The sequence below is a fragment of the Eulemur rufifrons genome, chromosome 15 (genome assembly GCF_041146395.1).
Source record: "Eulemur rufifrons isolate Redbay chromosome 15, OSU_ERuf_1, whole genome shotgun sequence".
Lineage (NCBI taxonomy): Eukaryota > Metazoa > Chordata > Mammalia > Primates > Lemuridae > Eulemur > Eulemur rufifrons.
Genome location: NC_090997.1, coordinates 13253732 through 13306984, shown reverse-complemented (window position 1 = coordinate 13306984; position 53253 = coordinate 13253732). Strand labels below are relative to the sequence as shown.

General features: G+C 43.1%; 1 protein-coding gene across 1 annotated transcript; it reads right to left on the bottom strand.

Annotated features, from left to right (window-relative positions):
- Positions 1-5524: 5524 nt before the first annotated feature.
- Positions 5525-52781, bottom strand: SPATS1 (spermatogenesis associated serine rich 1). Its single transcript, XM_069489054.1, has 10 exons — positions 52710-52781; positions 39397-39574; positions 38926-39060; positions 29723-29870; positions 24620-24744; positions 23186-23347; positions 12969-13089; positions 12314-12376; positions 5798-5913; positions 5525-5553 (listed from the first exon to the last, which is right to left on the bottom strand). The coding sequence occupies exons 1-10, from the start codon at positions 52779-52781 to the stop codon at positions 5525-5527; spliced, it is 1149 nt and encodes a 382-aa protein (XP_069345155.1).
- Positions 52782-53253: the final 472 nt, after the last annotated feature.

Here is a 53253-nt window from a genome sequence, read left to right as displayed (position 1 = left end):
ATCACCTCACAATCTTCATCATCTCCCCAAATAAACATACAATTTCAGTAAAGATGCTGTCCTGCTTTGTAAATACACTCATGTGTCGCTTAATGACAGGGATACAGTCTGAGAAATGCATCATCGTTAGGCAGTTTGATCACTGTGTGAACACCATAAGGTGTACTTACACAAACCTAGATGGCATAGCCTACTACATACCTAGGCTATAGGTAGCCTATTGCTCCTGCGTTACAAACCTGTACAGCATGTTATTGTATTGCATATATCAGGCAACTGCAACACAATAGTAAGTATCTGTATATCTAAACATAAAAAAGGAACAGTAAAAAATGGTATTATAATCTCATGGGACCACCATCATATATGTAGTCTGTTGTTGACCAAAACATGTTTATGCGGTTCATGACTGTACAATTTCAAGACAAGTCCTCTAGCCCCACCCAATCTATCAGATTGCCACTGCTAAGCCCCTCCTTCCCATTTAGAAATTTCTCAGCCAACATTGGGAAAAGCTAATGTCCTGATGTCACGTTATTACAAAATGGAATTGCAAGCATCCTAAATCCTGATAATTCATATTGTATTGCTAAACATGGTTAATCACCTAAATTGGCTTGATTTCATCTACTGACACTCCCTTGTGCTGAATCCAAGTGTATTTTGCAATTTTTTTCTCAGGAGACCATCTTTGCTGGTGTTATTTCTGGAGAGTCCCCTGTCCCCTGAGGTGGGGAAGTCTTCCCAAAGAGAATTTGCTTCTTCTCAGGGCCCAGAGGTTCGAGAGTCTTTTTGGGCTCTTTACTCGTTTTGGGCTGGATATTTCTATTGTGTCATTTGCATCTATACCCCGCACCTACATGGCACAGGCTTGAATATACATTTCTCACAGGAGACTTTTTTTTCACATGCATATACCTGGACCCTGGGCTAGGCTAGGAACAGTCAGACAGTTCCAGCTGTGTGTCACAGGTTCCTCAAAGTCAACTTGCCCGACATTGACCTCCTCCCAGAAAACCTGTACTTCCCCAGCATTGCTTATCTCAGTGGCTAGCACAGGGCTGCCGTGTGTGCTGTGTAAAAAGTTCTCTGCATGACAAGCAAATGGAGGTTGCATTCCAGCTTGCACACGGCTCACCGAGCTGTGCATCCACAGGGCTGTGTCCACTGAAAGGGCCTCTTCCTCCATTGTACACATGCCACGTGGAGTAGAGGGGTCCCGGCAACAGCCCCAGCATCCATCCTGTTGCCGCTTCTCCTGCTCCTGTATCTGTTCCCCACCTGCAGCCAAGCGAACCCGGCCAGGGTCTTACCAACTGTACCTCCTGCCTAGCCCTCAAATCCATCTCCTTTGTGTCCCCTTCACTGTAAGCTGCCAGATCTGGCAGATAAAAATACAGAGATCCCAGTTAAATTTGAATTTCAGATAAAGAGCAAATAATTTTTAGTATAACCATACCCCACGCATCCATTCTGTCTAACAGAATCCCAATTTTTACTCCAGCCCACACGTGCCCAGCCAGAAGAACACATTTCCAGCCAGAGGATCATCCCCACGCTCACACCCTCGCCACTGGAAGCTGGGTCCGTCGGCTGCTCCCACACCACATGTGGTGGAGGCAGACACATTTCCTTGGAAAACAAGGCGTTGGGATACTTTGGCTGCTTATAGGACATGAGGCTGGTACCCTTCATGCACACCAAGGATGTTTACTTTTCATGTCAGGATTCTTACAAAGTCCAGATTTGGGAGCCTCAGTGTTGGCTCCCAAGTCAGCAGTGGCCTCCTCATTCCTGAGTGGGATCAGGCCACGGTCCCTCCTGGAGCTCCCCAGCGTGGGAAGGACACCAGTCATCTCAAATGGGCTCCTATGTCCTTTCCCAGAGTCCTCTGGGAACTCGGCCCACAGATGCCCTAAAAGGTGCGCCATCACATGGCAGGCATGGCGCTCAGTCCCGGGTGGAGGTGTTTGTGTATCCAGGTACTCTCTCCTGAAACAAACACCTCTCTAAGCCAGGGGCTTGATCTTGGGGGGCTCCAACTCTAATATACTTCACCAAGTGAAGTCCAATAAACAATGCTTTTACCTACCTAGCTTTTGAAGGCCAAATGCCTAAGAGAAAAAGAAAACAGACTAACCAAACTGAAGACCTCATACTACAAATGCGGACATTTAGTGAAATCCTACAGAATATTCATAAATCCTTTCTGGAATTTTAGAATGTCTTAATATTTTGGTAACATAGAGTGCAGAGACTGTGGAAAAACTCTTGGAATTGTCTTCCATGCTCCCTCATGTCCACAGACGCCACTTTTCATTTATCCCAGGATCTGAAATTAGAATACCTATGTGCAAAGTAAAGTTGTTAGTCTAATGAATTCACCTGTAAATAGTCATGTACAGGCTGCTCCTATTAGACTTCAGTTATGGAAAGTAAGAAATGAACACACACAAACCCTGCAAACACACGTGTTTTTATTTACCATAGAACCTAAAAGGAGATGAAAGGGATCTTTACATCTAACAGGTTCAACCTCTTTGTATCTAGAAAGAAGAGGTGGAACAGCTATAACATGCACATATCCTTCCCGTATGGCCTTTCTCTATGCCTTCGTCTCCCCAGCACACACACACACACACACACACACACACACACACATCCTGCCCAAAGTTGGCCGTGGAACTCTTCACCTGCCTGCTGTTGAGGTGTCATGGAATAAGGCCTGGCCACTGAGATGTGCCCACAGAGAACATCAAATCCAGTGAAAACTGCTCTGATTTCCAGGGAATGGAATGTAGAGTCCTGCAACTTCAGAAGTTCAATAATTTAACAGCTTTTTTTTTTTTTTTTTAAGACAGAGTCTCACTGTTGCCCGGGCTAGAGTGCCGTGGCATCAGCCTAGCTCACAGCAACCTCAAACTCCTGGGCTCAAGCAATCCTCCTGCCTCAGCCTCCCGAGTAGCTGGGACTACAGGCATGTGACACCATGCCCAGCTAATTTTTTCTATATATTTTTCGTTGTCCAGATAATTTCTTTCTTTCTTTTTTTTTTTTGGTAGAGATGGGGTCTCACTCTTGCTCAGGCTGGTCTCGAACTCCTGAGCTCAAAGGATCTGCCCGCCTCAGCCTCCCAGAGTGCTAGGATTATAGGCGTGAGCCACCGCACCAGGCCAACAGTTGTTTTTAAAAATCACATCTACTCTTGATATCTGTGGTCTGGAAAAGAAAGAAAGAGAGAGAGAAAGAAGGAATTCAGGCCAGATGTGGTGGCTCATGCCCATAATCCTAGCACTTTGGGAGGCTGAGGTGGGAGGTTCACTTGAGGTCAAGTGTTCAAGACCAGTGTGAACAAGAGCGAGACCCTGTCTCTACAAAAAAATAGAAAAATTAGCCGGGTGTCATGGCACGTGCCTGTAGTCCCAGCTACTACTTGGGAGGCTGAGTCAGGAAGATCACTCAAGCCCAGGAGTTTGAGATTGCAGTGAGCTATGATGATGCCATTGCACTCTAGCTCGCATGACAGAGCAAGACCCTGCCTCCCCTCCCCAATTCATATCTACTCAGGTTTAGAGCAGCATCTAGGAATTACATAGACCTCTTTGAAACCTAGAGACTGCAACAAAACTTCGGAAACTGTATTTTGGTTGTTTTTCTTAATAACTTTAGTGTGTAGGACTCTTTCATTCCAAAACACCGGAATACCTTCTGAGAGCAGTTTCCTATTTCACCTAGATAATCCCATCAGGAAATTGCTATAGAATGCTTTTTTGTTCTATATTGTGTCCTCCATTATCCACCCACCAGGTGGTTGCAGTTAATTTTATATTTAAGTAATAAAGCCCCCAAAATATTAATTTTTCAGAAGTTAATGTATTCCAGAAAATCTCTTGGTGACCTCTCTTTTTAAAAATTATTTGGTTTTCTTTTCTTTTCTGGATTTTTTTTTTTTTTTTTTTTTTGGAGTGGGGTGGCCCTTGTGTCCCAGAGGGCAGAGAATTAGCACAGATGTATGCTGATGTTAACCCAAGCAGCTGTCAGGCACAGGTGCTGGCAGGAGGCACCTTGTTCTCTGCTAGTTAGCCTAAAGGCACATAGGAAGGTGGCATGGATGCACTGTGTTCTAAATCTGCTTCATTCACTTTGGCTGTGTCTGGAGACAACAGATGTTTCAACAGGGAAAGAAATCTTGCTCATGTCATAGGCACTCTGAGTCTCAGCATGGGCTCCAATCTCCCTTTCTACTTTAAGGTTTTGGAGAAACTAGATCTGCAGCCCTCATTAGCCAAAAATACAGGCTCCTCAGTGGAGAAGGAGACAGGCTATGAAAATGCTGAGTCATTAGTTTGATTGTGTCACTGTGTGGCCTCACTGTATAGGGGTGGGGTGGCTTCTGTTCCCACCTTTTCCTCCAAATGTTTGCTTCTTGTCTGATTGATGGGATGCCCTAAAACTCATGATCGGTGGCCACTGAGCTGTCACCCTGCTTGGCTGTGTAGGCAGGCATTACTGAAGTAAGGAATGGAACTACAAGGCAATAGTATTAATTACCTGGTGTAGATCCAGCCTTCATGTTTTTCTGACATGTACCAAGTTAATACTAGAGAAAATTCCAAAAAGTATTGATAAAATGAGAAGTTTTATCGAAAATAATGCAAGATCACTGCTATGACCTGAATGTTTGTACCCCGCCCCTCCATTCATATGTTGAAACCTAATCCCCAAGGTGATAGTATTAGGAGGTGAGGCCTTTGGGAGGTGATTAGGGCATGGGGGGGCAAGGCACTCATGAATGGGATTAGTGCCCTTCTAAAAGAGACTCCAGAGAGCTAGCTCACCCCTTCCACCATATGAGGACACAGTGAGAAGGTGCTGTCTATGAACCAGAAAACAAGCCCTCACCAGAGACCAAATCTGCTTGGACTTCATCCTAAGTATGAGAAATAAATTCTTGTTGTTTATAAGCCACTCAGTTTATGTATTTTGTCACAACAGCCTGAATAGACTAAGATACTCACAAAATGTCTGCCTTTTACCATGGATTTGAGGGCATCCTTAGAAAACTAAATATAATTGAACCAAACTGAATGTGGGGACTGTATATTAGTGGTATTGCATCAATGTTAATTCCCTGAATTTGATATTTATATTGTGGTTGTTACAGAATGTCCTTGACCTTAGGAGATACATGCTTTGGTATAGAGGGTTACAATGTCTGCCACTCACTCTCAAATAGTTCAGCAAAATAATAATGTAATAATGTGTGAAAGAGAAAACTTGGAAAAATATTAACAATTGTAGAATCTAGGTGAAGGATGTGCAGGTGTTTGTTGTAAGATTTTTGCAAATTTTCTGTAAGTTTGAAGGTTTTCAAAATGTAAAATTCAAAAAAGCAAAGCACAATGCTTTCTCATTAGAGTTGAACATTTGATTTAGATTTAGAATAATCACACTGTCAAATCCCATCAACTGGAAGAGGCTTGCCACAGTGCAGTCAGTGCACGCTTTATGGGCCTGTTTCTGCTCAGGATTGTCTTGGAAAGTCCAAAGCACCTGTGGATAGAGACATGGAGTTAAAGGTTGTGCTCCACGACAAGACTAACTGTTCTTAACCAACACACGAGACTCTCCAATGCACAGCAGTGACATCTGCCCGAGGGACCACCTCGGGGCAGAAGACACATCCACCCCCGGAGAGGCTTTGCCTGCCCTCCTTTCCACCGTAAAGCCTCTCAAAAGCCTGCTCTTCCGTACTCCTCCAGTTTTTATGCTATTCTTTGAAGTTTCTTTAACCCACCAGAAGGGAATAAGCTGTGTGTTAAGGGCACTGCTGGCTGCCAATCGTCAAGCTCCTCAACTTCTCTTATCTCATTCTTCAAACTGGTGGCCTTCTCCTTCACCCAGAAAGGCAAGCTGTAGGAAGAAGACAACAGCCTGAGTTGGAGTCTGATGCAAAATTTACAAACACCATCCGTGGATAAGGCACTACCTGCTCCAAAAGTAAAAAGACCTCCAATTTAGGAGACTGGCTTCAGTCTCCTAATACCATGTTAGTTGCTCACCATTTGCCCCTGCCACAAACCTAGCTCTCTCTCTCTCTTTTTTTTGGGGGGGGGGGTGGAGACTGAGTCTCGCTCTGTTGCCCGGGCTAGAGTGCCGTGGCATCAGCCTAACTCACAACAGCCTCAAACTCCTGGGCTCAAGCAATCCTTCTGCCTCAGCCTCCTGAGTAGCTGGGACTATAGGTGCTCTGGGACTATATGCGCTTGCCAGTACACCTGGCTAATGTTTTGTTTCTATTTTTAGTTGCCCAGCTAAGTTTTTCTTTTCTTTTTTTTTTCCTTTCTTTCTTTCTTTTTTTTTTTTTTTAGTAGAGACAGGGTCTCGCTCTTGCTGAGGCTGGTCTCAAACTCCTGACCTCATGCAATCCTCCAGCCTTGGCCTCCCAGAGTGCTAGGATTACAGGTGTGAGCCACCATGCCCAGCCCCAAATCCAGCTCTCTTTTTGGCCCTTGTCTGCCAGGAGGCTGACCCCTGCAGCTGGCATCACCTTGGCTCTCCATGCTCCTACCTTTGAGCTGGGTGTGGCTAAGGAGGCATCAACAGGAGATCAAAAGGTAGGAAGAGAGAGGGTGGAGTATTTTTTCCTACCTCCTCCCCTCACGCCCTATCTCCCAGGGCACCCCAGTTCTGGCAGTGGCTGCATTTGGCAGTGCCACAACTTCTGGTGGGCAGCCCTTGTTCCAGGGCTGCAGCTTTCACTGCTCCACAAACCATGATCCCTCTCCTTGCTGCTCAGACCTGGGAGCAGCAGAGCTTCCCACTGCCATGAGCCTCTGGGTGCTTTGCCCTCCCACGTGGGTTCCCCCAACTCTGCCCACACACCAGTAAAGAGTCCCTTTCATTAAGCGCTCTGCAGAATCCCAGCTCAGTGCGCTTTCTGTGGTCTGCTGGGGCCTTGGCCAACGCAGACACCCTGGGTCCTCCCAGGTCCACTGAGACGTGAAAGGGCATATGCTGGGCGGCGCTGAGTGTGTTCAAAGAGCTAGTAGGAAGTGTGACTCTGGGATGAGTTGGAGCAGGGAGATGGAGAATATTTTTATCTTTTGGAAACTAGAATTCTTGTACTTTTACAGAGAAATATACCACGATTGCAAAAATGCCCTGATAAAACTGCTGGGGGTAGGGAAGTCCCTGCAAGAAGGAAGAAGAGGGTTACCACATAGGTAGCAGGTGGGAGTCAAGGTTATCATTTAAAGATGATGAAGCAAATACTAGAAGCCCAAGAAAGAAAAGCAGAGCTGAGAGCAATATATATAAATATGTTAGCATAGAGAACCACCAGAGCAAAAACACAAGCATTCCTAAATATCAAAAGGATTTCTTGTAACAACTTTTGTTGAAGCAATCAAAGAAAACAGCGAAAGACTTACAGTAAATACACTATAATACACATAATAAAAGTAACAAAATAATATGATAAAACTGAAATCAATATATCAGTCAAATCAATAAATGCAAATGGCCTTAATCCACCTATCAAAGAAAAATATTTTCAGAAATTGTGTATCTGAAAGATCTAAAAGCAAAGGTGATTCAAAAGAAAAAGACTGGGCAAAAGTATATTAATGAAATGCAAACAAAATAAAGTAAGAATTGGAATCTTAATATCTGGCTAGGTATAATTTAGGACAAAAAATATTAGATGAGAAAAACGAAGATATTTTTATAATGCTAAAAGACAATTAACAATAAGGATAATCAGAAACACACTAATATCTAGACACTTTAACAAAGCAACTCTCAGTCCAAGCTAGGCCAAATAGACAAAAATAACAAAGGAAATACAGAGACTAAATAATGCAGCCCACTGAGCATGATGGTGCACACTTGTAATGCTAACAATTTTGGAAGCTGAGGCGGGAGGCTCATTTGAGGCCAGGAGTTCAAGACCAGCTTAGGCAACATAGTGAGACCTCATCACTAAAAAAAAAAAAAAAAAAAAAAAAAAAAAAAAAAATTGTTTTTAATTATTAAAAATTAGCTGGGCACAGTGGCATATGTCTGTAGTCCCAGCTACTTGGGAGGCTGAGCCAGGAAGGCTGCTTGAGCCCAGGAATTTGAGGCTGTAGTGAGCAATGATGACACCACTGCACTCCAGCCTGGGCTGCAGCGTAAGGCTCTGTCTCAAAAAAGCAAACAAAATATAACCAACAAAGTCAGTCTTCTGGGTATGTACCTAACTTTGCATCTTGACTAAATAGAATACACTTTCTTTTCAAGTACACATGGAAACATCTCATTAACTAAAGACATCTGCTCTACATTGATTGTAAGATGCATCCTCATTCAAAATTGTTAAAATGTGTGCAAATAAATTTTAAGTGTCCTAATATAGATGTATACCATAATTCGGTGGAGGACACATCAATTGGAATGGCCTGCCTTCTGTTCTTTGCTGGCAGACTTATCACCGAGGACCCAGATCAAATATCACCTCCTCTACAACACATTCCCAACCTCCCCACATGTACTTCCTCTATGTGCACATTGTACCATATTCACTTTCAATTGTTTTATGTCGACTCATCTACTGGTCTCTGTCCCCCACTAGATAATGAGCCTTTTTTTTTTTTTTTTTTTTTTGAGACAGAGTCTCGCTCTGTTGCCCAGGCTAGAGTGAGTGCCGTGGCGTCAGCCTAGCTCACAGCAACCTTAAACTCCTGGGCTTAAGCGATCCTACTGCCTCAGCCTCCCAAGTAGCTGGGACTACAGGCATGTGCCACCATGCCCGGCTAATTTTTTCTATATCTATTTTTAGCTGTCCATATAATTTCTTTCTATTTTTAGTAGAAACGGAGTCTCACGCTTGCTCAGGCTGGTCTGGAACTCCTGAGCTGAAACAATCCGCCCGCCTCGGCCTCCCAGAGTGCTAGGATTACAGGTGTGAGCCACTGCGCCCTGCCTGACAATGAGCCTTGAAACGAGAATCATGTCTTACTCATCTTTGTGACCCCTGCCTCCATTACCTCACTACTTTCCCATTTCTCCTGTAGGCCAAGTGCATAAATCGTGTTCTATGGATATCTGTGGAGTTGATTAAATAATTCCTGTAGACATGTTACAAATTATAGGGATCTTCTCAATGAGTGATTTAATCTCATCTCCCTAATTTTTATTCTAATTCTGGCTCTGTCACTAACTACTTAGGGAAGACTTGGATAAGTCATATAAAACATCTGTTTATCAGGTTTTGTCCTTACCTTTTTTTTTTTTTTTTTTTTGAGACAGGATCTCACTCTGTCACCCCAGCTAGAGTATAGTGGCATCATCATCTCACTGCAACCTCCAACTCCTGGGTTCAAGCAATCCTCCTGCCTCAGCCTCCCAAGTATTAATAGCTGGGACTACAGGCCTATACCACCATGCCTGACTGATTTTTCTACTTTTCTTGGAAACTGGGTCTTGCTATGTTGCCCAGGCTGGTCTCGAATTCCTGAACTCAAGCAATCCTCCTACCTCAGCCTCTCAAAGTGCTAAGATTATAGATGTCCTTACCCTAAAGTTGGATTGTTGCATCTGCAAATTTAACATTTTTAAATTTCCAAGCACCATTAGTACAATATATTTTTTTATTTCAGCATATCGGGGGTAAAAATGTTTAGATTACATATATTGCCTTTGCCCTGCCTAAGTCAGAGCTTCAAGTGTGTCCATTCCCCAGAGAGTGCACACTGCACCCATTAGGTGTGAATATACCCATCCCCTCCCCCCTCTCCCCCCACAATTAGTAGAATATTTAAAGACATGAATAAAAATTTAATGAGAGTAATGTAATTGTACAAAACTGATTCATCAAATAACTTGGGAAAGATAAATCTACAATTTTTATTCAAAGGCACAAGGAGTCTTGTTTCCAGCCATAATGAAGTAGCAGGGATCATATTTACTCTCCTGATTTAAACAGCTATAAAACTGGACAAAATGTATGAAGCAGCTCCTTTCAGATATGAGACAACAGATAGCACAGGACTGTGATCCTGGAGAAAAGGAAAACAAAGGAGGAGAGCCCCATGATCACCCAGATTTTGCCTGGAGGCACATTTGAGACCACATAATAGGGATGAGTAATCCGAGCACAGCACAGTGTTCTCTTTGAGTTTGAGGAGCCAAGATAAGTCTTAGAGGGCTAGGAGCTGGAAGACAGAGTTCTTCAGAAGGAACTATTCAAAAAATGAGCTTCAGAGATTTGCATAGCACTCCCTTTGAGTCTTTGCTAAATATTAAGACTTAAATGTGTAGGCTGGAACTCCGCAAGATTGGACAACAGAGTGGCTGGGAAACCATGAACTGAATGGTTCCCAGGACTCACAGAGGTCTAAAAATCATCTGAGTTCCAACCAACTAAAGTGAAGCCTTCTCATTGATCAATCAAGACATAGTAAAGACCCTAAAAAGACCATACCTCACTTAGTAGTGGGGTTAAACTACCCCTAAAGTAAAGGCTACTTTAGACATGCCCTAACAAAGCTTAAAAACAAGGCTCAAAAGGATCAAACCAAATTGCAAGTGACTTAACTGCCTGCTAGAACAAAGCCTGGAACTCTTCAAAAGAATACAACAAAATCTAGACACTCAACAACATAAAATTATAATTTCCAGTATCCAAACAAAAATTATTAGACATGCCAAGAAGCAGGAAAATGTGATCCAGACCAGGAGAAAAATCAGTCAGTGGAAACATCCAGAAATGACAAAGATCATAGAGTTAGCAAACAAAAATGTTAAAATAATTATTAATATTAATATTATAACTATATTCAAGTATTTAAGGAAAACATGAAAATAGCAAGAAAAGAAATAAAAGGTAAAAAAAGAATCAGGGGCGGGTGCAGTGGCTCACACCTGTTATCCTGGCACCCTCAGAGGCCCAGGCAGGAGGATCACTTGAGGTCAGGAGTTCAAGACCTGCCTGAGCAACAGTGAGACCCCATCTCTACCAAATTTAGAAAAAAATTAGCCAGGCATGGTGGCACCCACCTGTGGTCTCAGCTACTCGGGGGACTGAGACAGAAGGATCGCTTGAGCCCAGGAGTTGGAGGTTACAGTGAGCTATGATGACACCACTGCACTCTAGCTCAGGGAACAGAGTGAGACTCTTGTCTCAAAAAAAAAATTCAAATTGAATTTCTAAAGATTAAAAATACAATAGTCACTAGATGGGATTAACAGGAAATTAGACATTGCAGAAGAAAATGGTGAATCTAGGAAACAATAAATGGTAAATCTAGCACCAGACACTGAAACTGGAGCCTTTGTCTCTCCTGCCATGACTAACTGGCTAGTGGACTTTTTCATCAAGGTGACTGTCCCCTAAGGAAAGCACCCAAGTCTCCCAATTCTCTTACTGGCCACAGCACAAAAGGATATGCTGATATATAATGTTTTGTACTTCTTTTAAAAAAATACTTACCTTTTTTTTTAAGGAAAACCAGACTTGTTGGTATTCTATGACTTATACATGAAAAAACATATTTGCATATGAAAGGCAATGTACAAAAACTAAAATAGTTGGGTAGGATGATGGAGTTTAGGCAATTGCTATTATTTTGAATATTCTACAGTAGTGTTTACAAAAAATGTATAGTACAGCTATGAGAAGCCCTAATTGTGTGCCATAAGGTTCCAAGTTTGGAATAAAAGGCTTTTACTCTCACTGAGCTCCAGGGTGGCTCAGACTCTGGGACACTTTCCCACTCTATCCGTACTTATATGAGACTGTTTTGTATTAGAAAGTAAAAGAAAATAAAAATATATCTTTCTAGGTTAGAAACCCACTTAAGGTAAATAAGTAAGGTTCAGAATGGAGCTGAGAAATAGTATGAAATTAGAGGAATGATACCTCCCTCAAATACAGGAGCGCTCTGTTGGCTTTCTCTCTGACTCTTGAAGCTAACCATTCTCCCTGGTTTCAATCACTTAAGTATGTGTCTTTGTTTTCCAACAAACTTATGTTCTGGAAAGCCAGGACCCTGTCTTCTGCTCTGTGTAAACTCTCCTATAGTGCATACCTAGCATAATACGTGGCATCTGGTAGTTCATCATTCACATCGATTGATATGTGACCATCCCAATTGCCGACTCCACAGACACTTGCCTCCAAATACCCACCTTACAAACTGTCCTGCCCTCCTGCAGGGATTCAAAAGGGTCCCATGTGTTGGCTGTCTATGGGCTCCTCCACAGGAGAAAATAATAAATAATTGATATTTCATGAAGATGGGATACTATAAAACAAACTGAGAGAACTCACTTGGGAATTTGTGGAAGAGGCTCAAGTGGAATAAATGTATCGAATTTCTTTTCATAAGGCACTCTGAAAAACAGAAAAGGCAAGAATAAAATTGGTATGGCATCTAGAACAGAGATCAATACATCGTTGTGTTCAATAGAATATCTTATTTTCTTGTTTTAATTTTCAAATATGGGCTTCAAACCCATAAGGACCATAATTTTTATTACTTTTTATCATTTTTAATTAACATCACTATATCCCACATGGTTAATTTTTTTAATCATATTTTAAATGTAATACCCCAACTATTTTTCCTTTAATTTAATGATCCTCCTGTTCTTCTCAAGCACTTTAGTCTAAGCGTAGCTCCAAGTTTAGATCAAGCCATATAGTAGTCACTAACCAACGATCTGATTTGGAATGAAAATTCAAACTTGTGGAAATAGAAATAGGAACAAAATTAACAACCACTCTTTTGCAGTCAAGATTTTGCATATAATTTCAATTATACACATGCATATGTGCATATACTAATTAAAGATGAGCTTTTTAAGAAATTTTCATCCAATCATGTCTTCTTGTGGTCTACTTTTAAAACATAATTTATATGTATAGAAAGAGACATAATTCCTTTAAAGTTAACTAAGTAACTCTAGGACTAACATACACTTACACTGAAAAATTCACTGGTGGGAGGGTGGCTCCTGCTTTGTAGAAGCCTTTACTCTGCTCTGGGTGCACGTATGGATTATCCCCTGGAGTTAACTTTGGGATTCCGTTCCTGGGATCGATATCTGTGGAAATTGTTTGAAACAAAATCATACAGTGGGCAGAAGATGATCCACAGATTTGTTGTATCAACATGACGATGGAAATAAGATATTTCAGTGTTTTATTATGAGTTCCATAGAGATTTCTTAAAGTTCTGTTGTGATTATCTTGCCTTTCGGTGATGAACATAAAAGTATGAGTCTATGTTTGGGACATTTTCCAAAAGGTGTTGTTACGATTACCTTGCCCTGGGAAAGAATTATCAGGTTCAGATGGAGTGTTTTAGTTTAAAATACACAGTAAATCAGAGGTATCTTTGCAACAATCCAAGGATCTTTTCATTCCTGAGCATTAGTGCACTTGAGTCCCTGAGTCCTAGAAAGCTCAAGAAGCAAGCACGCTTGGGGCTCTGCCTCTCTGGCTGGGTCCCAGGAGGAAATCAGCTAATGAGAATACTGTTCCCCCTTCTGCTTCAAGGACTGCGGCTGTGCAGCACGGCAGGTGGCTTCTTGGTGAAATTCCACCGCTGCTAAGCACACTCTGCTTACTCAGCTGAGGCTCTGACACCAAGCTCAGCCCTTCTAAAGCCCTGGGAACAAGCAACTAATCACGGGAGCAGGAGAGGAGTCAGCCTGGTACTGGATGGTTATTTAACCTGCGCACCTGACACCAGATACATCTCCTAAGAGAACAAGCCTGGACTGAGGGCTCAGAAGCAGGGGTACCTGTCTGGAAGCACAGCCTCCTTCTTTGTCATACTCCCAGTGAACAGGTGTCTCTCTTTCTCTCTCTCTCTCTCTCTTTGATATTACTTAACTCAACTGTACCCACAAGATGCAAGCTAAAGGAAAACCTAGAGAAGATTTTTTTTAACAACTGGTAATCAATTTATTAAAACAGTTGACTTAAGCATCTGCAATGGCGACTTCAACCTCAACTCCTGGCTCAATACTGACAGTAGTAATCTGCTTAACAATTTCAGAGGGACTGTGCAAGTCAATGAGTCGCTGGTGGATTCTCATGTGGAAGTGAGAACCTTCTAAGGTTAGAAGGCTGCACCTGCCACCAAGACTTCCCCAAAAAACCTAAGGAAGATTTCTGATAAGCTGTATCCTACCTACCCAAATTCCTCTAGCTAACTGGGAAAAGCCATCTGCACCATGGGTGGGAGTTTTGAGTTAATGGAGTATTTAATTCTTTACCTTTCTCTTTCCAAAGCCCTTTCATCAACTAAGAGTTTGTATTAAACTTTTCATTAACTCTTACATGTACTGAAATAGCATCAACTACACTCACGCATTTGAGTGCCTGCTGGCACGCAGTGCTGAGGATTCAAAGCAGGGACAATTGACTTACCATATCTTTTGAATCCCAAACCAGGGCACTTATAAGTGAGAGTCAGGTGACAGCAAGAGGTGAGAAGAAGGGTTTGGACTTTGGAGTCAGTACACTTGAATTCAAATTCAATTCTGCAATTTCTAGTTCTGTGCCCTTGATGGACTTATTTAACCTCCCTAAGCCTCAGTAACCTCATTTATAAACTCTTTATTTCCAATGGTTACTTTGCAGAGTTACCATGTGTACTAAATGAGATTGGAGGCCAAGGTGGCGGGCTAGACTCAGCCTGCACAACGCGGCTCTCACAGAGAGGACCGAAAATGGTGAAGAGACAGCCAACTCGGATGGATCATGAGAGTGAGAGCACTGGGAATCCGCAGAGAGGAGGCAGGAGTGAAGTAGGAGCTGCTCAGCAAGACCAGTGGTAATTAGCGAAGGTGCCCACACATGGGAAAGGGAAAGAGAAAAAAAAATCCCGGACTCCACGATTCCCCTGAGGATACTGCAAGCGGAGCAGCAGGAGGGCCTTCCACTGCAGCAGGCCTGGGGCTGAGACAGAGATGTGACTGCAGGCCGTGTAGCTGCTGCAGCCCCAGAGAGAAGGGGAGGCTGGCTTGCAGGGCCTGGGGGCTGTGGCTGGTACCGTTGTAACATCCCAACCCCAGAACCTACTTTTGCCCAGAGGGCAGATCTGTGACTGCATCCTCCCTCTTGCCCCTGCCAGGCGGGGAGGGAGAGGAAATCCCAGTGCTCACGAGCGCCCCATGGGCAGGTGGTGTGTACTGCTGCCACTGCCACTGCCCCCAGGGGTGGGCAGAGCTGGAGACCAAGGGCCTGGCACCTCCTGCTGTGGCCTGGGTGATCCTGCTCAACTGCACTTCCTGCGGGACTGGGCAAAGCTCGCACCCATAGTCCTCCGTGCTCACTGCCCACTGCCAGAACAGCTGGACCAAGGCTTCCTCTGCCACTGCCTGAAAGGCCCCAAGCAGGATGAAAGCCAGCACAGCCATGGCCTTTGGGTCTGGGCAGTCTACACACCACGGACCACACCATCCTGCATAGGCATCACCTGAGCACCCCACCTACCCCCACCCATGCACCATGAGTGACCCCTGGACCTGCTCCTTCCCAAGGAGGTGCCCTGTCCCTCTTTGTCCAGGGTCCACATCACCCCCTATAGTGAGCTATGAGCCACTCCACCCCATTCCCCATAGGTCTGTGGGCTGCTACTCCCTGAGCACCTGCTATGCCCTGCATAGCACCCTATGAAGACCTCATCCAGCCCATGGCACCTCAGCTGTCCAGGCCTTACACATGCATGCCATGACCAGTGAACCTCCTCCATCCCACATGCCCTGTCCTGCCAGCCAGTTCCACCTCATATGCACACCTGGCACCAAGAGCCAGGCTTGCCACAGCGGCCAGGTGACAACCACAGAGGAGACCCAGCAGTGCATCAGCATTAAAGGCTCACAGTGTAGCCACCCCTCTCCTGCCTGGTCAAGCTTCCAGAGTAGGACCCAAGCATGCCACACAGGGACCCATCCCTATCTTCACCTAGCAACAGAGGTCTCAGCAGAGAACAGATGTACCATATCTGCTATCTGTTTTGAGCTGAGAGAAGTGGCTCCAGATGAGAAGGCACCAGCATAAAAACTCTAGCAACATGAAAAACAGGCTGTCTCTACACCCCCAAAGGATCACAATAGCTCTCCAATAATGAACTCCAACCAAAAGGAAACTGTTGAAATGACAGATATGGAATTCAGATTATGGATGGCAAGTAAGATAAATGGAATTAAGGAGATGGTAGAAAACCATCTCAAAGAAACAAACAAACAAACAAAAAACTCAGGACATGAATGAAAAATTCACTAAAGAGATAGCTAACTTAGAAAAGAGATAAAGAAATGAAAGAGTCATTTAGGGAATTCCAGAATACATCAGAAAGCTTTGACAACAGACTAGACCAAGCAGAATTTCAGAGCTTGAAGACAAGGGTTTTGAACTATCCTAGTCAGTAAATAATACAGAAAAAAAAGGACAAAGTAGAATGAATAATCACTGAGAAAAATATGGGATTATGCATAGCAAACTGATACAAGAATTAAAGGTATCCCTGAGGGAGAAGAAGAAAAAGCAATAAGCATGGAAAATCTATTTGAGAGAATAACAGAGGGAAATTTCCCTGATATCGCTAGAGGTTTAGATATTGAGATACAAGATCATCATCGAACACCTGGAAGATTCATAGCAAATAGGACATCACCAAGACATATAATCATCAACCTGACCAAAGTCAAAGTGAAAGAGAAAATCCTAAAAGCTGCAAGATGAAAGCAACAAGTTACTTACAAAGAAAAACCCATCAGACTAATAGCAGTCCTCTCAGCAGAGACCTTTCAAGCCAGATGGGATTGGGGTCCTGTTTTTAGTCTCCTTGAATAGAATTCTTGCCAGCCAAGAATTTTGTATCTTGAAAAGCTAAATTTCACAAATCAAGGCAAAATAAAGTCTTTCCCAGATTAGCAAACACTAAGGGAATTTGTCACCACTAGACCTTCCCTACAGGAAATGCTTTAAAGTGCTCTATACATGGAAAAGAACATTCAGTACCCACCAATATGAAAGCATCCAAAAATTAAACCTCACAGCCCTTATAAGGCAATAAAACAATGGAGAAAACAAAGTAACTAGGTACCATTCAATATAATGAACAGAACAATATCTCACATATCAATACTAATATTGAACATAAACAGTCTTAATGCTCCTTTAAAAAGATAGACTGGCTGAATGGATGAAAAAACACACCCTAAGTATCTGCTGTCTCCAAGAAATGCATCTAACTTGCAAGGATACTCATAGAGTCAAGGTAAAGGGATGGAAAAACATATTCCATGCAAATGGAAACCAAAAGCAAGCAGGAGTAGCTATTCTCATATCAGAGAAAATAGACTTTAAATTAACAATGGTTAAAAAAGACAAAGATAGTAATTATATAATAATAAAGAGAGCAATCCAGCAAGAAGATATAACAATCCTAAATATATATGAACCTAACACAGGAGCTCCCAGATTCAAAAATAAAATACTACTACAGCTAATCAAAGAAATAAAAAACCAACACCATAATTGCTGGAGTCTTCATCACTCAACTGACAGAACTAAACAGATCATAGAGGCAGAAGATCAACAAAGAAACACTAGACTTAAACAGGACTCCAGAACAAATGGACCTAACAGACACCTACAGAACAATTCTACCCAAAAACTGAAGAATATACATTCTTCTCATCAGCACATGAGACATTTTCCAAGATAGATCATATGTTAGCCCACAAAACAAGTCTCAGAAAATTCAGAAAAATCAAAATCATTCCATGTATCTTCTCATATCCCAGTGGAATAAAACTATAAATCAACTCCAAGAGGAACTTTCAAATCTACACAAAGTCATGAAAATTAAACAACCAGCAATCCTTTGGTCAATGATGAAATTAAGATGGATACTAAAAGATTCTTTGAACTGAACAATCATGACACAAGCATCCAAAAATCTATGGAATATAGCAAAAGCAGTTTTAAGAGGGAAATTCATAGCCTTAAATGCTTACATCAAAAAGACAGAAAGATCACAAATTAACAACCTAATGTCACACCTCATGGAACTAGAAAAGAAAGAACAAACCAAAACCAAAGTTAGCAAAAGAAAAGAAATAACAAAGCTCAGGGAAGGCCGGGCGTGGTGGCTCACGCCTGTAATCCTAGCACTCTGGGAGGCCGAGGCGGGTGGATTGCTCAAGGTCAGGAGTTCGAGACCAGCCTGAGCGAGACCCCGTCTCTACTAAAAATAGAAAGACATTATATGGACACCTAAAAATCTATATAGAAAAAATTAGCCGGGCATAGTGGCGCATGCCTGTAGTCCCAGCTACTCGGGAGGCTGAGGCAGTAGGATCGCTTGAGCCCAGGAGTTTGAGGTTGCTGTGAGCTAAGCTGACGCCACGGCACTCACTCTAGCCTGGGCAACAAAGTGAGACTCTGTCTCAACAAAAAAAAAAAAAAAAAAACAAAGCTCAGGGAAGAACTAAATGAAATGGAAACAAAAAAAATACAAAAGATCAATGAAACAAAAAGTTGGTTCTTTGAAAAGATAAACAAAATTGATAGACCTCTAGCTAGATTAACCAGAAATAGAAGACAAAGGACCTAAATATGCTCAATCAGAAATGAAAAAGGAAGCACAATAACTGATACCACAGAAATACAAGTTATCGTGAGTACTAAGTGAGAATGATCTGAGCAAATAACTGGCATTCAGGAAATGGTAGCATAAGTTACCATAATATCTACAGAGAAAAAATTTTTTTAAAAAAGAAATGGTAACAGTTGTTATTATTATTTGAAATCAGGGTGGGACTAACACCCCCTCATCCCAACTATTTTTTGATCTGAAAAATACAATTACTATATAGCTAAAGTATGAACCTCTTCCTAGGGAATCTTATCTACTTGGGGAAGCAAGAAGACAAGATATGTAAATAAAGAGATAATACTGTAAGGCAGTAAATGCCATACACTATAGAACAGTGGTTCTATAATTTTAGTACACCTGAAAATTACCTAGGAAGCTTGTTAAAAATGCAGCAATCCAAGAAATTCTGTTTCAGAAGATCTGGAGTGGTTCCCAGAACAAGCATTTTTTTATAAACTCTGTAGTTGATTATGATGCAGGTGGTCTAAGGACAACACTTAGAAATATACTATCATAGGCTGGGCCTATAATAGTAATATTACATATTACTCTTACTATATTATAGACTCATGCTTGTAATCTTAGCACTCTGGGAGGCCAAGGTAGGAGAATAGCTTGAGCTCAGGAGTTTGGGACTAACCTGAGCAAGAGCAAGACCCTGTCTCTACTAAACATAGAAAAATTACCTAGGTGTCATGGTACACGCCTGTAGTCCCAGCTACTTGGGAGGCTGATGCAGGAGGATCGCTTAAGCCCAGGAGTTTGAGGTCACAGTGAGCTACAGTGATGCCACTGCATTCTACCCGAGGTGACAGAGCAAGACTCTGTCTCAAAACAAACAAATAAACAAACAAAAAAGATATATACTATTGTAAAAGATCTCACAAAAATAACAAGCAAGTAAAAAAAATAACCAGTGGTTTGGGTGTCAGGTACTTCCGGGGAAGATCCCCCAAACAACACTTCTGAGATAATATGTTTGTTGAAGCTATTAGTCATAATGTTGGACCTTGGTATAATTTCTGAGCATTCCACAAAAAACAAGCATCAGCTCAAAGGGCTGGCCACTATGTATCAATAGCTGATAGACTCATACTGCTTCATGATCAGTTCTAATGCTTGTTTATGCCTTTAAAAAGATCATCCAATCTCCTGGATGTAAAGATGTTCAGGAGGTAGAAAATAGAACATACACATTAAATGACAAATAACCAGATCGGGTGCAGTGGCTCATACCTGTAATCCCATCACTTTGGGAGGCTGAGGCAGGAGGATGGCTTGAGCCCAGGTGTCAAAGACCAGCCTGGGCAACACAATGAGACTACATCTCTACAAAAATTTTTTTGAAAAAAATAGCTGGGTGTGGTGGTGCATGCTGTAGTCCTAGTTGCTACTCAGGAGGATCACTTGAGCCCAGGAGTTGGAGGCTGCCGTGAGCAATAATTGTGCCACTGCACTCCATCCTAGGTACAGAGTGAGAACCTGTCTCAAAAAAAAAAAAAAAAAAGACACATAACCATACAGAGGAGCAAACTGTTCACTGAATAACTTATTCTGCCCCACATTTCTGTGCCCCAACGCACTTAGGTAGAGCCATTTCTGACCAATGGGCTGTGAGGAGATAGGATATATGCCACTTTCAAGAAGAGGCATTTAAGGAGCCAATGTGTGACCTTCCAGCACTTTCTCTTTCCCCTGCTATGGCAACCTTAGAAGCCACAGGATGAGATGGAAAAGTCACAAGGTAAAAGCAGAAAGGATCCTTGGAGGGGAGCTGCTCTGGATCCACAGTGGACTTTACAAGAGAAAGAAGCAAGCTGTAATGGTTAAGCTGCTGAGATTTCAGGGATTCTTTGTTACTGCAGCAGAATGTATCCTATTCTGACTAATGCAATATGCTATACTGTAGGAAGAGCTACACAAAGGAAAAATTATATTCTCAGGCCTATTTCCCTACTGCCTATAACCATAGACAGCATGTTCTTTTTTTCTCTGGCAGCAATTAGGCCTTTAGGGAACTCCACCAATGGCCTGGTGATTGTGGCTGATGGGTGAGAGTCAACCATTATTTAAACATATTTTGATTGATTTTTTTCTATAATAAATGTGTTGCATCCCAGTTCAAAATGGTAGCTCCTGGCAGTCCCTGATCCTGCCTCTTTATCTCATCCAAGAAATAATAAGGGAGGAGAGAATGTCACAAAGGAAGACGTGTCCTGTGTCAAGCTTAACAGTACCAAGTGCTGCAGTGAGATCCAGGTAGAGAAGATGGAAAAAGACCATTGCATTTGATGTTTAAAGAAGTCATTGTACAACATCACCTAAGAAGTAATCATACTAAAATGAATCAAGCCTGTAGATCCAGCCACCAGTTTACAGAAAAGATGTAGGAAAGAGGAACCTGTTAAATGGTCCAAGGGATGTAATCACCAAAATCCCGATTGTGGTAAACACTACAGGACAAACGACCTAGTTTTTTTCCCCAAATTAATTGCAAGAGAAAAGGAGGGAGGGACCTATATGTTAAAAGACTTAAGAGACATACCAACCAATTTCAATGTGTGGACTTTTTTTTTTTTTTTTTTTTTGAGACGGAGTCTTGCTCTGTTGCCCAGGCTAGAGTGCCGTGGCATCAGCCTAGCTCACAGCAACCTCAAACTCCTGGGCTCAAGCAATCCTTCTGCCTCAGCCTCCCTAGTAGCTGGGACTACAGGCATGTGCCACCATGCCCGGCTAATTTTTTCTGTATATTTTTAGTTGTGCGGTTAATTTCTTTCTATTTTTTTAGTAGAGATGGGGTCTCACTGTTGCTCAGAAAGGGAATGTGTGGACTTTATTTGGATTCTGATTTAAACAAATTAATACTCTTAAATTATGGCATTTATGAAACAATTGGATACTTGAACACTGAATGTTTGATGATATTAAAAAGTTATTGTTAATTTTTAAGATATGATATTGTGATATGGAATTGTAGTTATGTTAATAAAAATAATCCTTATCTATTGGAGGTACATGATGTATTTACAGATGAAACAATATGGTGTCTGGAATTTGCTTTAAAATATTCCCTGGGGGAGGGGTAAAGATGAAACAAGACTAGCCACGTGTTGATAATTATTGAAGCTAAGTGGATGAGTCCCTCGGGTGTCATTATGCTATTCCCTCTACCTTGGCACATGTTTAAAAATTTACCTAATACAAAGTTTTTCACTTTAAAAAATGTAAAATACAGGTTACCTCTGGAGTGGGAGGAAGAAAGCTGTAGTATTCAGGGAAAGGCATATCGGAGGCTTCAAATGTAAAGATAATATTCTATATCTTAAATGGGGTAAGAAGCACACAAGTATTTTTGGTATTTTATTCTGTATATTCAACAGATATTTCATAAATATACCTTTGCATTTACTCAGTATTTATAAAACCACAAAGGAAGGAAGGGAGGGAGGAAGGAAGGAAGGGAGGGAAGAAGGAAGGAAGGAAAGAAGGGAGAGAGAGAGGGAGGGAGGGAGGGAGGGAGGAAGGGAAGGAGAGAGGGAGGGAAGGAAGAGGGAAGATTGGAATAGAAAGATATAATAAACACAAAATTCAGCAAAAGATTTACTTTTGAGTTAGGAGGAGAGTAATGGGTGAGGGTTATGTTAATGCCATTTACTTGTGATATGTACTAGCAGCTCAGGAATGCAGGGCACAGGACTCCTCAAAGACTCCCATAGCAGTGATCACTCTCCCAGCTCATCTAGAAAGGCTTTTCATGTATTCTCCATCCAAATAAATAACAACTTCTATTCTCAAAACTATTTGTCTCTGCTATGAGTTTAAAACTCAAAAATGGAACGTTCTACTTGTTCCTCTTTGTAGTCCTGCCACAGCAATCCTATTCATCGCTGAGGCAATTGCCTCCTACATAGATATTTCCACAGAAGAGCATGCCAAAAATGGTCCGTTGGTATTCAGCAACTTTTTAGGGCCTTTCAATAAATCTATTCTGGGTAGGTTCGGGGAGAGAACTCACCAACCTACAAACCAAGGGGATATGGAAAGACAGATAGACAGATAGACATATATTCATCTCAATAGCCTTTAATTAAATAAGCTATAAAATAACAACATGCACTTCAGGCTAAGGTTTGTGAGATGTTTTCCTTGTGGAGAATATAAAATACAATTTAAATGCATATGCCAGGCAGTATCTAATTGAAACAGAAATTATTTTCTTCAGACTTCAATAAGGGTTTCTATTAATAAGTATCTGAGAAAACTTATCTGATGACTTAAATGTCACATTAGCATTTTGTGAAATTCAGAGAAAAATGAAAATGTGGATCAACATATGTTGTGAGTTCTTTGCCAAAACTTGTAGCATGGCAACTGTCCCCTTCACTTGCCTATCTTCCTGGCTGCTCTAGGTGACATGGTGACTTCGCACGGCTGCCCCCAGCTACAGCACGCGGGACCTGCAGAATCACGACTCAAGGGTTTTTCAGACATTGCACAGTCAAGGCCCAGGAGGAAAACATTACCGTATTTCTTTCTCCCCAAGCTCTTGTCCACCGTACTCTCTGACAGAGACCTCCTGTTGCCGAGGAAGACCCCATTAAAGAAGCACTGCTTTCCAACATGGTAGGTGTGGATATTGCTGCTAAACCTCGGGTAAAATGTCCACTCCGGACGCTGTCCGTCTTCTGCAAGGCATGAGAAATTCTTCCATTAGTGCCACTCCCAGCCTCATAATGTAATTGGATGACAAAAAGCTGTACAAACTCCCCAGGCGCTATCTGGCTGTACCATGTTTAATCAACCTGCATAATTCCTTGGTTCTACATCGGGGCAGTGTCAACCTCTGTGGGACTAGGCACAAAAGGAAAAGAAACCGGGGGAAAGGGACCTAAGAGGCTGCATTTTCCCCCCTCTTTAATCTCTCCTTCAAAAATAAAGCCCATTTTATGTTTGGAAGTTAGGTATGGGTTGGGAAGCTCAGAGATAGTCTTGCAAACATCTCTGATCCAACCTTCACTCTGATAACTACGTAGGAAAAATAGAATGCCCACCAACCAGGGAATGGCTAGCCAACAATGGCATCTCAAGTAGACGGAACACAGTGTCAGCTGCAACAATAGCATGTACATGTGCTACAGTGACACTGGGAAATGTACACACATGGTAACATCAAACAAGAAAAGCTGCTGTCAGACCTCAGGCTCGTTACTGGACCTCTTAGTGCCTCTGTTCCATCATCTGATACTTGTCCTCTAAGATTGCTAATGGTGATTTTAAAGAATAAAAGATCCCCTGGCAGCTCTAGGATTGCTTGAGAAACATTTGGGTTCTGGGGTAGCCAAGGAAGAACACAAGCTTTGGAGGCAGGCAAGTTTGGGCTCTAACCACATTACTCTACTTCCTGGCTATGTGGTTGTATGGGTGACTGAATCTCTCCAAGCCTCAGTTTCCTTCTCTGTAAAATGGGTAGGTCTATATTAGCCACATAGATCTATATATATTGACACAGAAAGAAGTCCATTATCTATTTACTGCTGATTGAAAACAATCTGTATACGAAAACCCATCTATTTTATACTGGTATATATATATATGTGTATATACATACACATACATATACATTTCAAAACTCTGGAAAAATATATATCAACTCTTCACAGCTATAGAGCAGAATAGGGATACTGTTGGAGAATATTGAGGAATGGGTTTTTATACTCTATATACTTCTATATTATTTTAATATTTTGCTGCTCTACTTTAACAGGTTTTATATAAAGGCATTTCATTTTTTGAGAAACATATAACAAGAGCTCCCCCGCAGAGTTGCTGGGAGAAGTAGAGATAAAGCATGTCAAATGCCTGGCACTTGGGGGTCTTCAGTGACTGTGGCCACAGTGTGGCAGACTTCTGAAACGGCCCTGGGCACAGAGGCACATGGAGGAGAGCCTATGACTTACTTGTCTGCAACCTAAGCAGGCTGAATTCCTTGGGATATTTATCCTTTTGGACTTCAGGCAATGAGGTTTCAGAGGAGTGATCAGAATGTGAGGAGGAGGATTTCTGATCCAAATCTGCAGCAGTGCTGGAAAGAAAAGAAGAATTAGATTTTTCCACATGCTTAAACCGGTAGTTAGAAACTAATCTGACATATCTTATGTTAGAATTGCTCTCACTTATGAGAACTGGGACTACTGCCCTATGAAAGTCCCTGAGCATATCATTTATTTTTCCACAATTTGAGGGGACTGAAATATATTTTAAAAAATACATGTTTAAAAACTATTTGGTGGTTCCTCAAAAAGTTGAACGTAGGCCAGGCACGGTGGCTCACGCCTGTAATCCTAGCACTCTGGGAGGCCGAGGCGGGTGGATCGCTCGAGGTCAGGAGTTCGAGACCAGCCTGAGCAAGAGCGAGACCCCGTCTCTACTAAAAATAGAAAGAAATTATATGGACAACTAAAAATATATATATAGAAAAATTAGCCGGGCATAGTGGCACATGCCTGTAGTCCCAGCTACTCGGGAGGCTGAGGCAGGAGGATCGCTTGAGCCCAGGAGTTTGAGGTTGCTGTGAGCTAGGCTGACGCCACGGCACTCACTCTAGCCTGGGCAACAAAGTGAGACTCTGTCTCAAAAAAAAAAAAAAAAAAAAGTTGAACGTAGAATTACCATAAGACCTAGCACTTCTACTCCAAGGTATATACCCAAAAGAATTGAGAACAGAGGTTCAAACAGATATTTGTATATGAATGTTCATTGCAGCATTATTCATAATAACCAAAAAGTGAAAACAACCCAAGTGTCCATCAACAGACAAATGGATAAGCAACATATGGTGTTCACATATAGTGTAATATCATTCAGCATAAAAGGGAATGAAGTTCAAAGACATGCTACAGCATGGATGACCCTTGAAAACATGCTAAGCAAAATAAGACAGATATAAAAGAACAAATATTGTATGCTTCCACTTAAATGAAGTATCTGCAATAGGTAAATTCATAGAGACAGAAGGTAGATTAGAGGTTACCAGGGGCTGGGGAGAGGGGAGAATGTTGAGTTATTGCTTAATGGGTAGAGAATTTCTGTTTGGAGTGATGAAAATGTTCTGAAAATGTTCTGAAAATGGTGATGGTTGCACAATATTATGAGTGCAGTTAATGCCACAGAACTGTACACTTAAAAATGGGTAACGTGGCAAATATTATGCTATATATATTTTACCACAATTGTTAAAAAGGAATGATATACTGATATTTGTTACAACATGAATAAACCTTGAAAGCATTATGCCAGGCGAAAGAAGCCAGACACCAAAGACTGCATATTGATAATTCCATGAATATGAAATGTCCATAACAGGCACCTCTATAGAGACAAAAAGTAGATTCATGGTTGTCTCAGGCTGAGGGAGCAAGGGCGATGGGGAGTGATTGCTAAAGGGTATAGATTTCTTCCTGTGGTGATGAAAATGTCCTAAAATTGATCGTGGTGATAATTGCACAACTCTGAATACACTAAAAGTCGTGGAGTTGCACACTTTAAATGGGTGAACTGTATGATACGTGAATGAATTTTCAATAAATCTGTTGCCAAAAAAAGATGCATGTTCAATAAAACCACTAAATGCAAATAAAAAGTCAGTAAGAATATAGAGGAGAGAAAGCAAGAATCAAAAACAAACCGAGGCCGGGCGCGGTGGCTCACGCCTGTAATCCTAGCACTCTGGGAGGCCAAGGTGGGCGGATCGTTTGAGCTCAGGAGTTCGAGACCAGCCTGAGCAAGAGCGAGACCCCATCTCTACTAAAAATAGAAAGAAATTATATGGACAGCTAAAAAATATATATATATAGAAAAAATTAGCCGGGCATGGTGGTGCATGCCTGTAGTCCCAGCTACTCGGGAGGCTGAGACAGGAGGATCGCTTGAGCTCAGGAGTTTGAGGTTGCTGTGAGCTAGGCTGACACCACGGCACTCACTCTAGCCTGGGCAACAGAGTGAGACTCTGTCTCAAAAAAAAAAAAAAAAAAAAACAAACCGAGACTGAAACGGTTATGATGTGTTTCATGCTGCATTTCCTAGCAGTTAAAAAGGCTACAAGAAACTGCTGTGGGTGTCAGCAGAAAAAGCAATCACTTCTGGTTTCAATGGCTTTGCATTTGATACATGGCCTTGGGCAATGTTTTTGGGTATAGTTATCTGTTATCAAGCCATAGGATCTTCTTTTCATAATGTTGCATCACTCTTATATTTGAATAGTTTCAAAGCAATTTCATACTGTTTGTCTTGATTGTTCCCTAACCATCCTGTTATGTAGGTAGGGCCAATAATCATCATTTCCACTTGAAAAGGAAATGGGATCTCAGGGAACTTGACTTTCTACGACAAAACACACCTACACAGGGTCAGAGCTGGATCTGCAGCCTAGATCTTCTAACTCTAGACTATGTGGCCTAAAAATCAAAAAGAACCCTAGCTCAATAACTCAGCACCTGCCCCATTCAGAATATATGATCATTTTGACATTGGAATAAAATATGTCTCTCCTAAATATGAGGGGGAAAGGCTTTGCTGAACAAATTGTGTAGAAAAGATCAAAAGGATAAAGGAAATTTTCCAAAAGAACTTTAGAAGTATCCACCTACTTCATTTATTCAACAAACATTCATATGAGTACATTTTGTGGCAGGCACTGTTCTAGACATTGAGGACCCAAAGATGATTCAACACAGTCCCTGTGCTCAAGGGTCTAGGGGGAGAGAAGATGGAAACATACACAGATGACTGTGGAAGAGTGGGTAACCGTAGTGATAGCAACCTTTTAGGAAATACAGGGAACGCCCAGAAGAGCACATAATGCAATTAGGCTTGAGGGGGTACATTTGAAAAGAGTTTATGGAGGAGGCTCGCCTGAGCTGAGTCTCAGGAGATGGATGTAAATTTGCCACGGTATTAATCAAGGTGGAAGTGACAGAAATCCAACTCAAACCATGTTTAAACAATTACAGGGATGTATTAGTTCCCATGACAAGGGTATAGCTGGGGACAACTGGAATCAGAACTCAACATCTCCAGAACTGTCACTCTCCCCTGTTGGTCCCTGCCTGTCTTGACATCTTGGCTTTGCTTTTACCAATTGCAGATGAGCTTCTTCACAAGAGCAACAAGGCCACCGACAGTCTCAGATTCAAATTCTCACGGTCTTCCAACCAATCTTAACCCCCATCTCTAAGGTGAAAAATCTCAGGGAAGGCTCTTATTGGTTCAGCTTAGATCATGTCCACCCCGCCCCCGCCCTTAAATCAATCACACTCAAGAAGTGGAGTCATGTAAGAAGATGGCAGCTCCCATTCAGAACACTCACTAACACTGAATAGGGAAGGTGAGAAAAATAGTTCCCCAGGAAAGAGGGCATAGCAGAGACGAGGCCACTAGGGAAGTCAGTGGGAGCTGAGCAGCTCCTCCAACATGTGAACACAAGCAAGGGCATTAGGGGAAGCCACTTCAGGCAAAAAAAAAGACAGCATGAGCTTCCTTCCATAGAAAGAAGAAACAGCAGGGAAATGAAGAATTTGATGGGGTTGTGTCAGGAGTACTGCAGCAAAGGCTGGAGAGGAGAAGGAAGAGAGATCTGGAGAACTTGTAGTTCCTGTGAGGGGGCTTCGACTCTTCTTTATCATGCTTTCATGAGGTAGCATTAAATAATGGTAGGCAAGGACATGACTTGGTCACATAGGGTCCAATTTCTGTTTTAGAGAACTCTGGAACCTGTGTGAGGAATGGGCTTTAAGAATATAAGACTTAATCCTATTGGCAGCATGTATTTTTAAAATAAATAAATAAAAGTTTTAAAAAAGAATATAAAATGTAAGTTGGGGAGCCCAGTTAGGAGAGTATAGTAGACAGCCTCTGACATGGCTGCCAATGATCCCTGCCTCTTTGTATTTATTCCCTCTGTAATCTCTGCCCAGTGCGCATGGACAGGACCTAGTGACTCTAACAAACACGTGCCAAACTGCTAACAAACAGAATAAGCAAAAGTGACAGGATGTCACTTCTAAGATTACAAAGAGACTGCGGCTTTATCTTGTGTGCACCCTACGTTGCTTGCTAGGGAGAGCCAGGTGCCCCATCGTGAGATGCCCTACATGGAGGCAAGGAACTGAAAGAAGCCTGTGGCCAGCAGCCAGAGTGGGACTGAGCTGTCAGCCTCACCAGCCTGTGAGAACCTGAATCCTGCCACCAACCATGTGAGTGAGATTGCAAGTGGATCCTCCTCCAGTTGAACCTTCAGATGAGCTCACAGCCCTGGCCAACACCTTGACTGTAATCTCATAGGAGCAATAGGAACCCGCCTAAGTTACACCCAAATTCCTGACCCACAGAAAATGTGAGTTAATAAATGTTTGTTGTTTTAAGCCACTCAGTTTTAGGGGATTTGCAGCAGTGGATAACTAATTTAGAGGGTATTACAGTGGACCAGGTAAAAGATGATCAGACCCTAGAATGGGACTGTGGTAATACAGGTAGAGTGGAAGAGGTGGACTTCTAAGATATTTTAGAACTTGATCCCCAGCTGGATGACTGGGAGGAGATGAGTATGACCCAGGGGTCTACACCCTTGGGACTACATTAACACCGAGACCATCAACTGAGACAAGGGATACAGGAGGACCTAGTTTGTGGGGAGTCGTAATGATAAGTTCACTCAAGGCACGTTGAGTCTGAGGGGCGTGTGGGACATCCAGAGGGAGATATCTAGAAAGCAGTTACATATATCAATTTGAAGCTTGGGGCTATGTATAGGCTGGAGTTTTATATTCAGGTATATACATGAAGTATTATCACCATTTGACAGTTAAGAACACTGAGGCCCAGGGAGGTGAAGTAATCTGCTCAAGTTCACACAGATACTAAGTAGCAGAGCTGGGATTTGAACCCAGACAATCTAGTCCAGAATCCGTGCTCTTGCCAAGCGTATCATGCTACCTCTCAGACCATTGTCTTCTTGGTCAGAATTTCCCCCCACAGTGACAGCTCTTCAGCAGAAGCTTACTTACTCCAGGTGAGCAGACAGGCTGGGGAGGCCTAGAGGCTCACTGACACTTGGACCCGTTTCACCAGGAGATGAGAAACTGACTCTTCTGCCAAAGGATGTTGTATTGGCAAAGCATCCCTTAGATTCCAGAAAATCGCTGTGTTTAGCGCCTGCAATACATAGAAATTACCATTTAATTACAATATTGAAAATACCTTTCTCTCTATCTTGCTTCTTAGATTATAAACATATTTTTTCTAAAAAGAGCTAACATTTGTTGAGCATTTACAGAGTACTGGGGATTATGTCAACACTTTACACCCATTATCCCATTTAATCCCTATAACAACCCACAGACATAGATACTACTTATCATCCCTACTTTACAGGCAAGCAAACTGAAGCTCAGAAGGTTAGCAACATGCCTACGATTACACAGAAAATAAACATAGGCTCATATTCAATCACAGTTCTGTGACACCGAAGCTTGAGATCCTAACCACTATGCTAGCCTGCTTACCCATAGACACAGTTCACCTGCTCCGAACTAAGTGGAAGACGTAAGGTTTGAATCGAGCTATATATCACATTGTACTGAGCATCTCAATACAATTTTCCAGATGGTTTGTTCATAGAAAGACTGATGAATATAGCTGGTGATCACAACCCAAAGAACTGCCTTCAGAAACTTCCATGCGTTCTCCTCACACTTCCTATTCATCTTAGTAGCATTCACAACAGTGACTGGCACAAAGTAGGTGCTCAGTAAATGTCTGAGTAAATGAATGGAAAGGAATTATAACTCCCAACCACCCACAATTAGAAATAAGGGAGTCCTGAAAGCGAGTGAGTGTCAAATAAAGAATTGTACCCATTTTCTTCACTCTGTTATACAATTAATACTTCCCAAAAGTCAATCTGTTCTCTCATTATTTTGCAGAGTTGTGTGCCTTGTCCAGCCACACAGAAAAACACATCAGTTGAATAAATACTGAACTTCATTATGCATAACTTCATAGAGCACAGACACTCAATAGACACAATGTAACCTCTAGTTATAAGAAAATTATAAGAGATAACAGTCAGACTTCTATGACTTTTGAGTACATTTTTAGACTGACCATTATTCCACCTACATAGTATCTTGCCTCACAGCTGTCCCTCAGTATCTGCAGGGGATTGGTTCCAGGACCCCCTAAATACCAAAATCTGCAGATGCTCAATTCCCTTATATAAAATAGAGCAGTATTTGCATATAACTATACACATCCTCCTGTGTACTGTACTTTAAATCATCTCTAGATTACTGATAATACCTGATACAAAGTAAATGATATATAAATAGTTGTTATGTTGTTATGTTGTTTTTAATTTGTATTTTTATTGTTGTATTGTTATTTTTTAGTGTTGTTTTCTTTTCAAATATTTTCCATCGATGGTTGGTTGAATCTGTGGTCACCGAACTGATGGATATGACTGAACTGTGTAAGTCTTGTGTCCTGGGCAAATCCCCACCATCTGTCAGCAGGACTGCCACTTAGACAGTTTTGTATTCATTTCTTCCCAAATTCATATCGCAAATGAATCATATCTTTTCCACTCTTGTCAAGTCCCAACCTTATTTCCAAACTCTTCACTTTCTTTTTTTTTTTTTTTTTTTTTTTTTTTTTTTTTTTTTTGAGAGACGGGGTCTCACTCTGTCACCCAGGCTAGAGTGTAGTAGTTCAGTCATAGCTCACTGCAGCAGCCTAGAACTCCTGGGCTCAAGTAATCCTCCTGCCTCAGCCTCCCAAGTAGCTGGCATTACAAGTATGCACTATCACACCTGGCTGATTTTTGTTGTTGTTTGTAGAGAAAGGGTCCCGCTATGTTGCCCAGGCTGATCTTGAACACCTGGCCTCAAGAGATCCTCCCACCTCAGCCTTCCAAAGTGCTGGGATTACAGGCATGGGCCACCGCTCCTGGCCCAAACTCTCCACTCTTGAAAGAACTTTGCCTGTCACTCTACAAAGCTTAAAGTTCAGCTGAGCTACTTCCTCCCTTCGAAATCCTCCCTTTATGGGGTTTCTCGGGGCATGGCACAAGGACTATCTGCATCAAAATTACCTGGAGCCCTGTTAGAAATACAGATTCTCAAATTCCATTTCAGACTTATTGAATTAGAATCTCTCCAAGTGAGGCCTGGGAACCTGCATTTTTCATAAGGCCCCTCCCCCGGTAGCTCTTGGGCTCACACTTGGCAGTGATCTTCTTCAAGTCTAGTTCCATCACTGCACTTCATTTTACCCCATCCCAGTTGGGTTCCCAACTGTGCAGAATTTCCTGTATTTGCCCAGTCTTGAGAATCACCTTAGGGGCACTTATTCAGCATGAAGTTTCCAGGGTTCTGACCCAGACGTACAGGCTGGAAACCGGTGTGTTTAAGAAGCACTTCAGGTGGTTCTTAGAGTCAGCCAAGTGTGGGAAGTGCTGTCTGGGAATATGCCCCCAAGCCCAGAGCAGCAACTGGCTGGGATGGAGTCCAGCCCAGCAGTGCTGTGAGGAGGAGAGGACAGGTCCCCAGCAGCCAAAGGAGGAACCACCCATATACTAAGCCACAAAAGAAGTATCAACACAAGCATAACACAGACCACACTCTCTGACCACAATGCAATACAATTAGAAATCAATAATAAAAAGACAGCCAAAAAACACCCATAAGCTAGGAAACTCAAACCACACTTCTAAATAATTCATATAAAAGAAGAAATCATAATGGAAATCATGAAGTGCATAATGGTCAATGAACATAAGTACTATATATCAAAACTTGTGGGATTCAACTAAAGTAGTAATTAGAAACTTGGAGCCTTAAATGCAGATACTGTATTTCACTGACTATGACACCATCAATTATAATAACATTATTATTTTATATACCACAAAGAACAAAAGCTGCCAATTAAACTATGATGCAATGCTTTATCACTTATAATTTTGTTTATACTTACTGAAGCATTCCTTTAGACTTACTTAGATACAGATTTTAATCACATATCACTCATATGCATATATGATGAAGGAAAATATAAGCAGAATAAATTGGTTAAGGTATTCTAAAACCTTACTCACATTCAAAAGTCTGACTACCAAATTACTTTTCAACTCAATCACTGATATCCATATTTCCCACCTACTGTTGACATCAGCGCAACAAGAACGTGAGTGATGCAGCATTTCTTTAAATGAGTGCTTCTCTCTGGCCTCTGGAATTTTCTTCTAAGCTATGGACATGCATTCTGCATGCTTCAGTGCTCACACGGAAAGACTATGACAAATACTTCACATCTGCTACAGGGCCCACAGCACTTGGCCCACACCCAACCCAACTTGAAAGAGGCATACTGTACGAAGTGTCCACCCAGAATTGATGGGTTCCAGTGTTCAAAAACAAACATTCTAAAACTAATGAGGTAACCTTTCAATTTAAGAAATAAGGAGGCCAGGCTCAGGCCTGTAATCCCAGCAATTTGGGAGGCCAAAACAGCAGGACCTCTTGAGGCCAAGAGTTTGAGAGCTGTCTGGGCAACATAGCAAGACCTTGTCTCTACAAAGAATTAAAAAATTAGCCAGACAGGCATGCATCTGTAGTCCTAGCTACTAGGAAGGATCCCTTGAGTCCGGGAGTTCAAGGTTGCAATGAGCTATGATCACACCACTGCATTCCAGCCTGGGTAACAGAATGACAGGTCTCAAAAGAAAAAAAAAAAAGTAAAGAAAAGAAATGAAAAGGCCATCCATAATTACAAATAAAATAAAAATAACTTTACAGATAAGGAAATTGAGTCCCACAAATGTCAAATAACTCATTCAGGGTTACATAGCTATGAAGTATAATTTATGAAATGTAGTCTAATAGTACAATAATCAAGATGGTACTGACACAAACCCTAACAGATAAATCAATAGAACAAAATAGTTGGGAGCAATGGCTCATGCCTGTAACCCCAGCATGTTGGGAGGCTGAGGTGGGAGGATCACTTGAGACCAGGAGTTTGAGACCAGCCTGGGCAACATAGCAAGATCTCATCTCTAAAAAAATAATAACAATAATTTTAAAATATGGAACACAATAGAAAATATACATAGAATAAAATATTGTATGATAATAGTGGCATTTTATCTCAGTGAAGAAAGGATGAATTATTCAAAAAAAAATTACTGGAACAATTAATTAATCATTTGGGATAAGAATAAAATTAAATATCTTACCCCAAAATGGGATAATCAAGATGGATTATAGAGATACATGTAAAAATTAAAATAAAGTGAAAAAATCAGTGAAAGTTTATATAATTTTAGAGTCAAGAAATTATTGCTAAGAAAGATATCAAATACAGGCAAAATAAAGAAAAAAAGGCATAAAGGTGATCACATATATATACATTAAAAATTTCCACAGCAAACTACAAACTGGGGGAAAATTTGTAACTTACATGATAGAATTAAAAGAGTTGATAGTCATGGCAAATTATGAGCTTTTATAAGTTTATAAGATGAAAATAAATGCCCAAAGAGAAAATAATGGACAAAAGACATGATCAGGTAACTCAACAACAACAATAAACTTGCCTTCTGTGAAAGTGGGTTAAAAACAACAGCAACAAAAAACACATACAAACATGAATTTGGGAAAAAAATTCACCCATCCTAATAATTAAAGAGCTGAATTTAAAAGGAGATATCATTATTTGCTATCAGTTTGCAAATACCCAGGTTTGGCAGAGCTTGGAGGAATGGCATTCCTGTACATTGCTGGTGGGACTGTCCCCATCTTACTGAAGAGCAATTTGCCCATAAGCGTCCTCCAAGGCCTAGGAAAAGTGCGTACTATTTGGCTCAATGGTTCCACTTCCAGAAATGTATCTATGGAAAAGGTATGAAATGTATGTATAGCGATGTGAAGAAAAAATGAAATCAGGGCTAGAGAGATCTTCTAGGTTGATACTTGTATGCTGAGTTCTGAAGTCTTTATTATGTCATTTACTTACGATAATTTTCCCCCTTTGGTCTTAACGGTGGCTGCCTTTTCATAGTATATAAACATTTTATTTTTTTTTTATTTTTTTTTTTTTAAAAACAATAGTTTCATATTTTTTTCCCCACCCCCCCTTTCCCGAGTCAGCACCTTCAAGCGTTACCACTCCCCAAACGGTGCGCAATGCACTCATTGTGTAGGCATACCCCCATCCCCTCCCCCACCCCCCACCTCAGTCTGATGTCCAATTGGTGTCATTTCCAGATTTGTATTTAGGTGATGATCAAGGAAACCAATTTTCTGGTGAGTACATGTGATGCTTGTTTTTCCATTCTTGGGATACTTCACTTAATATAATGGGTTCCAACTCTCTCCAGGAGAACCATAGAGATGTTGTATCTTCATCATTCCTTATAGCTGAGTAGTATTTCATGGTATACATATACCACAGTTTACTAATCCAATCATGTATTGATGGGCATTTGGGTTGTTTCCACATCTTTGCTATTGTGAATTGTGCTGCTATAAACATTTGGGTACACGTGCCTTTGTTACAGAATGACCTTTTTTCCTTTGGGTATATGCCCAGTAATGGGATTGCTGGGTCAAATGGCAGGTCTACTTGAATCTGTTTAAGATACCTCCATAATGCTTTCCACAGAGGTTGCACTAGTTTGCAGTCCCACCAGCAGTGTATTAGTGTTCCTGTCTCTCCACACCCACGCCAACATGTGTTGTTTTGGGTTTTTTTGATAAAGGCCATTCTCACTGGGGTTAAGTGATATCTCATTGTGGTTTTGATTTGCATTTCCCTGATGATTAGAGATGTTGAACACTTTTTCATATGTTTGTTAGCCATTTTTATATCTTCTTTTGAAAAATTTCTATTCATGTCCTTTGCCCACTTTTTGATAGGGTTGCTTGATTTTTTCTTGCTGATTTTCCTGAGTTCTAAATAGATTCTTGTTATCAGTCCTTTATCTGATGTGTAGTATGCAAAAATTTTTTCCCATTCTGTAGGTGGTCTGTTTATTCTCTGGACTGTTTCTTTGGCTGTGCAGAAGCTTTTTAATTTAATCATGTCCCATTCATTTATTTTTGTTGCTGCTGTGATTGCCTTGGGGGTCTTCTTCATAAATTCTTTGCCTAGGCCAATGTCTGTAAGAGTCTTTCCTACATTTTCTTCTAGAATTCTGATTGTATCACGCCTAAGGTTTAAGTCTGTTATCCACCGTGATTTGATTTTTGTGAGAGGTGAAAGCTGTGGGTCCTGTTTCAGTCTTCTACAAGTGGCTAACCAATTCTCCCAGCACCATTTGTTGAATAGGGATTCTTGTCCCCAGAGTATATTCTTTCCCGCTTTGTCGAAAATTAGGTGACTATATGAGGATGGTTCTATATTTGGATTTTCTGTTGTGTTCCACTGGTCTGTGTCCCTGCACTTGTGCCAATACCAGGCTGTTTTAAGAACCACGGCCTTGTAGTATAGTTTGAGGTCTGGCAAATTAATACCTCCCATTTTGTTTTTGTTGCTTAAAATTGCTTTTGCTATACGGGGTCTTCTTTGATTCCATACAAAGTGTATAATTATTTTCTCTATGTCTGTAAAGAATGATGTTGGTAATTTAATAGGGATTGCATTGAAAGTATATAAACATTTTAATTGTGTTATTTGCCATTATAGGACTTGAGAGTTCGCCAGAGCAAGAACTGGTTGGCTCTATGGATATATCAGAGAGGGCCCTTCACAAGTTTTTTTGTTTATTGTTATTGTGTTTTCTAGGAGCAAAATTTAAATGTATTGCATGACACTGAGCAGCAAGCAGTGAAATGACACCTAAAACTTTAGCATATTTCCTTGCTTGCTTAATAAGTTTAATGGTGGCAACACTCCAGAAGGTGGCCTGTGGCTGCTGTAACGGAGAAGGCTTGTCTTACCGGCAAGGACGGGAAGAGCAATCTCTTTGCAAAACTGGCAACAGCACACTCTCCAAATCAAGCTGACTACAGGATCTTTATAGAAGTGACTCAAACATGCGCTGCAGACACTTAAACATGGCCTCAAGATGCCTCCTTGCCCCTCCCCCGGTGGGAGAAAAGTGCTGCAGCTACAAGTCTGAATCCTTCCATTCGGATACTGATGCTGCCTTTGCCTAGGATACCGTCCTGTTACTCTGAGTAAGTCCATTACCCCTCCACACCCAGCTCCCGTGGCTGCCCCTCTCCCTCATCTGGCACACAAGGTTGTGGGGAGAAACAAACACACTAAGGAGGAACACCCTTCTGGGAAGTTTCATCATTTATCATGCAAATTATTATTCAAATGAAATAAATGTCATTTTAAATGTCACTCTAAAACACCATGACATAAAAAAAAGATGATGCAGGCCGGGCGCGGTGGCTCACGCCTGTAATCCTAGCACTCTGGGAGGCCGAGGCGGGTGGATCGCTCGAGGTCAGGAGTTCGAGACCAGCCTGAGCAAGAGTGAGACCCCGTCTCTACTAAAAATAGAAAGAAATTATATGGACAACTAAAATATATATATACAAAAAATTAGCCGGGCATGGTGGCGCATGCCTGTAGTCCCAGCTACTCGGGAGGCTGAGGCAGTAGGATCGCTTAAGCCCAGGAGTTTGAGGTTGCTGTGAGCTAGACTGACGCCACGGCACTCACTCCAGCCTGGGCAACAGAGTGAGACTCTGTCTCAAAAAAAAAAAAAAAAGATGATGCAATCAAAAAGACCAAGAGAAGGTTCTGGTGACCAGAAAGGAATTCAGGGGGAAAAGGAGAGTTTGGAAGAAAGTCTATTTCTTTGATACCATCTGTGGAATTCAGGATAATTATTTCCATTTCTTTAGGCAAGAATAACACCTTACATAACCATAGCACTTGTCATCTCAGCTGATTTTCACAATAGTTCTGTCTGGCAGACAAAAATAATACATCAAGCCATATTAATTTTATGTGGATACCCTTTTAACCAAACACTCAGTTTCCCTCCCCTGTTTATGTGCTCAACAAGCAGCCTAAGGCTGCAGGACAGTGGTTTTTAACCCTTTTTTGGATTACACTCCTCTCCCCCATGAGAAGTAATGAAAGCAATGGGCCGTCTCTGCTGAAAAATGCACATACACACACACACACACACACACACACACGCGTGCATGTTAATCTTCAACCGGTTTGTGGAGCCCCTTCCTTCTTTAAACTCATGGACTCCATGTTAAACTGAGCCCAGATGTAGTCTCCCGAGACACCTAGAGCAGAAAAGGGAACCTAACTCAGAATCGTGGAAGCTCCCTAGCACACCCTTAAAACAGCAGTTTCCTCCTTTACCCCAAACCAAACTGGAAACGGCAGAAAGATCTGGAGCTTAAAATTAGAATCCCAGAACTCTTTTGTCCTTGCTGTTCCAGACACATGTGGACAATTAATAGTTCTACCTCCTCCAAACCCTCCTCCTCTATTGGTCCCAGCTCATAGCTGGGCGGGGTGAGCTGTGCCTCCCTCCCTTCTCCCCACTCTGGAGGAGAATGAGGAGATCATTCTGGGACCAAGCTAAGATCTGATGAGGCAAAGACAGAACATTCTACAACTCCCTTTTTACAGCGCGCAGGCCACTCACCTATAACAGGTGAATGAGAACTTGAGTATGGACTCACCCCGAGGTTTTCTGGGACACTGTGGCCGTTCTGCTTCATGACACTGTTCCCTAAAGGCAAATGTGACCTCAAACATCCTCCTCAGCCTTAACCAGTTATGGAGCTACCAGCCATTATTTAACTTAAACCTTTCCTTACACTGTTCATAATTTCCACCTGAACTGTCCCATCCAACAAGCAGTGTTACAAATCTGCTAATATCTGAGCAAAGGAAAAAAATAAAGGACACAGGCTCTGGGAACAGCCGACTCATGTCTAATCCCAGGCTCTCCGCCTACTCACCAAAGCCCTGGGCAGGTCAAACCTCTGGCCCCCTTTATTCATTTATAACACTCTTCTCAAGCTGCTACGAGACCCAGTGAGGTAATTTATGAGAATCTCTGCCTAATCTAGATGTCAGGTTAATACAGACATGAGCAGTTCTTTCTCTACGCCCTCAAACTAGTCTCCTTGTAAACGTCAATGGTTGTTCCCTGGCTCCAGTATACTTGGATATACTGGAGACCAAATCCACACCCTCCCACCCAGATTTCTTAGAAGTCAACTGTATCTGCTCTCTGCCTTGGCCATACCAGAGTCTCCTTTCTCTGGAACGTTTTCCAGCTCTCTGCCGCAGGTCGCGCTCGCGATGGCGGGGAGATGGCAGCCCGGTGGACCGTTTCCAGTGTACATGATTTCATCTGTGCACGTGTCGATTTTAAATATTAAAAGCACCCGGGAGATAAAGAGAAGACCCTTGTAAGAACGGTATCAGTCACAACAAACTCCAAAAGCCATTAAAAGTCTAGAGCCTCTGGCCTCTAAAGCCGCGCCTCCCTCCCCCTGGCTGTCCTGGTTTGGATGCCCCCAGCACTCCAGCGAGTACTCCCCGCAAGCCCAAGCGGGGGTCTCTGTCCCGCCCACCTGGGACCTCGCTCCTTCTTTTCCACCTCTGGGTCTCCCTAACCCCTTCCCCAGGGGAGTCCCGGGTCTGCTCTCGGAGGCTTCCGTGGAGCATGCGGCCGAGATCAACGCACCAACTGGCAACGTCATTGCCGAGGAACCGGGAGCCAAGGGCGAGAGGGACGCGGCCGCCTGCTGCTCCGCGGAGGCGCGTTCCGGGGTTGCCAGGACACGGCCCCAGCGGCGCGCGGCCTCGCAGCCTCCTACTGGCCCGGCCTCCCGGTCCGCGTCTGTCGCTGCATCCAGGACTCGCTGGACACCGGGACGGGATGGGGCCTCCTGACACGCGTAAAACTAGAGGCTCCAGTCCTGGCCGGGGGTCGTAGGCAAGGCCCGTTGAAAACCCACTTAGTGGGTTTGGTTGGGGGGTGGAGGGTATTATTCTTTTTAAAGAGTTGTGGTTCTTTTCCGAGCAATTTTCATTATTACAACTGTAGCCTCCGGTGGCAATGAAGGACGCGCCCTCCCCAAAGCTTGCAGAGATGCCCGCTTATAATTGGCATTGATTAGACAGGATCCACCTACCACTTACAGAGCGCCGTTTCTGGACCAGGCGCCCTGGTGGGTGTTATCTTCCTTAAGCAGCCAGCTGGGTTTTTCAAAATAGAAAACTGAATTTGAGCAAGGGCTTGCTCAAGGTCACCCAGAAAAACTGAGATTCATTTCCAAGTTTTCTCATTCCAAATCCACCACTTTCCATCATACGGATTTAAATTTATCTTCCTAACCCTTTCCAGTATCTAATAAATCTTGCACAGAAAGCTTTTTCTCCAAGTCTAGTTGAAATCCCTAAATTCATGTTTAGACCCAATTTTCCCTTGGTAAAGTGAAAAAATATTAGACCGTGTTACTACTTTTAATGAATTTTTTACTGATTATAAAAGAAATAAATGATCATTGTAGAAATATTGGAAAACATGGTAAAGTATTATTGTTAATAACCATAATCCCACAATCCAGAAATTAAATATTTTTTCTGGATATCTGTTGCTGTATAACAAATCCCCCCCAACTCTGTTGCTTTAAATGACAATCACTTTTATCTTCTGATTCGGGGGGCCTGGCTAAGCTAAGCTAAGCTGCTCTTGCTTGGGGGTCTCTAATACAGTTGCAGTCAGAGGTGGCTGGAGCTTCCTCACTCTTATGTCTGGTGACTGCTGTTGGCTGTCAGCTGAGGCCTCAGCTGGGGCTTTTGCCAGCTCACCTCTGTGTGGTGTTTCCATGTGCTTCCTCACAGCAGTGTCTGCGATGGGAACGTGAGCATCCCAGGAGGACTAGGCAGAAGTCATATTGCCTCCACAGTCACACGTTCATGGACAGGGAACTTAGACTCCACCTCCCAATGGGAGGATCAAGGTCACCTTGTATGAAAAGCTTAGGGGATGGGGGATCTTGTTGTGGCCATCCTGGAAAATGCAAGTCGCTCTGATAATATTTAGGGGCTATTTCCTCTCTGCCCCTTGTCTGTGCACATGTATGTTAACATAATTGGAATCATGTTACATATATACACAATTTTGTATCAGGCTTCTTAAAATTTAACAGTACAGTCAGCCCTCCTTATCTGTGAGTTCTGGATCCACAGATTTGACCAATCATAGATTGAAAATATTCAAAATATATATATAAATAACAATACAACAATAAAACATAATACAAATAAAAATACAGTATAATAATTTACATAACATTTACATTGTAATAGGTATTATAAGAAATCTAGAGACTGAAAGTACTGTAGGGAGGATTGCATAGGTTGTATGCAAACACCATGCCATTTTCTAACAGGGACTTGAGCATCTGGGGACTTTGGAACGGGAGGAGGGTCCTAGAACCAATTCCCTGGGCATACAAAGGGATGATTGTATATCTTGAGCATTTCCCTTTAATAGAGTTAAAAAAAAATTCACCTGTTTAATTATCCCATGGTGGAAGAGGTAACACACCTTTGTATTAGAAATGTTAGCTGAGCAACAGCTTAGTAATTAATGGCTTGACTCAAGATGCTGCCTCACCAGGAAGGCAGAGATTTTTTGTTTTGTCCACTGCTATATGCCAAGCACCTAGCACAATACCTGGCACATATAGATGCTCAATAACCACTTGTTTAAGGAATGAATAAATGAATGGGTGAGTGGGTGGATGATTGAAATGGTCTGAGCTGAGCCCCTCCCTCTCTTGTTTGCATCCTCCTGGGCAGACAGAGAACAGGTCCCTAACCTGCACCACCAGCTTCCAAGATATCAAGACCCTTCTGTTGGTCCGGTGATTGCAAGGCAGATGAGCGAATGCCAAAAGGGAAACTTTCTCGTCCTCCATGAGTCCTGTGAACTGTGACTCATAAACCTTCCCTTTACTCTGCCACTTAACACCTCCCAGGCCACTTTGCCCTCATCCTTTGGGCAAGTTTTAGGTCTTGCTATACCAGGCCTGCTCAGGTGGCTGTCCCCGAGGTTTGTCAGGGCACCAGAGGCACGTAAAGAGTTCTTGGGGCCGCAGAGCTGCCTCTGAGGGGCTTGGTCCCCCGCGCAGCCCATGGGTGCCCAGGACTGGGCTCAAAAGCTTCCCGCACACAAGAGCCCTGGCAGCCAGGGTTCGGCAGCAGAGACAAGGGTGGAGGATGCTGGATGTGCCCAGAAGCTCGAGGCCTCCTGAAGTTGCCAGAAAATCTTGGCCATGTAGCTGGAAGTTAAGCACCGTCAGTGGAGAAGGGCTACTCCCTGGTTCCCTCTTCCCTCGCAGGCCCCTGACTTCGTGCTCCAAACCGAGCCCAGCCTGAAAGTCACCACAAAAATCTGCTCGGGGGCTGGGGGCCTGATGCAGGGAAGGTGGTCGGTCCCAGGTCCTTGAAGTCCACTGAACCATCTCTCCAGCTTTAGGGCCCTCCTTCCAGCTCTAGGGTCTGGAATGTGCCACGAGCCTGGCTTTCCTGGATCTGAATGAGCTCAGGAAGCCTGAGACTGCAGCCACCACAAGCACACACAGGATTTACCTGTGAAATACTATGCTGAACCATATGAAATTACCATTTTGTAGGTTAAACACGTTGCATATCGGCAATTTCACGTGGCTCAACTTAATCTGGAAAGATGGACACTTCTGATAGGTTTCATGGTGAGGTCAAGGAAGGTGGATTGAACTTTAACCCCTACTTTCCCCCTTCACCCCTTCTCCCTAGGGGACCCCACTTTGCTTTCAGTGACCTAGCTTGGCTCTGGGAAGGGAAGACAGACAGCCAAGGCAGGGTGGGGGAAGCAGGGGGACAGGGCGGGCTGTTGCAGGCACTGGATACGTACGGTTGGTTCTGGTTCTCCCCTGGTTGGGACACCTCCTGCCACCCCAGACCCTTGAGAGCAGCCGAGGCAGCCATAAGAATTAGATGCCCAGGGATTAGAGGAAACCAGACAGCAGTGGGGAAAGACAGCAAATAAACTCTACCCCATTCCTCCTGGGTCTTGGTAAAACAAAAAGTGCCTGCAGTAGAGAGAAACTTGAGCCCAGAAGGATGGCATTTAGTGGCTGAGGGGTCAGAGCCATTGGCAAAAAGCCTCTGTGTTTGGTAATCCTCAAGCACTGTAATCTAAATTGCAGCGGTATGTCTTAAGCACTACTCCTCCCCCCAACAGCACTGCAAACAGACCATACAGGGGAGTATCCTCAGTGTCCATCCCCAATGTCAAGGAAAGGTCACCCACTACAAACCCTCATTTAATGCGCTTGTCCCGTGAGTGTGCACCAGAGGGCAGTGTAAACCCAGATATGGGAAATAAAATGCGATTGGGGATTCTCTACCGTTGACTTCAGGCTAAGGCATCACAGACCCTTATGCAAAGAGGGTGCTGGGGAAATCGGTGTTGAGTGGATTGCTGATGCACAGTCACCTCCAAAACCCTTCAGTGGTAGGCAGAGGGAGCCTGGCAAAGACAGAGGCGAGAGAGCATTGGCCACCTCAGAACTGGCCACCACCACCAGCTCCCACATCTTCTAAGGGGCCATCAGTTCAGGCCAGGAAACAATCGCCAAGCACCTACTATGTTCCAGGAACTGCACTAGGTGAGAGATTTAAAGGTGAGTAAAACACCGCCCTTCCCCAGGTGAGTACCTGTGGAGATGTGCCCATCTCTACATTCATCATCTCACTGAATCCTTCCCTCAGTAAAGTGCTGTTAGAATTATCCCCATTTTACAAATGAGGACAGACAGACTCAAAGGGCAGAAGTAACTAGTCTAGTCAGTCTGGAGTTAAAACCCAGCCGGAGTTTAAACCTCGTCTCTCTAGATTCAAAGCCTGCGCTCTCATCACTGTACCGGAGCCTTCTTAGTTTGTGCCCTCGGCAATGAGAGGGTCCATTTGTCATCTCAGGACCAGCCAGGCTGTCATGGCTCTCAGCATAGGCTGCCAACTGGCAGGCTGCCAAGTGCCCAGGAGAGGCCTGGGAGGATGCATGTCCCCAGAACCATGAAAGTCCCTCTGGACTTGGTTTTCTGAGAAACATAAATCAATGACTAAGATTTTAAAATATGTGCAACATACACAATATATAAAACAGATATGAGGGGTTAGGATACCAGCTCAAGTGAGTGGAATGCCTACTCTTTATTGTATAGGAAGGGGAAAGGCTGAATCAGGTTGGGTTGTGGAATTTCTTGAATACCAGGTTTAACCCAATATAGAATAGGAAGTCACTGCAGATTTCTCATCGGAGGAATGACAAGGCAAAAGTGGCGTATGCTGCATATCCTCATATCCTCCTTTGCTCCTCTGAGTCCATTCCCCGCTGTCCCCGCCCTCCTCTGTGCCTGAGAGGTGATCTATAGGGACTGCACCCCCAGCTCCCAAGATGGCATTGGAGGGAGGTGGGGAAGAAAGTGAAGTCAGGGTTTTTATACCCCCAGCTCCTTCCCTATTGGCTTCAGTTGTCTATGCCCCTCTCCTAAGGCCACAGCTCCTGTCAGGGGCCATCTCCACTCAGCTCTTTTGGGGGTCTAGTGACTGCTTCCTCCCCCGGACCCTGCAGGCCTAGGGGTAGCAGTGACTCCTCGTTGTGACAGCCCTCGGACATTGCCCCATTCCTTGCTGCTTTTCCTAAACACCCCCTACAGCTTTGTGAATAGTGCCTTATATTACACTCTGCAGTGGCCCAGCTTGAATGTGCCATCTCTTCCTGCTTAACCCTAGAGCTCGAGGGGGATTAGTCTGGTAAGGGAAAAAGGCCAGTGGGAAGGCTGCTGTCTGAGGAGAAGGGCCAGGCCAGAAGGAACTTTTGGATATGAGAAGCCAATCAAGCAGAGGAGGCAAAGGCAACTTTGTAGCCTGAGAATACCAGATCTTGGAAAATGGATCTAATTGTACGTTAGTTTCTGTGTGAGTTGGAGAGGAAAGAGGGGTGGCTAGGGAAATGGTTAAGTTGGTTTCAGCCAGGCTGAGAGTGGGAGATGTTGGCAGACTAATAAGAAGTTGAATGACTTTTCTTGTTGCCTGAAATTGGTACCTGGGGCTCCAAGTTGGGGACAAAGAGATACTAAGTTATAAAAAGAACATTCACCAATGGAAAGCCAGGCTATTCCTGGAGCCTATTAAGAGACTGCCAAATCTCTGAACATTGCTGAATATTTATTTTTCCAGAAAAAAATAAGTAAATAAATGTCACTGTGGCCTTCAGCCTATCCAATACTGTGAAAATAAGCTACATTTTATTATAAATATATAACATGGTGGGTACAAGTGCAGTCTTCAGAGCCAGACTCTCTGAGTACAGATCTTTCCCCTCCTGCTTACCAGCTGTCCACCCCAGACTGGTCGCTCAGCCTCTACTAAAGGAAAACATTGGGGAAACGCTTCAGGACATTATCCCCAAAGCACAGGCAACCAAAGCAAAATTGGACAAATGGGATCACATCGAGCTAAAAAGCCTCTACACGGCAAAGGAAACAATCAGCAAAGGAAAGAGACAACCCACAGAATGGGAGAAAATATTTGCAAACTACCCGTCTAATAAGAGATTAATAACTAGAATATGTTAGGAAGGAGTTTCAACAACTCAATAAGAAAAAATCAAATAATCTGATTTAAAAATAGACAAAGGATCTGAATAGACTCTTTTCAAAAGAGGACATACAAATGGCTAACAGGTGTATGAAAAAATGCTCAATATCTTTAGTTAGAGAAATGCAAATCGAAACTACAATGAGATATCATCTCACCCCAGTTAAAATGGCTTTTATCAAAAAGGCAGCCTGAGCGAGAGCGAGACCCGCCTCTACTAAAAATAGAAAAAATTAGCTGGGCGTGGTAGTGCGCACCTGTAGTCCCAACTATTCAGGAGGCTGAGGCAGGAGAATCACTTGAGCCCAGGAGTTTAAGGTTGCAGTGAGTTATGATGATGCCACTGCACTCCAGCCTAGGCGACAGAGTGAGATCTTGTCTCAAAAAAAAAAAAAAAAAAAAAGACAGGCAATAACACTGGAGAGGATGTGGAGAAAGGGGAACCTTTATATACTGTTGACGGGAATGTAAATTAGTGCAACCACTATGGAAAACAGTACTGAAGTTCCTCAAAAAACTAAAATAGAACTACCATATGACCCAGTAATCCCACTACTGGGTATATATCCAAAGGAGGGGAAATCAGTATATCAAAAAGATACCAGCACTTCCAAATTTATTGCAGCACTATTCACAATAGCCAAGATTTGGAATCAACCTAAGTGTCCATCAACAGATGGATGGATAAAGAAACTATAGTACATATATACAATGGAATGTCACATAGCCACAAAAAAGAATGAAGTCCTGCCATTTGCAACAACATGGATGGAACTGAAGAACATTATGTTAAGTGAAATAAACCAAGCACAGAAAGACAAATCTCACATGTTCTCATTCATATGTGGGAGCTAAATATTAAAAACAATTGATCTCATGGAGACAGAGAGTAGAGTGATGGTTACCAGAGGCTGGGAAGAGTCTTGGGGAAGAGGGGATGTTTAATGGGTGCAAAAATATAGATAGATGGAATGAACAATATTTGATAGCACAACAAAGTGACTATAATCAACAATAAGTTAGGGTATATTTTAAAATAACTAAAAGAGTGGAACTGAATTTCTAACACAAAGAAATGATAAGTGCCTGAGGTGTTGGATACCTCCATTACCCCGACTTGATTAATTCACGTTGTATGCCTGTATCAAAGCATCACATATACCCTATAAAGATACACAGCTATTATATACCCATAATAATTTAAAAAAAATTTTAATCACATAAAAATAAAAAGTGACTCGGCCTCTGGGAATCTCAGTTTCTTCATCTGTAAAAGGGGATACTAATAGTACCTACCTCACAAATTGTTGAGAGGATTCATGTCAGTCCCTTAGAATGGCACGCACATGGTAGGGAGTCACTGACTACGTACTTTTGCGGTTAAAAGCATTTCCTTCTAGTGCTGATTTCTATAATAAAGAAGCCCAAACTCAAATCTGATGCAAGAGGAACCCAACAGCGTTTGGCCTGTACCCCTGGGGAAGGGTGGAGGAGAGAAAACAATAGAAGGGATTTCAGTTTTTGCAAGTTGCCTAAGAGCGCAAGGCCTTTTGGGAAGAAGTTAGGTCATCCTCTTACCCTGCTCACCAGGCACTCTGTGAGGGGGCTGCTACCTCCTCCTGCACCTCCACTGGGGTTTGAACCAGGGCCAGGACCAGACAAAGAGCCTCCAGAAGGGCTGGCTTTAGGGAGAAAATGGACGGGTCTGCCTCTTGGGACAGATGGGCTTCTCCACACAAACTGTGGGAAACATGGAGGAACGGCTGGGAAAGGAACTCACTGGTCTGGGAAATGCTTCCTTGGACAAGAAGCGTGCGAGACAGAACCGGGGCAAACTTCTACAGCAGATTAGGAGAATCAGTGCAAGTTGGTGTGAAGGGATCTGTCTAGCTAAAAATTCCCCAGCTGATATGAATAAAGGTCATATGAGGCCGGGCGCGGTGGCTCACGCCTGTAATCCTAGCACTCTGGGAGGCTGAGGCGGGAAGATTGCTTGAGCTCAGGAGTTCGAGACCAGCCTGAGCAAGAGCGAGACCCCTGTCTCTACTAAAAATAGAAAGAAATTATATGGACAGCTAAAATATATATAGAAAAATTAGCCGGGCATGGTGGGGCATGCCGGTAGTCCCAGCTACTCGGGAGGCTGAGGCAGAAGGATCACTTGAGCCCAGGAGTTGGAGGTTGCTGTGAGCTAGGCTGACACCACAGCACTCTAGCCTGGGCAACAGAGTGAGACTCTTCTCAAAAAAAAAAAAAAAAAAAGTCATATGATCCATTTCACAAGCTGCAGGTATGGCAGACGAGTCACCTAGCTCCAGGTGGAAGAACCGACTGTAGAATGGTGTGTCCACAGCCCACGCTGGTGGTAAGATGTGGTGTCCTGCTGAGCTCTGTTGTGTGCTCCTTCAGGTCCACCTCCACCTTTTTCCCCCTGTGAGCTTCAGAGTAGACAGATTTCCCTGAGTAAAAGAGAAAGGGGAAAGAAAACAAAAGCCAGCGGTTTGGGCTGAGAAACTAAAGGTAGGAAGACTGATTTCTGCTCAGGGTATTGCCAATAAAGTTCGAACTTGGTGTTACAATCCACTTTATGGGACTCCTACTTTTATTAAACATCTAGGCTCAGAAAAACAAGATACGTCCGTCTCTTCCTGAACACTGGGTATCAGTCTCGGCACAAAATGGCAGCACAGCCACCGGTGTTAATTCATGAGGGCTTCGCTCAGTGCCCGGCGGCGTTAGCTGGTCCCTCTCATTTACTCCTCGTAACAGTCCTATGGAATAGGTACTGGTATCATCCCCACTGTCTCCAAGCCTCAGTTTGGAGAGGTTAAATAAGTTCCTCAAGGTCACAGAACCTCACGGAGCCCTGCTCACACCACCATAACCCCAAAGCTCCACTTTGGAGGGCTGGTTCCCTGTACTAACAACCGTGGGAAGTTAAGGTACATCCCAGCCAGCGGTGCCAACACCCATTCAGCAGAACACTGTCCTTATGTCTCACGTGCCCCACCTTTCCATTGCTCCATTGACATATCATGACCAGGAGCCCAGGTAGACCCCATAACTAGAAGTCTGGATCCTGCTAGGAATCAAACTCGTCCTCTCTGGAAGCCTCTCAGACATTGGCAACACTGAACAAAGACACCAGAAAAGCCCAGTGCTCCCCAAAGGCACAGAAGTGGGGTGGGGGTGCTCTGGTGGGGCTGCAGCTGCAGCGTTCCTTCCTCCTGTTGTCTCCACCTGGTTCTTGGTGACCCTTCCAGACCTGCTCTCGCTCAGACCCCACCGTCACTTCCTTGTTGACTCACATGCTGGCCACCTAATTCACTTACCCTTTTACTCTTGGCGTCTGCATTCTGTTCTTTGTATTAGTCAGCTATTGCCACAATAATGTTGTGTAACAAACCACCCCCAAACTCAGAGGCCTCAAGCATCAAGCATATACTTTTCTCACTCCTGGGTCTGGAGGTCAGCGAACATCAGTCTGCTGCAGGCTAGGCCTGGTCAGCTGGGCCTGGCTCCGTGGTGCAGCTCAGATTCAGGTTTGCTCCCTGGGATGTGTCTCATTCCCCTGGGATGGGCAGCTCCCCAAGGCATGCTCTTTTCACACTGACTGGAGTAGCACAAGAGTGCTGAGTGAAAACACATAATGCCTCTTGAGCCCTCTGTCTGAAATTGTCACGCTGTCACTTCTGTCCATATTCTGTTGGCCAAAGCAAGTCACATGGGAAAACCCCAAATCAGTGAGGTGAGGACATATACTCTGTCCTCACGAGTGGAAGGTAACACAAAGTCACATGGCACAGAGAGTGGATACATAGTCCTATTAAATCATACAGGGAGGGTGTGAGGAGTTGAGAAAGATGACTTAATTTGATGAATTTTATCCATCTTCAACAGTTCCACTGAGACACCCATGGGGCCAGGAGGCCATTGGTGCTTGTTACTTTACAAGCAGAGGGAAAAATACCTTCCTCTTCAGTCTTCTCCAACTCCTGAAATGAACCTGTGGTCCAGATTTATGAAGACTGGACTGCTCACTGGTTTGCTGTGGGGCTTTGGAGATGAGAAAGGCCGCAGCTGCAGGACCACCCACATTCTCCAAACCAAATGTCTTCGTGACTCTCATGCTCTGGAATAAGCAGACGTGGACGTGTTCTCTCAGCACACCTCGGTCTTTTCAGATTCCCTTTCTGCTTTTGCATTTTCCAGAAATACTCTAAACCAGATGTGCCCTTCTCTCAGAAGAAACAAGCCTTGAAAAGTCCCAGATGTTTCTTGATCAGCTAAACAAGATTCAGATTTAGGGGAAGGGTAATGGCAGGAAAGAAGCAGAACTGCATACTTAACACATTTTTTAAAAAAACAGACACTGTTTTGCGTACAAAACCTACATATTTAGGAAGAACTCTTTCAGAGCAGATGAAGAAGGAAAATTCAGAAATCATCACTAGTAGAAACAGCATCCTTCAAACATGGCTTCAGTTTATTCTGAGAGATGGTGCTCACAGCACCACTGAGCACTTCACCGAATCCACCTAAAGGGAAGGAATCTACTTATCACTGTGACAGGCAGGAGAAGTTAACTGTGCCTGTGGCAGCTCCTATTGCCCACCCTGGGGACTGTGCTCTGACACTGACATGTTCGCCGCATAGCAGCTTCCCCCAGTAATGGCAGCAAAGGAGAGAAAAATCCCTGAGAACAGTCTTCCAGGCTCCAGAGCTGGCTGGGGACTGTCGTCACACAGCTGAACACTGAAAAACTTACACCAAAGAAAGAGAAGCAGGAGTCACGTGCTGTCCGTGCTCAGGGTCTCAGCCAGTTCACTTTATAGCAAAAGCCCGGGACCACATATGAAGTATCCGGAATAGTCAAATTCAGAGAGAGAGAAGCAGAATGGTGGCCACCGGGGGCTGGGGGGAGGGGAACGGGACATTAATGTTTAATGAGTGCAGAGCTTCAGCGTGGGGTGATGAAAAGTTCTGGAGATGAGTAGTGGTGACGGCTGCACAACGTGAATGTGCTTGATGCTACGGAATCATACACTTAAAATGGTAAATATTGTGTTATGTCTATTTTACAATGAAATAAATAAATAAAAATTTTGAAAGTCCGCAACCCCTGGAAAATCCATCCATCCAGCAGTTCACCTAGGTGCACCTTTCTGCACCTATGTCATCCTTCAATGGCAAGTGTTTAAATGGCAGAGGAATAAGTATGAAAAGGAGAGAGAGAGATAAGTGCTGTGAAGAAAATGAACGGAGTAGGGCTGTGCAGAGTGCAGGAGGCAGAGGCAGGGCTCAGGGCTCGGTGTTCGGGCTGGCTCTGTTATGGGCTTAATTCTCTCTCCTAAGAACACCAGGAGACAATTTTATACATTTTTTTTTTTTTGTAGAGAGAGATTAGATTAAAATTAAAGCACTCAGTACAGTGTATCAAATGGTCACATCTCAATATATTTATCTGTTATGTCCAAGAAGACAATGTTAACTCATTCAGGGTTAAATTCAGGTCCAATAGAGGTCTTCTCATTTATAATTAAAAATTCTTTTCAGCAAGGGCTTTCTGTTTTGTCATTTTATTTGTTTCATTTTATTATTTTTTTAACCTGTTCACAAAATTTTGCATGAAAGACAAATATGATAAACACATCTTTGTTGAAAATCAAGTGAAAAATATTTGTATGTATATGTACATATATGTGTATATACATATATGTGCATATACACATACATTCTTTATGTGAAAGAAAGCACTTTTCCTTAAAATAAAATTATAGGCAATTTTCTTGAAAGTCCATGACCATGTGCTGCTGGATTTTGGCTTTGACTTAGGGCTCAGCCAAAATCAGACTTGGGTCTTAACTTTGGAGCCTGGAGAAGTCAGGAGAAAGTTGTGGTGAGACTCCAAGGAAGCCAGCCTCAGACCACCCTTCCGGGGAAAAGAAATTCTTGCAACTGACCCTACTCTAGCCTTTCTTGCTTCTCCTCTGCGTTCCGCCACCCTCAGCCCCAACCACCGTAATCTGGACTCTCTTCCCGAGTTAACACCGTCTGAGAAAAAGAAAATGTCAAGTGTCCTTTAGGCATCAATATTTCTGCGCGACGGCTCCAGAGTAATTAATTACTGACTTTTTTCTCAGTCAGTCAAGAGCATTCTAATAACTTCCATTGATCATTCCCCACAGTCCCATGCCGGGATAAGGGTCTCATTGCCCTCAGAGCTGACAGCCAGAGATGAATAACTTGCCCGTCCTCTGTCTGCCTGTCACTGAGGAGGAGCCTGGGGGAGCCCCTGCTCTGTGAGCACTGCCTTAACTCCCCAAGGCCCCAGCTGCTCCTTCAGCTTCTACCACGACTTAAAGGTGCAGGAAGAGACACTATCAACTAGGGGCCTCCCGATTCCTGGATGATACATCCTAGGTAATATCTACTTACCCAAGGTCCAAGAGGGCCCACTGGCCACCCACAAGTTTGCCAGAACCTGTCCCTGGGTGGGAGGAGCTTGGAACAAGGAGGAAAGGGGAAAGGAGGAAACTCAAGATGTCAGTTTCATGGGTCACATTTCTCAAGGCAGAGAGAAGCCTCTGAATGGGCTTTTCAGCTCCTGCTTCCATAAAACTTAAGCGCTCCTCTCTCTAAGGAAAGCACAGTACTGGCCAGCCACGCCTCTCCTCCCTGGCCTTAGGACTCCAAAAAGCCGTCCCCAATACCCCAAGTCCGGGCTGGGTTATGTGCCCCACCATCCCTGATCACGTGATGTCTCCCACGCCCGTGACTGAGAGCTCCCGGAGGGCAAGGACTCTACTGGCCTTGCTTGGCACATTGTAGTCGTTCCATAAACACTTGTGAAACGGAATTGAATTTACATGCTGCCTTTATTACATTAACCAATTACAGTATAGCTCCTTTTTGGCCATCATTAAGGAATTTTCCAGGGATATTTCCAAATCATTACAGTTGTCCTCATTAGGCCTCAAAGATTATTTGTTATTGAACTCTTTCTAAAATGCTTTGACTATTGTCTTGACTTGTTAACATAATGTAACCTCTCTTTCGTGTCCTGGGATAAATGCATCAGCTTGTGAGTTTGGCTCTCTAATAGATTTAATTAACGTGGCTTAAACAAGAGAGTTTATTTCTCCCACATGAAATAATTCAGGAATAAATAGTCCAAGGCTCCCACGGTGACTCCCCAGGGTCAGGAACCCAAGCTCTTTCCACGTTCTTGCTCTGCTGTCCCTGCGGGTTACCCTTCTTGTCACTCTGCCCTCTAAGACCGCATCCCGGCCCGGAAAGCAAAGGCAGAGGGCGGAGCTTGCAGCACAGGGCACGTCTCACTTCCGGTCCTAGTGCAGGGGCCAAACTTAGCCCCGTGGCCACACCCAGCAGCAAGAGACACTCAGCAGCCATGGTCGGTGTAGAAGTTATTCTATTGCTAAGAGAGAGAAGGGGAAATTAAGTGGCGGAGGGCAGCTGATAGTGTCTTCCACAGTCATCCTGTAAATCTTAATACAGCATGGTACTAGACGGTGTTTTGGTTGTTCCCATAAGGGCTCTGAAATGTGCAAGGCTGACTCCCAGTGAGTGTACAGATTCTCCATCTCCTCAGTTACCACTAGGAGACAGCCCGCATGCAATGAGTAGGCTTGTTTCTAGCGGTCCTACTTCCTAATCTGCTGAGAGCTAGAAAACCAGATATCCCAGCTTTTTAGAACTACATACATCAAACTCTCTATCTCTCTCTCTCTTAGATGGGAGGTGAGTAGAGCGTGGTGGTTAATAGCATGGGCTTGGGAGCCAGGCTGCTCTACCAGTTGCTGTCTATATGACCTTGAGTCACTTCACCTCTCTGTTTCTTCATCTGTAGGATGAGAATAATAAT

Coding starts and splice junctions, on each gene's coding strand:
- SPATS1 (XM_069489054.1), bottom strand. CDS start 52,781: ATGGCTGCTGAGTGTCTCTTGCTGCTGGGTGTGGCCACGGGGCTAAGT. Junction 39,575..52,709: donor CCCCTGCACTAGGACCGGAA/GTGAGACGTGCC, acceptor CCCGGTGTCCAG/CGAGTCCTGGATGCAGCGAC. Junction 23,348..24,619: donor CCTGCTTAGGTTGCAGACAA/GTAAGTCATAGG, acceptor CATGCCTTGCAG/AAGACGGACAGCGTCCGGAG.